The 72,089-nt window shown below is 38.1% G+C and overlaps 5 protein-coding genes across 6 annotated transcripts in view; 2 read left to right on the top strand and 3 right to left on the bottom strand.

The window, feature by feature from the left end:
* Positions 1-11,200, bottom strand: part of LOC127409678 (E3 ubiquitin-protein ligase pellino homolog 2-like) — a 22,297-nt gene extending 11,097 nt beyond the window's left edge. Inside the window, exons 1-3 of the mRNA XM_051644422.1 lie at positions 10,894-11,200; positions 155-284; positions 1-20 (exon numbers count right to left, since the gene is read on the bottom strand). The exon at positions 1-20 is cut by the window's left edge and continues 82 nt beyond it. Coding sequence (XP_051500382.1) covers positions 1-20; positions 155-284; positions 10,894-10,967 — 224 coding nt within the window. The 5' untranslated portion in view covers positions 10,968-11,200. The remainder of the gene's footprint in view (positions 21-154; positions 285-10,893) is intronic.
* An 8,702-nt stretch (positions 11,201-19,902) lies between these two features.
* Positions 19,903-26,728, bottom strand: LOC127409747 (ADP-ribosylation factor 6). 2 transcript variants are annotated; one of them, XM_051644511.1, is made up of 2 exons: positions 26,586-26,728; positions 19,903-26,403 (listed from the first exon to the last, which is right to left on the bottom strand). In XM_051644511.1, exon 2 carries the CDS (start codon positions 25,905-25,907, stop codon positions 25,380-25,382), a length of 528 nt encoding a protein of 175 aa, XP_051500471.1. In that variant the 5' UTR covers positions 25,908-26,403; positions 26,586-26,728; the 3' UTR covers positions 19,903-25,379. The 2 variants fall into 2 exon arrangements, with proteins under 2 accessions (XP_051500471.1, XP_051500470.1); XM_051644510.1 differs by having other exon boundaries at positions 26,557-26,722.
* A 2,885-nt stretch (positions 26,729-29,613) lies between these two features.
* On the top strand, positions 29,614-51,147 carry LOC127409629 (pre-mRNA-processing factor 39-like). Its single transcript, XM_051644323.1, has 14 exons — positions 29,614-29,753; positions 32,336-32,868; positions 32,960-33,085; positions 34,055-34,173; positions 34,304-34,471; positions 34,559-34,721; positions 35,087-35,194; positions 38,669-38,833; positions 39,240-39,366; positions 45,435-45,703; positions 45,936-46,120; positions 46,256-46,330; positions 50,555-50,672; positions 50,758-51,147. Exons 1-14 carry the CDS (start codon positions 29,741-29,743, stop codon positions 50,845-50,847), a joined length of 2,259 nt encoding a protein of 752 aa, XP_051500283.1. The 5' UTR covers positions 29,614-29,740; the 3' UTR covers positions 50,848-51,147.
* Positions 51,148-53,462: 2,315 nt separating this feature from the next.
* LOC127409750 (FAU ubiquitin-like and ribosomal protein S30) lies at positions 53,463-56,703 on the top strand. The gene is made up of 5 exons (XM_051644515.1): positions 53,463-53,536; positions 54,257-54,339; positions 54,424-54,568; positions 56,358-56,413; positions 56,517-56,703. Exons 1-5 carry the CDS (start codon positions 53,485-53,487, stop codon positions 56,640-56,642), a joined length of 462 nt encoding a protein of 153 aa, XP_051500475.1. The 5' UTR covers positions 53,463-53,484; the 3' UTR covers positions 56,643-56,703.
* Positions 56,704-58,418: 1,715 nt separating this feature from the next.
* Positions 58,419-68,144, bottom strand: LOC127409735 (peptidyl-prolyl cis-trans isomerase FKBP3-like). Its single transcript, XM_051644495.1, has 7 exons — positions 68,027-68,144; positions 67,614-67,715; positions 62,737-62,835; positions 60,025-60,160; positions 59,835-59,902; positions 59,648-59,745; positions 58,419-58,660 (listed from the first exon to the last, which is right to left on the bottom strand). Exons 1-7 carry the CDS (start codon positions 68,129-68,131, stop codon positions 58,606-58,608), a joined length of 663 nt encoding a protein of 220 aa, XP_051500455.1. The 5' UTR covers positions 68,132-68,144; the 3' UTR covers positions 58,419-58,605.
* Between the last annotated feature and the right edge of the window lie 3,945 nt (positions 68,145-72,089).

The raw sequence follows: 72,089 nt of genomic DNA, 5'->3' as shown, positions 1-72,089 counted from the left end.
TGACCCCTGCTGTTCACCGCCTGAAACAAAAGGCCACGTGGGTAATTTACTATACCACAATGTCATAAGTCCTAAAGACTACAAGAACTTAAACGATTATCGTCGAAAAAATTTTTTCGTTTCTGCCCTTGAATGCACCTGTGAGAAAACACACCTTGCTGTCGTGTGGGTTGCTGAGAATATGCACAGCGCTTGGCTTGACACCGTTCGCTTTTGCCCTCTTGTAAAGAGCAAAGCGACTCCTCTTCCGACCGCGGTCTCCACCTGGCAGGGAGCCATTATACCTGGAAAAGAGCAAAAGAGAGCAATCATTTACACTGAGACTAAATGCCGAAGTAGCACTTGGAAAAAAAGTCATGCCTTTTATTGAGCATATCTAAACAAGGGGTGAGCGGTATAACCAAAATCGTATTTCACAGCAATGATACAGTGGCAAGAAAAGTATGTGGACCCTTTGGAATTACCTGCATTTATGGTTTGATCTTCATTTAAGTTACAATAATGAACAAACACAGTCTATTATTAATAACACACAAATTATTGTATTGTTCTTGTATGAACACATCATTCAAACATTCACAGGGTAGGTTGGAAAAAGTAAGTGAACCCCTAGGCTTATGACATCAACAAAAGCTAATTAGAGAAAGGGTTACAAAGTTATCTTGAAGAGTTTAGATATTCATCTGTCCACAGTTAGACAAACTGTCTATAAATGGAGATGATTTAGTACTATAGGTACTCTCACTAGAAGTGGCCGTCCAGTCAAGATGACTCAAAGGACACACCGCAGAATGCTCAATGAGGTAAAAATGAACCCTAGTGTGACAGCTAAAGATTTGAAGGTATCATTGGAACTGGTTAACATCTCTGTTCATGAGTCTATTATACAGAAACATTAAACAGGTATGGTGTTCATGGCAGGACACCATGAAGGAAGCTGCAGCTTTCCAACAAAAACATTTCTGCACACCTGAAGTTTGCCAAAGACCATCTTGACACTCCACAACACTACTGGGAAAATGTTTTGTGGACTGATGAAACTAAGGTTGAATTGTTTGGGAAGAACATGCATCACTTCACATGGCATAAAAAGGGCACCGCATACCAACATGAAAACATCATCCCAACAGCGAAGTACGGTGGAGGGAGCATCATGATTTGGGGCTGATTTGCTGCTTCGGGGCTTGGACCGCTTGCCATCAGAGGGAAAATTAATTCCCAAGTTTATCAAGATATCCTACAGGATAATGTCAGGGTGGCTGTGCACCAGCTGAAGCTCAGTAGAAGTTGATGCAGCAGGACAATAACTCTAAACATTAAAGTAAATCCGATATAGAATGGCTTCAAAATGAGGATCGACCAGTTATTAAATCAGTGCAAAAACAGCTTCACATTATGTAACACTGACCTGAGTTTAAAAAAAGGAAAACTAATTTTAAAATGGATATTTTGAAGCAGTTGTAAAATAGCTGATATACATACACCTGTATACCTATATTAATGCGGTAAGACAACATTGCACGGCAACCCTAAACAGAAACAAACACCCCATAATTACAAGTCTGAATTTAATAAGGCTTCTAAACAAGATATTTTTCTCACACCTTCTCAAACACTGAACATCAGTTCTTCCTTGCACCCCTGCCAAATAACAGCACTGTTTTTGTCTCTGTGCCAAAGATAAATTCAGTGGAATTCACAATCACTTCCTGATCAAGATGATAAAATCAGCTGTTTATTAAAGTTCAGTTCCTTGTGTGCTTTAAGTTCATCACAACTTCTCAAAATGGGGCAGCTGCTTTCAGGACATTGCTCTAAATACGTATGTGGTGCTGTCAAGCAGTTCTATTGTATCAAATACTATTGTACATTTCTGTGAAACTACTGCTTCAAAAAAGCAAAACATATTTTGCTTTCCCAACTACATTCTGTAACAATTTCTGATGCTGTGACAAACACATATCTGCCACTCAAGCTCAAATCAGCATTATTCTCCAGCATCTGTTTCCGTTTAAAAGATGAATGGTGACATGACGGCGGAAGCATTTCGAGTTTGACACTTACACTCCCATTTTCTCCAGAATGGCTTTTTGCCAATAATGGTCTTATTACACCACACAGATGGTACAAATATAATTTCTCTGCTTTCCAGAACATTACAATGTAATGGGTTAGTTCACCCAAAAATTGTTATCATTTACTCATCCTGATGTTGTTCCAAACTAACATGACTTTTTCTTTAGGGGATCACAATTGGAGATGTTTAACAGAATGTTCACGCTGCTCTTGTTCATACAATACAAATGAATGGTGACGGATGCTGTCAAACCAAAAAAAAAAAAAAAAAAAGACAAAACAAACACCATATAAGTAACATAAAAGTAGTCCCATTTTTTATTTTGGCCAGATCTATTAAATATTAACCATTGTGTTGTGTTCGTTTGGGCTAACGCATTTTGTGTTCCGGTCAAAAATGACCGGCCCACTAAGATTATCAATAAATCTCTCATATTGCATATATTATCACCAGATATTGCATTATATCTTTTATCAAATTATTTTTTAGTAATTATATCATTTTTAAAAATATATATTTTTATTGATAGGATTCATTAATCTGAGCTCACATCGTGCTAGTGGGGGACACTCCCTGCGGAAAACTAAAAATATATATAATAATTACATCATAAATTAAGAACCACTTGCATTTTAAAGCTTAGAATCTGGAGTTTACAGTGCAGCTGATCCGACCAATTCTTAAATAATGATTTTTAATTTACTGACAAATTAGAACTGTTTCGTTCTCATTATTTGCAAATTTGTTATCACAACAATTATATCCGGAGTCGTAAAAACATAAAAAGGAGATATCCATGAGTTATATCTCATTGGAAAGGTCTTAATTTGTAGAATCCAATAAGTAAATGTGTTTCACTCAGAGGTCAAACTGCAGTGAGTTTTACTGGATGAAATTCCCACAGACACATTAATATAATAAAAAGGAGTGTCTTTTTGTCACATTTTTCCTTCCATAGACAATGACATATTACAGCAGATTATCCCGATTCAAACGAGCCCAAACACAACATAATATGATGAGAAGATCTTGAAATATTCCTCAGAAAGTGTACATGGAAAGATGATGCACAAAAGGGCGCTCAACACACATTTGTGTGTGTGTGTGCGTGTGTGTGTGTGCGCGCAAACATGTCCGAGGACTCTGTGTGTGCAAACACACATCCACATATGTGTTCATCTAAAGGATTGTGATGCTCCTGAACACTTCATATTTCTGTAGTTTGTAGTCTAATCCATTCACTTCCAATGGCTGGTCATTTTTGACCGGGAACACGGCAGGTGTAACAAAGTGAAATAAAACTAAAATTTAAAGAACATTTTTTGTGTGTGTTTTCAGATAACATATGTGAACAAAGTTAAGGAATTTTATTCCAATTGGATTAAGTAAAATAAAATAAAAAGTAAGAAAAAAAAATGACCGGAACAAAACAGAAGGGTTACATTTTTTAAATGCAATTCACACAAAATAATTCCTTGAATACACCTCTATTATGATGAACATGCATTCAATTACTGAGTTTTAAGTCTTTTTGATTTATACTGATATAAAGTCATTTTAAGATTTTTGGGGGATTTAAAGTCAAAAATGTCTTGTAGTCTAACTGTCCAGAGACAGTAAAAAATCTAAATCAATTAAAGTCACATTAAAAGATCTATTATTTTTTCTTAAAAAGAAAAAGCAGTAAAACAATTTAATTTTAAATTATGATTAATATTTAAAATGTTTTTGTCCACTAAATCAAAGTCATGTGATGTAACCAACATGTAAGTAGCTATTTTGTTGTCATGTGACAAGTTTTCTTTTTCATTTCATTAAATATTAATATTTTTATGAAAATGCACATTTTGTTCATGTAAAGTGGAGTAACCCTGAGAAAACATATTTCATGATATTTGTAAAAAAAAATATTTTTCACCTTGAAAAATAAATAATGTCTGAAAACTTGTTTGAAACGAATGATTAAACTAACGTATGTAACTTTTTCGGTTACACCATATGATATTTTTAAAGTCATGAAATAATTTTTTTTTTTTTTTTCATTTTAGAAAATGCTATAAATGTTTTCCTAAAATTTGTGAAAACATGGACTCAAAAATTATATTCTACAAATTTTACATGTTTTAAACAAGATTTTTTTTAAAGATTTCTCATTTTTAATAAGCATTATTTATCAATGACCCCCATCCAACTTGTGTTATATACCAATTCTTCTAAAGTCATACAAAGCTTTGTGTGTAAAACACAAAAATGACTGAAATTTGTATTCTGTTCCTCCGAAAAAGCTATCGTGTGACTTCAGAAGACTTGGTATATAGCACAGGAGTCATATTAATTACCTTTATAGTGTAATGTTTGGAGCTTGACTGTCTGCTCTCATTGTGGAAAAGAGCTGCATGAACATTCTGCTAAACATCATCTTTAGTATTCCACAGAAGAAAGTCATACAGGTTTGAAATGACATGACAAATGATGACAGAAAGTTTATTTTTGGGTGAACCATTCCTTAACATTCTTCAGTTGTAGATTTGACCTGACAGAACAGGTGACATCCATCTCTACGCCAGGTTCTTACTAAGTTCTAAAACAGTTCTGAAATCCCAAGAGAATGTGAAAGAGGTTTACTAAAGAGATGCCAGGATATTTAGAGGAAATCACATGTGTGTGACAGCCATACTAAGTCCAGGAGACACCGATGTTGCGTGCACTCTCATCTGCAAGCGTGTTACACAGTACTTCAGTGTGCGGCATCCAGCATGTGTAGCCAGATGTCTGCAGCGGCCGGAGAAAGACTCTTTTGTTCACACTGCAGCTATCAGTAACAACACAACTAAAACACGCATTCATTTACAGACTTTTTGGAGCATATGAACAGGTGGGGGTCTCAATGTGCATTTGCATGTTTGCAGGGGAGATTTAGCAGTTAAGCACAATGCATTAAATGCGTCCTGAATTCTCACAGCCTATTAAATTCTCTCCGCACATTAGAACGCAAGTGCTGCAAGCGCATTGACTGTGTCTACAGCAGTCAAAGAGCCACTTCAGCATTGCACACAGACAAGTCGCAGCACAGCCTGTTCGCTTCGGTGCATGCATGCACATGCATGCACACACACACACACACACAATGAAATATTCGAATAGCTTTTGCTCCATATACAAGTGATTTTATCACACTAAAATCACATTTGGGGGGCCTGAGTAGCTCAGCGAGTATTGACGCTGACTATCACACCTGGAGTCGCAAGTTTGAATCCAGGGCATGCTGAGTGACTCCAGCCAGGTCTCCTAAGCAACCAAATTGGCCCGGTCGCTAGGGAGGGTAGAGTCACATGGGGTAACCTCCTCGTGGTCGCTATAATGTGGTTCTCGCTCTCGGTGGGGCGTGTGGTGAGTTGTGCGTGGATCGTGGAGAATAGCGTGAAGCCTCCACACGCGCTACGTCTCCGCGGTAACACGCTCAACAAGTCACGTGATAAGATGCACGGATTGACGGTCTCAGACCCGGAGGCAACTGGGATTCGTCCTCCGCCACCCGGATTGAGACGAGTCACTACGCCACCACGAGGACTTAGAGCGCATTGGGAATTGGGCATTCCAAAAAATAAAAAAATGAAAAAATAAAAAAAGAATGAGTTGCACCCGCTAAAAGCACCATTTTTTTGCACGTGATAACTGCATTCGTTTAGCGCCTGATTCACTAAAGGAATTGTGCAAATGAGGCAATGGTGCAAATGCAGCCACAAAATCGCTGCTGAATGAATTTGCACACTCAATTCTGATCTTGTGAACCGATTCTGAGCGCAATATAGCGGAAGATGCCGCAGACCACAGTATTTGACCCACCGTGCTGAGACTGAACAGCATCACTTTGATCCAGACACCTAAATCATCTCCTAAACATGAAGAACATGCGCTTGACGACACTGCGCATCTGGATATGCCAGGTTATAACGCTCTTCAACATCATTTGATGATATCTGATTAATTACTGCATCTCTTTTAAATTAAATTCATTTTACCGCCTACTTTCATTTGGTGGTAATAGCGCGATGTAAATTGTGCAGGGGAGTTTCATGAATGAAGCGCAGTCTTTAAAGAGCCTAATTTACATAGAAAGGAGGCGTGTGCGCGTGGAAAGGAATGACAATGACTTCGTTAAAATAATGAAGATGGAACTCAATTTCAGCGTTGACTGTGCCCGCTAGACGCGATAACGGGTGGTTCGTTAATAAAACGCAGGTATTTGCGCTGAAATACCACGTGCAAAAGTGGTGCAACTGTTTAGTGAATCTGCCCCTCACTGTTTCAAAAGTGTAGCAACAAGATGTGAACTATACGTGTGTTAATGTGATGTTTTTTTTTTCTCCCCAATTTGGAACGCCCAATTCCCAATGCGCTCTAAGTCCTCGTGGTGGCGTAGTGACTCACCTCAATCCGGGTGGCGGAGGACAAATCTCAGTTGCCTCCGCGTCTGAGACCGTCAATCCGCGCATCTTATCACGTGGCTTGTTGAGCGTGTTACCGCGGAGACGTAGCGCATGTGGAGGCTCCACGCTATTCTCCGCGGCATCCACACACATCTCACCACGCGCCCCACCAAGAGCGAGAACCACATTATAGCAACCACGAGGAGGTTACTCCATGTGACTCTACCCTCCCTAGCAACCGGGCCAATTTAGTTGCTTAGGAAACCTGGCTGGAGTCACTCAGCACGCCCTGAATTCAAACTCGCGACTCCAGGTGTGGTAGTCAGCGTCAATACTCACTGAGCTACCCAGGCACAACACAATTCATTCTTGTTAAATCTGCCCCGGAGTATTTTAGCGTTTATAGACTGGCCCCATTGACTTGCATTGTAAGTGCCTCAGTGTAATCACAATTTACAAATAAACGAGGAACAAGTCGAAAATATTTTCTGTACCAATCAACATTATGCTACAAATGCTGTTGATTAAAATGAACTTGTACTGAACTCGGAATATTCCTTTAAGTATACATAGGACTGGGGTATAATTTGTTTTTCCGCGGCGGTTCCCTCTCGCGCACTGTCTAGTGCTCAGCTTTTCAAAGTGTACTCTTTCAGATCGCGAGAAAACGAACCAAAGTATACTTTGTCCTTTACTGTCTCAAGTGAAGTGTCTCTGTGATATTCTGCTCTCTAGATGTGACAGGAGTCGCTCCTTCAATGCAAGTCTATGGGGGTTTTTCAGGTGAAAATGCTAAGTGTGGGGTTAGTAACAGCACATCTCTTCTCAACAACACACATGATTTGAGGGATCATTCTGTAGCAAATAAATGGTGCAGATCAGGCGCCAAAGTTTAATACTTGGGTTTAGGGGATCGTTCAAATCACCTTTAGTTATAGTACTGATAGCAGAGTAATAGTGCTGCTTGCCTTAGTAAACAACACTAATGATATTGCACAGGGATGGCACGACCGAGAGAGAAAAAAAATCCTTGTAATAAATGATGTGTCTGTAGACTCTGTGGGCTAGATTTGCTTCAAACTGTTCTCAAGGGGTATTATGAAAACAAGAGCAAAGAATAACGTTATAAAGTTCCATCATTCAGACAACAGGAAGTAGGCCAACATGACATTACAAAGTTTTGCTTCGCCCACAGATCTAGTCCTGGAGGAAGGAAATGCAGATTATTGTGTAATTAGCACAACAGAGTATGTGAGCGGAGCGGCAAGATTTTGCCTGGAGCGAAGAGCGGGTTTTTTGAAAGCCGGAGCATCATTGTTTTCTCCAAGAGCGCTCCAATAACGATCCATCACGAGCGAAACACCTGTTAAAGGCCCATAATGCAGCAAGAATTAACTATTAGTTAAGCAGAGTTAAACACTTGGCATGAAAGAATTAAAATTCAAATATACAGTGGCAAGAAAAAGTATGTGAACCCTTTGGAATTAGCTGGTTTTCTGCATTAATTGGATCATAAAATGTGATCTCATCTTCATCAAAATCACAAGTATAGACAAACACAATGTGCTTAAATTAACAACACACAAACAAATATAATATTTCATGTCTTTACTGAACACATCCAATTAAACATTCACAGTGCTGTGGAAAAAGTAAGTGAACCCTTGGATTGATCCTCCTTTGGCAGTAATAACTCAGTAGGTGTTTCCCAGTAGGGTTGTGGATTGTCAAGGTGGTCTTTGACAAACTTCAGGTGTGCAGAAATGTTTTTGTTAGAAAGCAGCGGCTTCCTTCATGATGTCCTGCCATGAACACCATACCTGTTTAATGTTTTCCGTATAGTAGACTCATGAACAGAGATGTTAACCAGTTCCAGTGATTCCTTCAAGTCTTTATCTGTCACTCTAGGGTTCATTTTTACCTCATTGAGCATTCTGCGGTGTGCACTTTGAGTCATCTTGGCTGGACGGCCACTTCTAGTGAGAGTACCTATAGTACTAAATCATCTCCATTTATAGACAGTTTGTCTAACTGTGGACAGATGAATATCTAAGCTCTTCCAGATAACTTTGTAACCCTTTCCAGCTTTACACAAAAAGCTTTACACTTCTGAGATCTCTTTTTTGCAAGGCATTGTCCACGTCAGAGGATGCTTCTAGTGAACAGCAAACTCAAAATGTTTGAGTGCTTTTTATAAGTCAAAGTAGCTCTAACCCACACCTCCAATCTCATTTCATTAACTGGATTCCAGGTTTGCCAGCTCCTGACCCTGATTAGCTTTTGTTGATGTCATTAGCCTAGGGGTTCACATACTTTTTCCAACCCACACTGTGAATATTTGAATGATGTATTCAATATGTATAATAACAATACAATAATTTGTGTGTTATTAGTTAAAACAGATTGTGTTTGTTCATTATTGTAACTTAAATGAAGATCAAACCAGATTTTAAGACTAATTAAATTGAGTTGAGAGTCGAGTATCATCCCAGACCTTTGTGGATAGAAGAGCTCAACGCAGTTTCCTGTATCTCACCAAGACAGACATTTTGACCTTTCGCTAGGGGTTGCATCGGCTAGTCAACTAGAACTAATGTAGTCGACACCGTCAGCCTCAAGTGCAAGAGTTTACCAAATACGTCTGTAGGAAATACAGCATGTGCCGGATTTCCAAAACGTAGGATGGCAAGGGAAGACTTTACCTGATTGGTTCGGTTTAGGGGTTGGTTTATAATTCCTCTGACCAATCAGGTAGCACTTTCCTGAATCATCCAATCAGTTATCGCTTTACTCATGAATATAAAATGACCAGACTTTACACTGATAGTCAAACATGTGAATGCACGAGAATACAAGCACTTTAACAAACACCAAACCCAGTGTGTTCCTCTTCCTGTGGGATTCCTCACATCCACTGCAATGTGTGGACATTAAAAGAGGCAGAAGCATTTCCTGATGTGACTCATGTGGGTGGAAACATTTAATGCTTTTATTTCCTGTGTGGGATTATATTACTCACTCACTGTAATGTTTTATGCAGCCTCGTTAATAGTGACGGACTGAGATATATATATATATATATATACACATACATACATATATACTAGCCATTGGCCACAGCACTGTTCATTAAAAATCCTTATTGATCACTAGTTAATAACAACATTGAAGCTGTTCACTCACTTTAAAGGGGTTGCTTATCCAAAACATTAAATATCGTAATCATTTACTCACCCTCATGTTGTTCCAAACCCTTATGACTTTCTGTTGTGGAACAGTTTACGGTCTATTAATGGACCTCTACAAACCCGTCACCATTCACTTTAATGTTTTTTTCCATGCAATGAAAGTGAATGGTGACTGAGGCTAACATTCTGCCTAACATCTCCATTTGTGTTCCACACAGGATTGCCACCCATCCCGTATTTAAAGATAAAATGATGCATCCCGTATTGAATCAATACAGAATGCGATTTGTCCCATATTAAGATGGTCAGATGGCGTCACGGTGAAATCATTCCAGTTCGCTAATTTAACATTGACATAAGTTGGAACGTTTACCTATGGTGGGTAAGGGACCATCTGAAAAGTCCACACATTGTGCTAAAACTGTGGAGGGTACAGTAAGGGACCGTCTGAAAAGTCCACAAATGGTGGTTAAACTGTGGAGTTTTTTCTACATAAATGTTCAATAAGATCAAACAATGTATGAATACAATCATAAAGACAAGTACAGGTGAAGGAAAAAAAATAAACAAATAAAATAAATAAATTATAAAAAAATATGTAGAAACCGTCCAAGATGTATACATAAGGTAAAGAAGACAAATAATCGAAGAAATTAAAATAAATATAATTTTTAACATATAAATGATGTATTTAATTTATTTTTTATAAGTCATGGGTCAGGAAAGTTCTAATTTCAGCATATAAGAAAGGATATACAATTTGTTTATTAATAACGCATATTAACTCAACACATTTATTGCTAAAACTGTGGAGGATGTGGTTAGGGGCTGTGATCCCCCCACCCATTTAAGTGTCCCTTATTTTAAAACTTCAAAAGTGGCAACCCTATTTCTACAGTCAAAAGAAATCCGTGCGGTTTTGGAACGACACGAGAGTGAGAAAATGGTGACAGAATTTTCATTTTGTGGTGGACTGTCCCTTTAAATAAAGAATCATGCACTGATTAACCACTATAGATTCCAACAATGTTAATTAAAAAAACTGTGTTTATAATAACAATAAATGTGATGTAAAGATGCAAGTGGTGTTAATAAGCAAGTAGATAAAAACTGATAACAGATCATTAACACAGCAAGAGTTTAATTTCGCATTTACACACTCAACATGATACAAGAATAGTAAATATGCAGCACTCACCCGAGAATCACCAGTTCGCCGTATTTCACCGGATCTTTTGAGCGGGCATGTTCGTCCTGGTTCGGCTGCAACATGGGACCGGACGCACCGTCACTCTGGTCCGCTTTCGGTCTTACACACTTGGATCAAGCCTTTCAGAACCGAGCAAGTAACTCAAACAGATGGAAAGCGACTGATTTACAGGGAAAACACGCGTGAATCTCCGCTAACGCGTCGCATTGAGCGCATGGCTCTTCCGTGGGTCGTCACGCGTGAAAAATCGGACCGAATTCGTTCATGAAGTCTAGAAACGAGCGGCGGATGAACAAACAGCTCAGAGCGGAGTGGAATGAACCATATGCGCGGCGGGGGGTTGCGGAATTAAACGGACAGAACTGTCTTTAAAAGAGTTTTCTGGCGTGAAGCAGCTTATAGATTGGTTTATTTTTGTCAGGTTTATTCCGATAAAAGTTCATAACTGGCAACCGTGAGAGATTCAGGCTGAGCGTGTTTTCATTCATAAATTTCTGGGATTCGCGCACCCCTCTGATTCGGGCTCAGTGACGTGTCCTGGATTGCCTTTCAGCATTACGTCACTGTACAATACTGTCTCGTAATCTGATGGAGAAAATTTCATAAAGAAACTAAAAATAGTTGTTCAACTAGGTGGAATTGATACACTGATATATTTCAATGGCCATGGGATGGAAAACTATTCTTAATATTAATGGAGAAATGGTTTTAGACCGTTGCTTTAATATTTAATACATTATTTTAAGCAATATTGCTTGTATGAATATATAATTTCATTAAGTATGATGTCGATAGATAAGTGGCATTTCTTTCTCTTTTTGTTGTTTAGTTTTGATTATACTCTGTCTGGCACTTTTATTGACTTATTTTATTGATTGCATAGCCTAATTTTAAACCATGTGAACTTAGTAACATGTTGTTCATTGAATACAACAGAATATTTCGATTCATGTTGGGGTTTTTTATTTAAATGCACAATTTTTAACACCTTTCTTTAAGAATCTTTAACAAAATAAAAAATATTTTAAGATTTAATAAATGTAATATTGTTAAAGGCTACACAATTCAATTTGATGGAAATGTATTTATTGGAGTACACACACACACACACACACACACACACACACACACACACACATATATATGGGTCAATAACATGTTCCATAATATATATATATATATATATATATATATATATATATATATATATATATATATATTATGGAAAATGCTAATTTGTAAAGTGAATTGAGAAATTTAAGGAATATATTTATATATATATATATATATATATATATATATATATATATATATATATATATATATATATATATATATAACAATATTCCTTAAATTGAGAAATTCACGTTAAAATGAGCATTTTCCATAAAATAGAAATAATAAAATAATAATTATAAATTAATCATAATCAGGGCTGATAAGCAACATGTGTACATTTTAATTGCCATTAATATTTTATCAACCTTTTCCATGAAAAATGTACATTTGTAAATCTAGTTTTAAGGTGATAGTACAAAAAATAAAAACAGTTTGTCTTTTGACGCCCATTATACAAAGGGGCCTCGGTTTGTTCCTGGGAGGCAGCAGATGCCCAAACCCCGCCCCCACTCTAATCCTAACTATTTGGCGCCTGTAAGGATGAGTACCCTGCAAGGAACAACCAGAGGCACCTTTTGACTGAGTGTTTCTCAGTGTCTCAGTGTTGTTTTGAGGTTTGGCCGCTGGGTGGCGCTCTCATTGACAGCACATTGATCTCATTACACTGGCTGTTTATGATTCCCAAAAATAGATTCACTGATTTCACAAGGTTTATTTTGTGGCCATTTGTAAACAGTACATTTGGTAATTGTAATGAAGTATGAAATCATTCACATTCTTTTATATATATATATAACCTCACAACTTTTCTGGGCAGCTTATACAATAATTTCAGATGGTTACCATATTGATATTGTTATTGTATCCTGCCTTATAGTTCTAATGATAGATGGTAAACATTTACACTGAAAATATTTCACATTAAGGCAACTGTGTAATTATTTGGGACTCAAAAACAGCCACCACTTTACTGCACTTAACAACACTAAACAGATTTCAGAAGAGAGTTTCTAATCCACCTCTGAGACTCTCATAATTAAATACTATAATTAAAGGTGTTCAGAGCCATCTGTTGTCTAATTCTCACCCGTGTTTGAAAGATGATGGGACCGGCTAACCTTTAAGAGGTCACCACCTCGTCTGCGACTGTCTGCTTTGTTCTTTCTTCAGACGTTTGGATGTTTCTAGCATCAACTTTAACCTCCTGTAGAATTAGAATTAGGTCAAATAAGGTTTTTGAAATCTTACATCAAAATGTAATAACTTGCTTTTCAGCTGACGTCATCAAGCCCTCTTATTTTTCATATAGAGACACTTTACACCATCAAATCATCCTACATTTATTCTCACTCAGTATCCTGTTTCACCCAAAAATGCACCTTACAGAAGTAAACTGGGTTAACTTGGTCGGTCCTGAAACCAATAAAACTCTTAAACAGATGAGCTCATTTGGAAGTGACTTTCATTTTTTTATGAAGGAAATTCTAAGCGTGAAGTTGCATGAACTGCACAAATCTGATGTCCTTATTTGGTTGGACAGAGATGCAGCTCCCATTATGAGCATGTGGAATGCATTATATTCAGATTTAATACATATGTAAAAGAGTCAAAAGAATGTCTTTAGACATAAACACATGATATTTCTTTGCTAACACATGCACACATACCTCTATGTAAACAAATGTACAAACAAGGATCGGTTGCTTTGAATCTGAAATAGAGTCAAATTAAAAAAATCTTTAGCAAAATGTGTTTTTTTATATATATATATATATATATATGTTGGCGCCACCGGGAACGTTCCAACAACTTTGGCTAACATTATTTAAAGCTTTGGAACAAATGTTGTAAATAAAACATTAATGGAACAACCATATAACATTATTTACCTTAAATAACGTTCAACTAACGTTAGGAAAACTGGACATTTTTGTGTTCCCACAACCACAATGTAACGTTTGAAAAATGTTTGAAGAACATAAATTTACTAGCTGGGTCATCGTGGGCATTTATACATAAAATGTACAATTTTGTGGTTATTTTATTATTTTGCGTCAAGTTTAAGTAAGCTGTGGGGACACTTTTCTGAAGAAAATGTTTGTAATGCTTGCCAATGGTTGCCAGAGCGTTGTTATGTGGTTGCTAAAGTGTTTTGAGTGGTTTTTAGCAGGTTTATAGCAAAACTTTTTTTATTCAGGCCACACAACATTTTTATTTTTTGAAAACTTGATGATTTTGTTTCTTCTCTTTTGAAACAAGAAAAGTCTGAAATCATTGTAAACACTATAATCAAAAACATATTTTTGAAAAAATATTCTGGAGCATGTCCAGAAAAAGTGTCATTACTGCAACAAAATAAACTTAAGCTGATTTGTTTGAAAAATAAATAAAATGTATTTGAACTTTACATGTAAACGTGTAGTAGACGCTTTAAACAAATAATCATTACTCACCAAAAATATTAATAATTTATCCATACAATTTATTTATAACCATTATTTACCAAAACACACCTTATTTTTTATTTTATTTATTTATTTTGTTTTTTGTTTTTCAGATTAAGCAAAACAGTAACCAAAAATTGTTAGCTGGGAAGTATCTTCTACCCTTTCCAGATTATGATGTTTGGAACGTTAACCCTTTAAGCTCTGAAGATGTTTTTAAAGATTTCCATTTCAACGGGATACCCAAAGGCTCATAATCAAAAACAAAACAAAACAAAACAAGGATGGTCAAGTGTTTGGTATCATTATAAAGAAAACTTTTTAAAAAAATTAATGATATAGAATATGATCAATTCTGAGACTCTCAGCCTAAGAAACTGCTGAAAAATCACTTTTTTTTCAAATTTTTCTGATTTGACATTATGTATCTCTGGTTGTAAATAAGGTGGCTCCGAAAAACTGCTTTTGTTTTGTGTCCAATCGTGTCAACTGTATCTGAGAACATTTTTGTGTTGATACATCAAAGCAATCAAAAGTTATAGCATTACAAAAATAATTTATCATAGTGTCCAAAAACATCTCCAAACAAATAAAACATAATAATTGTACATAAGAACTAATTACACATGCAAACACAACAGTGATTAAAGGTTTGCATAGCATGCAGACATGATTTTAGTAATGAGATTTCACAGAATGAGTTTCATTCTGTGCCATTTGAGTCATCATTGAGTCAGTGTCATGTATTTGGCGCCATCTCCTGGTGGTCATATGTAACATTGTGCTTCATGTGGATTATTTAATGATCTATGCATCTGATTATCTTGTGTGTGGACTCGTTTGAAAGATAATCACCTCCTCTAAATAATGGCATGTGATATTTTATGTTCCGTATATTTTTAGTGAAGTTACAATTGAAAATGTGGCTTATAAGCAACACCAACATAATTATCAAAGACATATACTTAACTATTACTCGCTATATTTTTGTCTGTGAGTAAAACAAATAGGCTGGTTGTATTCTACTCTTTGAGATCTTTCCAACAACATATAACACATGACTATTTGATGAGTTTGATGTTTTTACTGATTGCAATAATATGAACAGTGCATAAATATTAATAAAGTATCAAAACGGAACACTTCTGATTTATCTGCAAATTTCAAAGCACTTGTTCAGTTTTGGTCATAATGTCTACATGCATTGGAAATTAGAGCTTCTAAACTTTCAAACGATACCTGTTTTGTGTTGGTCAAGACTGTAGTTATTAATATTTTGACAATTATTATTTCATAAGGTGTTCCCATCCGAGCTTATATAAATAAAGAAAGAAAGAAAGAAAATATTTTATTGGATATTGCAGTTTATATTTGTAACAAACATTACTTAAAACATTTTTTAAATAGTTTATTTTGTTTATATAGTCCTAATTTTTTTTGCAGTAATGAGATATTAGGCAGGACGTTTTTGTAAAAATCTAAAATAAAACATGAAATCCTTTGTAAACTTTATGTGCAAGATGGAGCAAATGTAAATCAACTAGTTCAACTTTCAGAATCTGTGATATTCTGCTCTCTAGATCAGTGTAAGTCTATGGGGTTTTTTCAGGAGATCTGTTATTAATGTAACAGCACACATCTCCTCAACAACAACACATGATTTGAGCACAAACACACTGAACGTTTAATACTCGCTGTTAGAGCTTTGATCATATTCAGTAACTGCTCAATTTTAATAGAGATGCTGGACTAAACAAACACCACTAAATATGATAAATGGTGATATTAAACAAGTACCCAGTAAATGTCTTCATTTAAGAATTATGATTGACTTTGCAGTATGTTTGCAACATAACTCTGTCTTTCTTTCAATAGGAAGGAAATGCAGTTCCAGATTTCCTCTGTTTTTCCTGGATTTGTTTGCTGTAAAAAAGTGACTTCATGCGAGCTGCTTATAAAACAGAATACAAGTCAGTCACCACGGAAACAAAAGACATTTTCCAGTGCTGTAAAGCCATCAGGCCTGCTTGTTCACTTCTGAGGGATCCCTTAGAAACCACTAACAATGCAGTTCAGTTTCATGTTGGGGTTCCAGCTGGAATTACACAGAGACACTGCAGATACTGAGTTCATCATACTGTTATTGCTTATTTATTGGTGTTTGCTAAAACAAGAGTCACTATTTTTACAGATCACACTTACCATTTTCACCTGGAAAACCCCATTGACTTACGCTGAAAGAGAGACTCCAGTCATTTCACCCATTAAAAACCTCTTCAACTCTGTGGACCCGCCAGCGGGTCCAAAAAGGGGCGCTATATTGTGAAAAAAGTTTACGCTTAAATGCTCAAGTCCCTGTATACATAAGTCAGGCATATGTGGTATCGTTTGAATGCTTAGAATCTGAATTTTTCAGAGATAACCATCTCTTTTGCATTTATGTTGCTTAAAATAACAAAATAAGGCTGTGATGAGGAGGAGGGCATGGCCGGGATGTGATGATGCACGGCCAGCGCTGAATCAGCGGGAGAGCGAGGTAAAGGGGAGCCAGAGGTGCCAGTTCGAGAGAGCGAGAGACGCACTTGGCCACATTGCATGTGTTTGTTTGTTTATGTTTGTTTTTATGTTGAGTTTCTTATTAAACTTTATGTTTACTGTTCAGCTGGTTCCCGCCTCCTCCTTGCCCATCCTTTATCTGTTACAGTGGTGCCGGAACCCGGGAGGGAGGAGGGATGCGCTGTCATGTAGTCCTCGCTGTGGCCATCTGCCTGGGGATGGAGTGGTCGCTGCAGGCCGACTAAAGCTGAGGAACCGCTGCCGTCCGCCGAAGAAGGGGAGGAGCGGTTCCGTCCGCCAGGGGCTGGAGGACTCGCTGCCGTCAGCCGGGGAGGAGCAAGCTGGCGTCTGGGAGCCGGCAGGCAAGTTCTTCTCTCTCTCTCCTCTCTCTCTCTCTCTCTCTGTGTCACTGCTCACTCTTTCCCTCTCCCCATGCCTCCCCTCGTCACTCCCCCAGGTTCATAGGAGGCGGGGTGGACCAACGGCTGGAACGGCAGCATCTCCCCTCCAGAGATGGCTGGTCAGACTGGTGGCGCCCCGGCCTGAATCAGGCAGGTGAGGAGTGTGATAAGGAGGAGGGTGTGGCCGGGCCGTGATTGTGCACAGCCGGTGCTCAATCAGCTGATCAGCGGGAGAGCGAGATAAAGGGGAGTCGAAGGCACCAGTTCAAGAGAGTGAGAGACGCACGCGGCCGGGTTGCATGTGTGTCTGTGTTTTCATGTTTGTTTTTATGTTGAGTTTCTTATTAAACTTTATGATTAATGTTCAGCTGGTTCCCGCCTCCTGCTTGCCCATCCTTTATCTGTTACAAATGCATTAAAACATCCGCGTCGCAAATAAGCGCCACCTAGTGATTATGTGGTAGAAATATTAACATGAATATAAAAGTCTTTAAAATAGCACTTAAATAGATATCAAATCATATATCAAATGAAAGCGCTCATTCTCAGAAACATGACTGTACAGTTTATTCTGTTGCACTAATACCACAGTTTAAAAGATTTTCAAAAGAATCACAAAGTGAAATATGATTTCTGTAAGTCATCAAATACAAACTTCTCTTTTATGGTCTGATAACTACTGTTGTAAGCCATAAATAGCCAAAAATTTTATATCTGCTTTTACCTTAGGCAGTTCTCTAATAAACTGGCAATTCTTTACTTGTCTGTGAGCTTGCTTATGTGAATAATATAATTTTATAGCTTAGATGTCCAGAACAAAATATGCAGTCCTGTAGGAAAAGCATGCTAAACAAATCATCGGTAACATATGTTTATGCATCATCGCAAAGGGGATGATCAGCTTTCTAATTACACCTAGATTGAGCTTCTAGTCCACTCAGAGGCCGAGATATTCAGTTAAACAACAAGGGTGGTGCATGGGCTTAGATGGGTGCAAATTAGACCAATTTTTGGCAGTTAGACCACAGTATGTGTAAATGGTGAGCTTTTAAATTTGAGGGTGAAAAATTGCATGCAGCAGCCCAAAAATGCGAAAAATACTAGATAAAAAGTTGAATGAATGTAATAAAATTGAGTAAAACGCTGCCATGCAATTAACATTATTTCAACCAAAAATAATACGTTTGAATGGATTTGATCAAGTCTTGTTGAATAAACTTAAATGTACTTTTGTCATATCCACCAAAAAAAAAAAAAAATGTCAAAAGTCATAATTTTAATTATGAGGCAATGTTACTTTCACCATTCATAGCTTTCGACCAATCATTTGTTACTCTAAGTGCACAGAACCATGAGTTCACAGTCTCACATATAGGTGACAACATTTTGCACAAGAAATTTAAACCAAGTGTTCCTTAACATCCAATCCACAAACCACAATAACGAGATGAACTCTAAGAAAATACTTCATGACACATAACTCAAAGGAGCAACAAACACAACACCACCACTACAAATACTGCAATAAATAGTAAGTTACAAGAACTTGTATTGAACCCGGAATATTCCTTTAAATGTTGATTTAAAGCTTGAGGATTATAAAAGACAGACGCAGAGTACAAGAATGTTAGATGCTGTATTTATAGAACCTCCCTTATGATTCTGCAATCTTAATCCCTAATGTCCTAGATTAGCCAATAATATATACATTTACAGAAATGTACACACTGTGCCACTCAGTTGACATGAGTCACGAACGGCAAAAAGACATGTCAAGGTTGGAGTCAGCACACAAGTGTGGATTATCTTTTGAACTATAGGTGGCGCTGTCTCCAAAATGCTCAGGTACATTCAGGACATGATGACAATGATGCATACCAAATTTCTTATAAATCTGACAATGCATTCAAAAGATATTTAACTTTAAGATAAAAATCAATGTGCCAGAGAGGCAGTATATCTGATATGAGAAAAATGATATATGGCAGTGTTTGTTTAGTTTCTCAGATTTTCTCTTATTTTAGTGTGAACACATTGAGTGATACACCTTTAGAAAACAAGTGTCATTGTGTCAGTGAGTGGAATCTGAGACCTCATGAGTCATTAACTGTAAATGCGAAGGTCTAAAAATCTGCATGAAACATGACCACAGGAGTCTGAACCCGCAGCAGCACCTGTTGATCAGCACTGGAAACTGTTACCTGTTACCATAACAACTCCAAATGACATCATCCTTCATATATTACAATGTGGTAAATCAAGAGATAAACACATTGAGTATGTTTATATATAAAATTATGGCATGCGGATAGAAATTGAGAATATTATTGTTTGGATCCTCAGTTATATATAGAGAATACCGCTGTGTCTGTTAGCATTCAGGCCCAATAAAGCCAAAGTATGCAAAAAACATATGATCATATTGTAAATTACTTCAAAACTCTGGAATGAAATATAAATGATCACCACCAAACATGTAAAAACAAGAATTTATTCAAATACATTTGGTCATAAATCTAGAAGCTCAACAAAAGAAGCATTTATGATTTTTTTATCTTTTGTTTTAAAAAAAGTCCCTTATGATTCTGCAATCTTAATCCCTAATGTCCTAGATTAGCCAATAATATATACATTTACAGAAATGAACACACTGTGCCACTCAGTTGACATGAGTCAGGAACGGCAAAAAGACATGTCAAGGTTGGAGTCAGCACACAAGTGTGGATTATCTTTTGAACTATAGGTGGCGCTGTCTCCAAACTGCTCAGGTACATTCAGGACATGATGACAATAATGCATACCAAATTTCTTATAAATCTGACAATGCATTCAAAAGATATTTAACTTTAAGGTAAAAATCAATGTGCCAGAGAGGCTGTATGGCTGATATTGGAATCGTTGAAATCCTCATGACCCAATGAACCCATAGACACCAAACTCATGATTTTAGGATATTTTAAGGGCAGATAGCTTGACCCATAGGTGGCGCTGTCACCAAACTTTGCACGTACCCTAAGATCATGGTCCTGATGAAGCATACCAAGTTTCGTTTCAATAAAACAAACCATTGGCAAGATATAGCCTCACTTCCTGTTTTATGTCGACCTTGTTAAACGTAACTTTTAAACAAAATCTCAAATCTAAATGGTATTATTCATTCTGTCTTGAGAGATCCAGAGATTATTTTGAGCCTCTGTTTAGGCAAATTGGGCAAAGTTTGCAGGAATAGTAGCAAATAAACGATAAATGCCATAATCCAAGATGGCAGCCACTGTAATGGGCGGAGTTTAAATTTAAGCGGTCCATTAGTATCATCAGGAGGAGAGTAATTACATGCAAAAAGAATGTATAGGACAAATGGTTCAAAAGATGCACACAAAAGAAAAGTGAATTTTTGAACTGGTGGTGGCGCTAAAGAGTTTGTCCTACAGACCGCAAATTTGGTATGGGGCTATTCATGCTCAAAAATTACTCTTCACTTTAAAACGACCTTAAATGCAATGAGAAACCAATCCCTCATGCAACATTTAATACCATGACCTTATGATTGTAAGACTTAAATTTGCGAAAGGGCAATTTAAGACTTTTTCAGACCTGCAGAAACCCTGTAAAGGTTTAATGACAGGTCATATGGCATTTGTCGATTGCTAATTTAGGACTACAAATACCACAAGCACATGAGTGTGTGTGTTTAGGGAAATGGAAAATTGTTGTAGTCCTTATCTAGCAACTTCTTAGCAACATACTTTTTTATTAAAAACAGGGCAGCTTCAAACTTAATGTTTGATGTGTGACTGTGTGTAATTTATGTTGTAGAACAAACCGCCAAGTATCTTCAAATAATGTTTAACACAGACTTAATTTTACTTTTAAATCCAAAACTGTCACTATAAAACCCATAGAAAAATCCCAAAAATGCTCATTCTCTTCCAGGTTTTTGGACCACAACCTGAAAAGCTCTATAAAATATAAGTGTACAGTACTTTGTTTCCTCTTTAAAACAGATACTTTAATGCCATGTTTCAAACACCAAGTAAATGTTTGTAGTTTGTGTAACAGAGTCGAGTAAGAGCTACCTGAATATATTTTTTAACTCAAAAGTGTCCATTCTGTGCACAATCTTCTCAACAGCAGGTCAAACTCCACTGAAACTCACTAAACAAACAACATCATGTTCCACTGGAAAACACGTAAGAGTCGTTCTGTGTAAGATTATAATGAGAGAGATTGAGCTAATCCAAAAATAATCCTGTAAACTGCATCATGTTGCAGTTTTCACCACACCTTTAACAGCAACGATGACACATTCATGAGAATATTTCTCATTATATATATATATATATATATATATATTTAATTCCTTGACAATTCAATGAAAGCTGCTCAAGCGACAGGTGGGTGAATCATACAGACCTGTCATATTTCACTCACAAATCAAAATCAATACATTTTATTTTACATAATGAAAATGAAGCCTATTTTTGGAACAATTCACATTATTTGAATTGGGAAATTATTTTCATGACAATTAAGCCCCCCCCATCCATCTTTCATTACTGTAATGTGAAATAATAATAATAAATATATATATATATATATATATAATTTAAATAGAGAATTATATACACATCATGGTGGTATTTGTTGTATTGCCCTTTTTAAATATTTAATAAAAGTAATATTTAATATTTGAAATAATAGTTTAAATTAGAGGTCGATCAATAGTGGATTTTGCCGATAGGATAACTAAGGTGGTGGGAAAGGCCGATAACTGATTAATCAGTCGATAGTTTTTAAAATCCATTTATAAAATGTCAACAAAATATATAAAAAGTCATTCTTCACTATGGCGGGTAAAGACAAAGAGTCCAAAATGAATAAAATCCCAGATGCAGTTTTTTGTTCAATGAAAATCCCAATAATAACCAGAAAAAAGAAGATTTGGTGCATAACGCAGGACTTTTAAGTATAAACAACCCGAAACACACCAGGGACTCTTATTTTGAAATGAAGAAATGATAAAAAAATATATCGGCAACTATCGACATAGATTTTTGCCGATAACCAATAGTTCCAAAAAGCAACTATCGGCACCGATTAATTGGTTAAACCGATATATCGGTCTACCTCTAGCTTAAATAGAGTATATATAAAACTAGTTTCAATAATACATTTTTAAGAAACTATATTAAGAAATTATACTTTTTTATTATTATTATTTTAATCATTGTATTACAGTATTACACATTGTTATATAGTAAAATTACTGCATTACAGTAACTAGTACAATTATTGAGAATAATGAGAATGATAAAACTCAAAAGTACATTATGTAATTAGAATTATTTAATTGTCATGAAAATAATGTCACAATTAGAGGTAGACCGATATATCGGTTTATCAATTAATCGGTGCCGATAGTTGCTTTTCGGAACTATCAGTTATTGGCAAAAATGGCGATAGTTGCCGATAGATTTTTCATCATTTCAAAATAAGAGTCTCTGGTGTGTTTCGGGCTTGTTCTGCGTTATGCACCAAATCATTTTTTTCTGCTTATTATTGGGATTTTGGTTGAATAAAAAAACTGCATCTGGGATTTCATGCATTTTGGACTCTTTGTCTTTAGCCACCAGAGTAAAGAAAGAATAATTTTTTAATCGGTATCGGCAAAATCCACTATCGGTCGACCTCTAGTCACAAATCAAAAATGTATTTCTGCTATCCAAAATCTAATTTCAAGTTGCTTGTTTTTGATTTTTGGGTGAAATATGATCTAGATGTTTTTGTGAGATTCAGCCAAGTATGCATTAAACATTCAAGTAAAAGGTACAAAATCATTAGTGATGCATGCCTGGAAACTGAATTTAATTAAACTGTCCGTTATGCAAACATGTTGGAAAACATAAGTGCATCTTTACTCTTGTGTTCTCTTGTTGAACTGGAAAACTTGAAGTTACAGTACAACATCAAACAATACTGACAGAGGAAGTGGCTAACTCAAATTTATATAAAACATGAACACTTTTGTCTCTCACGTGCACTCAGTGTGTGTGCGCAGCGTGAGTGAAAATGGAAGCACGTGATCATTTGACCCTGAAACCAAAGACGTCATCACTTATTCACTTCTCAGGGTCAGATATATAATCACAGGGATGAAAACTGACCAGTACGCTTCTGTCCTGACCTCCGGCTCCCAAACTCAAAAAAACACTTTCACATTCAAAATATACAATGTAAATGTGCCGTTCTGGTACATTATACCTCGTCAAGAAGATTCAATCACATTGTACTGGATATATATATAGATTTTATTATTTCTCAGCATAACAAATAAGTCAAAATAATAAAACAAAGCATTTAGCCTTAATTTAGTACGAGAAAAGGAGGCTTGGTGTGATTTGTGCGGTGTTACAGTTGGAGGAGAGCTGGTACCAGAACCATAACAGAGACGGGTTAACATGGTCGGATCCACTCAAGTGCATACTAAATTCAAAAGACTGTTTTGAGTAAATCTCGTTTAGGGGTACATAATGTCGTGTTTTGTGGAGCACCTCTGGTTTGTCTCATCAAAAAAGCCCAAAACAGTGTAAATTCTAAGTTGAAATGGAAGCTTACTGACAAAAACAAAACGTAAATTATCTTCATGGAAAAATACTTTGATGTTGTTGATGAAATTCTGCATGTATTTGTGTTTTATCAGAATGCTCTGTACTGTAGCTATTCTCTTTACATTCGTTATACGTGATGGCACAGACGTACACAAATAAGCTGCCATTTAATGGACTAATAACTGGATCTTCAGACAAATAATAATAATAATAAACAAAAACCTTTTCCATGTCAATCAAGGGGCAAATCTTCACCTGAACTGAAATGGAAAAACCCCACAGCTTCTGAAAATAATACTTTACACTGCATAAAATCATTTTATTTCAGTATTTATGTACTGTTTTCCAGTAAAAAAATATCTAAACGTCCTTCAAGGAATATTCCACGTTCAATACAAGTTAAGCTCAATCGACAGCATTTGTGACACGATACACATTTTAAATTTTTACATTTTAACCCTGCTTTTCTTTAAACAATTGAGGTTACAGTGAGACACGTACAATGGAAGTCAATCTTTGGAGGTTTTAAAGACAGAAATGTGAATCTTATCATTTTATAAAAGCACTTGTAATTCTTGCGTATTACTTGAGCTGTAAAGTTGTTTAAATCGCCGTTTTAGGGTTTAAGAGTGCAAGGCGTTACGTCGCCATGGTAACAAAGTTGTAAAATTGGCTATAACGTCACACAGATGTGGTTAGTAAGTGATTTTATCACGCTAAAATCATGTTAACACACGTTGTTTTCGTCTTGTGGCGATACTTTTTAAACAGTGAGTATTTTAACGTCCATTGACTTCCATTGCAAATGTCTCACTATTACTGAGTCGAAATTAATTAACGTTTTTGGTAATCAACATTATGCCACAAATGCTGTCGATTGAGCTTCACTTGTATTAACCCCAAAATATTCCTTTAAGATGCATTTACATTAGAAGGCACGTTGCATAGACAACAAGGCTTGTTTTCAGAGAATATTTTTCTTACCCCATTGGGTTTTTATTGTTTTAAGCATAAATCTAATTATTTTTAGTCAGTTTGCCAATGGTGTAAGAAAACAGCTTGAATTCAAGTCTTACTATCGTATGTTTAAATATTTTTTTACTGAGAAACAGATCAAAATACTGATGAAGAACATGAATTTAGCAGTATAAGGAATAGTCGAAAACACTTAAACATTCAAACTGAATTACAAGCGAGCCAAAAAAAGAATGGGTGTGAGAAAAGTCGTGTTAAATTTCGATGAAATCAAAGAATAGAAAAAAAAAGTCAAACTTTACAGACAGATCTGAGAAGCCAAAGTTATTCTTTAATTGCTTCTAGTTGCCACTCTTTTCCGAATCGATGCGTTACGATTTGTAATTGGATGTAAGCCAGGTGAGCCCTTCGTAGAGTCCATCGCCCGTCGTGGCGCAGGACGGCTGGACGTACCAATTCCTATCTCGAATCCGGGTCAGCCCGAGCTTCTCTTGGATCTCGTGTGGTTTCATGGCATCGGGAAGGTCTTGCTTGTTGGCGAAGATCAGAATGATGGCGTCCCTCATTTCGCGATCGTTGATGATGCGATGCAGCTCCTGTCTGGCCTCGTCGATCCGGTCTCGATCCGCACAGTCCACTACGAAGATCAATCCCTGGGTGCCGGTGTAGTAATGCCGCCACAGAGGTCGGATCTTGTCCTGACCGCCGACGTCCCAGACGTTGAACTTGACGTTCTTATAGGTGACAGTCTCCACGTTGAATCCCACAGTCGGGATGGTTGTGACAGACTGTCCCAGTTTCAGTTTGTAAAGGATCGTGGTCTTTCCCGCCGCGTCAAGTCCAAGCATCAATATTCTCATCTCTTTGTTGCCGAAGATCTTTGAAAGCATCTTCCCCATCTTGTTGGCTGTGCATATATTATTTTTGTCGCAAGGAGAACAATTAGAAGGATATTTGGTCTTGCAGCATGTGAGAAGTCACAAAATATTGCTTCGAACTTTGTTGCGTTTCAGACTTCGATATGGAACTGAAGAGCCATTGGTTTAAAAATGCAACAATGACTCACATTGGATGAATCTAATTCAGTATGCATAAGGGGAAACAGAAACCACTATGTAGGCAAGTTGAGTTGCGTACTACTGAGGGTGCACACTCAAGAGCAATCATGAAAATCCAGCAAAATATGCTTTGATAAGATCTTTAAAACTGAAGCTTTATAGATCTTTAACAGGCCTTTCTGCTCAATTCAGACTTCCTTCTTGTGTTCATTCGGTTTAACTCTTTTTTAAGACTTCTGATCAGCAGTTTTGGTCTTTAATGAGTCCAAATGGGGATTGGGCGAGTAAAAAAAAGTCCAAAGGTCACTGATTCATCACGAGTTTCCCTCTTCTGTCCCTGAAACACAAGAGAAAGCGGATGAAGAAAAGGGAGGGGTGTCAAAGACAACTTTAATCAGCCACTCTTAATCGTCTACTTCACCTATGAGTCCTACTCGCACTAAAAACACTAAACGTGACTGTATGAGAGCTACAACGCACGCTAGTTTACCTTCAAATAACATCCCCCCTCTCTCTCACCCCGGGTCGGTTCTCGCCCCTCTTTCCTCTCCGGCTGCTCTTTCGGTCCCGGTTGTGTGCTGCTGCTGTCGGTATTACCGGAAAAGGTGTGGATCTGCAACCGCTGCCACTTCCGCTCTCTCTCGCACAGACGCACTCATGTGCTCCAATCCTACTACGGTGAAGGCGTGGTATTAATATTTATGACGTTTGCCTCCGCCATTGGAAGAGTGGCGTCTGCGTCAGCACTGTCCTCGTTAATATTCATGAGCAAGGAATTCGCCGTATGAACGCTCTCAGGCATACACATACATTTTACATTCACATTTACTCATTTAGCAGACACTTTTATCCAAAACGGCTGACTAATGAGGAAAAACACAAGTAAAGTACAGTTTAATAATCTTGTATGTGAGCAACTTCCGCATGACGTAATCATTATTCATGAGATGATCCTTCGCTGTAGTAGAATCAAGCGCGAACTGAATGAAATGGACTCTAACCGGACTCGGAAGAATATAAGTGTGTTTTTAGCGGCTCGAGTGTTAAAACAAATGGCATTTGCAGTTTAATGAAACGTGTCTAATGTGAGAGAGGATACTTTTAGAGTTTTTAGCACACGTTTCCTTCCGACCCAGAAACCCTGCCTGGTGGCATCATTTCACGTCGAAGGGGCGGAACTCATGACGTGCCGTCGAGTTCAAAAAATGCTTACTTTTTTTTTTTTTTTTTTTTTTTTTTTTTAATAAAACATGTAAAATTGATTTTTTTTCTTTTTTTTTTTTTTCCCCAAAGATATTTTTTATACACCTGCGAGATCAAATAAGCAGGTCTCTAGGTTTTATTTATTTTTGAAAGAATATACATGTAGAACTTAGTACCAGTATGTGGCATTCAGTGTTGGGTGTAATCTAATTACAAAGTAATTAATTACTGTTATATAATTACTTTTTAGTATAAAAAGTAGTGTAGTGCATTACATTTAAAATTATTGTAATCATATTACAGTTAGTGTCTTTCAATGAAGGTAATTACTTTTAATTACTGTTCTTTACTATGGTGACATATATTTTTTTATTTCTTTTTATTTTATCCCCTTTTCTCCCCAATTTTGGAATGCCCAATTCCCACTACTTAGTAGGTCCTCGTGGTGGCGCAGTTACTCACCTCAATCCGGAGTTGCCTCCGCTTCTGAGACCGTCAATCCGTGCATCTTATCACGTGACTCGTTGTGCATGACACCGCGGAGACTCACAACATGTGGAGGCTCATGCTACTCTCCACGATCCACACACAACTTACCACACGCCCCATTGAGAGCAAGAACCACTAATCACGACCACGAGGAGGTTACCCCATGTGACTCTACCCTCCCTAGCAACCGGGCCAATTTGGTTGCTTAGGAGACCTAGCTGGAGTCACTCAGCACGCCCTGGATTCGAACTCATGACTCCAGGTGTGATAGTCAGTGTCAGTACTCGCTGAGATACCCAGACCCCGGTGACACATATTTCTAAAATAACATAATATATATAGAATACATTTAAAACATGAATTACATTAATATGTATGTCTGTTTGCATTTCTTTGACAGCTGAAGGGTGTGTGCCCCCTAACGAGTCAATAACGAGCATTTTTTGTGTAAAGTGTTATAGAAAGTAATGTAAAAGTAAGTAGAAATGTGATGTAAGTAATCAGTAAAGTCAGTAATCTGATTACAATTTTAGATTAGTAATTAGTAATTTGTATTGAATTACTTTTTTGAGTAACTTACCCAACACTGTTGGCATTACATTTAATCATAATCTTGGTCCTTTGTCACAACCATCCTAAAATGATCATTTTAGATGTGATAAAGTCAGAAAAAGTACTTTTAATTTTATTAATATAAATAGACTATTTCAAATATTATAAGACCTATTTTATATCAAGCATCATCATATAGCCTAGATTGATTATTAATTATAGATTGAAGTTAATTATTAGTTTTAGATATCAATTGAAATATTCTGTAAATATCAGTTTAAAAATAAAGCATGTTTTTTACTCAGCACAGTTCTATATATAAGGGTCAGTTATTTAATTATTACATAATATTACCTCACATTTGTATAACATATGCTGCTGATACATGCATATTGTTTTTAAGGTAAATAAGTAATACTATGTACATCAGTAGGTTTAAATAAATATTATATTAGTATTAAACGTTGTCCTGTATTTTGATTTAATAGCCTGGGCTATGAAATACCCTCTATCGGATACTTTACGAACAGTGTTGGGTGTAATCCATTACCAAGTAATTAATTACTGTAATTAAATTACTTTTTCATTGAAAAAAGTAAAGTAAGGGATTACTCTTACATTTTCAGTAATTTAGTTACTTCTGACGTAATTGTGTTAAATACTGTATAGACTATAGAACAATTCTATATAAAACAATAGTGAATTTAAAATTGAAATGTAACGTCTAATGTTAAAATATATGTTTTCTAATTTAACGCTGCTCCCTTAAATTCTTTGGCCAGTTCATGAATAATTTATTTGATTTTATATGATTTACTTGAAAGAATTAAAAGAACAGTTTTCATCTGGTCAAGGTTGATAAGGGTTTTAGAAAGTAATTAGTAATAAGTAATGCAGTTACTTTTCAGACAGAGTAATTAGTACAGTAATCTAATTGCACTGTAGATGTAATGAGTAGTTAGTAATTAATTAGTTTTTTTAGAGTAACTTACCCAACACTGTTTACGAATTATTATTTAACGAAACTCGCCTTTCTGTGTATTTTGGTCGTGCCCTTTTACCTAAAGTCTCGCGAGAGCCACATTGAACGTTCTCACACATACTCTGTTTGTGTTTATTTAAAATCATACAGAAACCCTACACCTAACCCAACCACTCAACTTAACCCTAACCTCACCCCTACCACTAAATATAACCCTAAACCTTCACCTTAGTAACAGCGAATTAAGGCTCTCGCGAGACGTAGGCTGCCGTGGGGTTACCGTCTAGACACAGCCATGAATTTCAGTATAATACCGCAGTGCGCAGGCGCAGAATATTCTTATCCTTCTCTGGTCGCTCGACGCAGTGGATGTTGAAGACCATATGTTTATCAAACACATACAACTTCGAAGAAGTTACCAAAATACCTGCTATTTCAACCGAGTTTCATGGAAGACTCTGGTGAGTATCCACCCCATCACGGATTTCCAGCACTGAATGTCTGCTTCTTGTGGTTTTGTCTTGAGAAACTAAATGAACGGCGTCGAGTCGACATCAGCTAGCAGGCCGAAAACAGACAGCTGGACCCGACGGCGGGTTTATAGACTATTTTAAAGCGTTTTATGTTGATTTTGTTACCAATTTGCGCTCTTAAACATATTTAAATGGGTTCTGTCGTGTTTGAACCCAGCTTTGAGGGAAACAAACGAAGATATCGGCCTGCAGTGTTTTTGAACTAACTTCGACGCGTCATCGTGTCGTTTGACCCGGAAACCATTAATACACAATAACGATTTCTCCAAGTGTTTACGTGTTTACGTGTTTAGTGTTAATGTATGTTTGTGAGTGTGAGGTTGTGTATTAGGGTTGGACTGAAGTATAAGTCTATACAGGTCTGATTTGATTGTATACACAATTATTAAACAGAATTTGGGATGCAGATGCTCTCAATATTAATATAATCTGTAAAATACTGCAAGGGCCATTAATATAAGCGAGAAGTTTGAGTTGAAGCTGTGAGTACATATTAGATTCATAAACTCTTGAAAAACTTTAGTTTTTTTTTTCTTCTACAAAATAAATTGATTCAGTGACTTTAAAGTCATGTGTTGTAAGTAGTGTTGGATGTAATACGTTACCAAGTAATTAATGTATTAAAATACTTTTTCATTGAAAAAAGTAAAGTAAGGAATTACTCTTACATTTTCAGTAATTTAATTACAGTTACTTCTGATGTAATTGTGTTTAATAGAACAATTCTATATAAAACAATAGTGGTTTTAATCCTTGTGCGACCTTCGGGACATTTCTGTCCTTTTCATTTTTGTTTTTTCGATCATTTTGGCTGTGTTAATGCCAACGGCATAAATATTGCCAAAGGTGTGTATTTTGGGAGGAGTTTTGATATTTCAACCTCAGTTCCTATAATACATCTATAATAGATAAAATAGTTACACTCAGGACCTTCAGGACAAAAATGTCCCCATTGAAACCTATTAAAACTGCAATATTTGATCCCAGTGTCATTAAAGCATAAAATCATGAATTCTATGATATTATACTTTCATTCAAGAGCCCTGTCTTCAAAATTTACATTTTTAATATTTTCCACCAGATGGCGACATTTTTCTCATGTTTAGCCTATGGAGCAAATACAAGCTTTTCCCCTATTCTCTGTTTGCTGTATTATAGAGCACTGCAGGACAACTGAATAAATGATGCAGCTAAAATTGTGTGTGTGTGTTGGTATGGATGTCAGAGTGTGTTTTGTATGTGTGTACTGAGAAATGTGTGTGTGTGTGTAAAAAAACAACAGTGGCATTATGTAAACAAACTGGCATTTAAAGGGTTAAAATCTTGAAAATGAATGAATATTTGGTAGTTATAATCAGGACTGATGTTGGTTAAAAAACTTAACTCATTGAAAGTGGAAAATAATATTAATATATAATATTATTATGGCAGTTTTTTGACATGGACATTTTTGTCCTCGAAGGACCTCTGAGTAATTTAACGACTAATGTTAAAATAAGTTGTCTAATTTAACGCTGCCCCCTTCAATTCTTTGGCCAGTTCATGAATAATTCGATTTTATGATTTATTTGAAAGAATTAAAAGAAGAGTTTTCATCTGGTCGAGGTTGATGAGGGTTTTAGAAAGTAATTAGTAATACATAATGCAATTACTTTTCAGACAGAGTAATTTGTACAGTAATCTAATTACACTGTAGATGTAATTAGTAGTTAGTAATTAAATACTTTTTTTAGAGTAACTTAGCCAGCACTGGTTGTAAACTACCAACTGAAAGGTATTACAATGGAAGTGAATGGGGCCAATCCGTAAATGTTACAATAAATGAGTCAATAATATAAAGGTTTTTGCAGGGTCACTCCATGTGACTTGAACAAAATGTGCCTTTTCATTAAAAAAAAAATATATATTTAATATGAAATTTTTTATTTTTATTTTTTTTTTTTACTTTACACAGTCTTGAGGGTCTAAAGGGTGTTTGGTTTTTTTTTTTTTTTTTTTTGGTCACGTGACAAAACAGCTGCCTACATGCTGGACTGGCTACACCACATGAGAAATAAAGAAATATTAATAATAAATTATTCTGCACTATTCAAGCCAACAATTCTGTTTTCAAGAATTTCAGTTTTGAATGAAATTTGTTTTTTATAGTCTCCAGATGGTTACACCACATGACATTTTTGACTAAGCCCCAGAATAAATCTCTAAATGACTTTGAACTCAGTAATCCAAAACATATTAATCACTATAGAGGTGTATTCAAGTAATTGTTTTAAGAGAATTGCATTTATTTATTTATTTTTTTTGAAATTTGAAAGGTTGTTCCATGGACCATAGAAAACAATCAACCTTAGGCAGTTTCAATATCTGAAACTAAAATCCTGAGATCCTAGAAATGGACCTGGCTTTGGTTTAAAATAAATGGCATTGAAATTAGCATTTTGAATTTTTTTTGTAACTTATGCATACAAATAAATATTAAATAAATGATTATTTCGATCTGTCTGTTTCAGGTGATCCCATGATGGGAATGCTAGACACAAATTCTCCTGACAGTGGGGACACTATGGAAGCTACGGGGGCTGATTTTGGCACAGATCTGACCGCTCCTGGCTGGACTACGGCACAGGTTCCTCTCACAAACTTAGAAGGTCAAGAATGCGATCAGGTGCAACAGGCGATCGCCACTGAACAGCACCAGCTCTACTCGATGGACCTTATTAAAACTGCAGCAGATAACGTCAACCAGAAGTCCAGTGGGTCAGACCCCGGTCTAGATAACTCTGTGCAGGCAATCGCTCAGCTGTCAGAATTAAACGGAGAGCATACGGACCAATCAGCAGAGCAGACGGCCGGCGACTCGGAGAGCCCTTCGAACATGGAGCTCGAGGACGTGCCCAAAGAGGGAGCAGAACCAGCCGCAGGTTCGACTGAGGCACAAGAGCCTGAACTTCCCTTAGAGTATGAGAGGCTCTATAAGGTTGTGGAAGATGATCCTGAAGACTTCAACGGCTGGGTTTACCTTCTGCAGTATGTTGAACAAGAGGTACCGGTAGATGCCTTGTTGTGAAAATGCTATTAAATCAAAAATGGTATAGATATATGTTGGTTTATACTGAGATGTTTTTAACTTTCAGAATCACCTGGTGGCTTCAAGGAAGGCGTTTGATGCATTTTTCCTACACTATCCATACTGTTATGGATATTGGAAGAAATACGCAGATATTGAGAAGAAACATGGCTGCATTCAGGTTGCAGATGAGGTACGTAAGATTTCACTTAATTTCTTCATGCTTTATTCAATTTCTCACAGACAAAAATATAGTGCGTAATAGCTAAGTATATGTCTTTGACAGTTATGTTGGTGTTGATTATATGCTGCTTTTTTGCTTATAACCTCACGAACAATAAACGAAACATAAAATATCACATACCATAACTTAGAGGAGGTGATTATCTTTCAAACGAGTCCACACACAAGATAATCAGATGCATAGATCATTAGATAATCCACATGAAGCACAATGTTACATATGACCACCAGGAGATGGCGCCAAATACATGACACAGACTCAATGATGACTCAAATGACACAGAATGAAACTCATTCTGTGAAATCTCATTACTAAAATCATGTCTGCATGCTATGCAAACCTTTTAGTCATTGTTGTGTTTGCATGTGTAATTAGTTCTTATGTACAGTTATTATGTTTTATTGGTTTGGACACTAGGATAAATAATCTTTGTAATGTTGTAACTTTTGATTGCTTTGTCGTATCAACACACAAATTTTCTCAGATACATGATTGGAGAAAAAAAAAAAAAAAGTTTTTCGGAGCCACCTTATTTACACCCAGAGATATATAATGTAAAATAAGATAAATAAGTCAAGTACATTTTTGGCTCAGTTTTTTTGTGATTTTTCAGCAGTTTCTTAGGCTGAGAGTCTCGGAATGGATCAATCTATATCGTTAAAAAATTCGAAAAGTTTTCTTTACAATGATACCAAACACTTGACCCTCATTGTTTTTTTTCTTGTCGAGCTATAAGCCTTTAATTTTGTGTATGCAACTGAAATAGGAAAACTTCAAAAGCACCCATAGAGCTTAAAGAGTTAAAATAAATATTAAGTTTTGATTTCATCTCTTATTCTTTTTAAAGCTGTTGGAGAATGTCATGTTGTAAAAAGCATTGCACAGATGTATTGAATTTGAATGTAATTTTCCTCGCAGGTGTATCGACGAGGTCTTCAGGCCATTCCGCTCAGTGTCGACCTTTGGCTTCATTACATCACGTTCCTGAGAGAGAACCAAGACACCAGCGATGGAGAGGCGGAAAATCGCATCAGAGCGTATGTACACCCCTCTGTCTTGCTTTGCAGAAAATTAACACCCTGAACTAATGAAAGGCAACCTTTTGAATATGACTAGTTTAAATGGAAATATTGAAGCACTCGAATGACCTGGATGCTTTTTTTTCAGGTCCTACGAGCATGCAGTCCTCGCCTGTGGTACAGATTTCCGTTCTGACCGTTTGTGGGAAGCGTATGTCAGCTGGGAGCTGGAGCTAGAGAAACTGGCCAATGTCACAGCCATCTATGACCGTGTCCTCTGCATTCCTACACAGCTGTACTCGCAGCACTTCCAGAAGTATGTACTCTCTACACACTTTATAGTTATTACAGTGATTGCACGGCAGATCTGCTTTCATTTTGGTTTAACTGCGGTCACTTTCAGGTTCAAAGAGCACGTACAGAACAACAATCCCAAGCACTTCCTGTCTGAAGAGGAGTTTGTGCAGCTCAGAGTGGAACTGGCCAATGCTAATAAACCCAACGGAGATGAGGCTCCTTGTGAAGAACTGCCACCGGGCACAGAAGACCTGCCCGATCCTGCTAAGGTGAGAGCGCCACCTGTTGTCTGTGGGGTTTCTAAACATGCCAGAGGTCGGGAGGGCCCTACCTGATCCTGGAGACAAGTAAAACTTGTACAGGTTTGAAGAGGTGTCTTTCCGTTAGCAGCCAATGAAAACCTGAGGGTCCAGGTTGACATCCAATCAGGGACTTGGGACGAAATGACACCGTCCCCCGACCCCTCCCAGCACCAGGGCTTGGGCCACAGCTGATTCACTGGGTGTGCATACTGCGTACTGTTTCTGTCAAACTCAGGGTGATGTAAACACTTTGTGTAGCTGGACATCAGACGAGATAAGTTGTTTATGCCTTCATGATGTCATGACTCAAGATGGTTTGTTTTGCTCTTTAGAGAGTGACGGAGATTGAAAACATGAGACATAAAGTGATCGAGACGCGACAGGAGATGTTCAACCAAAATGAGCATGAAGTCAGCAAACGTTGGGCCTTTGAAGAGGGGGTGAGTACTTCAACCAGGAGTTTTCAATCGCTTACAGTTACAACCACCCAAAACAACCTAGCAGCCAATTTGTAACTACTAATCAAACACCCAAAACACCTAACTAGCCACATAGCAACGCCCTGGTGAACACCCAAAACACCATATTTATTGCATAACACCCTTGCAATCACCAACAACACCTTAACATCTGCATAACAATGCCCTGGCAACCACCCAGAACACCCTAGAAACCACATAACATTCCGGTATTCACCCATAAGATCCTAGCAATGCCCTGGCAACCACCCAGAACACCTTAGCAAGAGCCCTGGCAAACACTGAGGACACCTTAGCAACCACTCATAACACCCTTGCAACCACCAGAGCAGCCTAGCAACTGCATAGTAATGCCCTGGCAACCACCCATAACATTCTAGCAATGTCCTGGCAACCACCCATAACATTCTAGCAATGCCCTGGCAACCACCCTGAACATTCTAGCAACGCCCTGGCAACCAGAACATTCTAACAACTGCATAGCATTGCCCTTGCAACCACTCAGAACAATGTAGCAAGAGCCCTGTCAAACACCAAGAACACCTTAGCAACCACCAGAACACCCTAGAAACTGCATAGCAACGCCCTTGCAAGCACCCAGAACACCTTAGCAACTGCATAGCAATGCCCTTGCAATAACCCAGAAAACCTTTGCACCCACAAAGTTACACCCTGGTAACCTAAAAGAACATTCTAGCAGCTGCATAGCAATGCCCGGGTAACCACTTAAAACACCCTAGCAACCACCCTAAATACCCTAGCAAACACCCTGGCAACTACATAGCAATGCCCTGGCAACCTAACAGAACATTCTAGCAGCTGCATAGCATATACCCTGGTAAACACCCTAGCAACCGCATAGCAACGACTTGGCAAGAACCCAGAACACCTTAGCAACCACATAGCATAACAATGCCCGGGCAAGCACCCAGAAAACCTTAGCAACCACATAGTAACACCCTTGAAAATACCCAGCACACCTTAATAACCACACAGAACACCTTAGCAACCGTATAGCAACACCCTAGCAAACATTTAGAACACCTTAGCAACCACATAGCAGTGTCGTAGCAACCACATAGCAACACCCTGGCAAACACCCAGAACACCCTAGCAAACACCCTGGCAACTGCATAGCAATGCTCTGGCAACCTAACAGAACATTCTAGCAACTGCATAGCATACGCCCTGGCAAACACCCTAACAACCACGCAGAACACCTTAGCAACCGCATAGCAATGCCTTAGGAACCACCCAAAACAACCTAGCAACCACACAGTATCACCCTTGCAAATACCCAGAACACATTAGCAACCACCCTGAACACTCTAGCAACTGCATAGCATACGCCCTGGCCAACACCCTAGCAACTGCATAGCATACGCCCTGGCCAACACCCTAGCAACTGCATAGCATACGCCCTGGCCAACACCCTAGCAACTGCATAGCATACGCCCTGGCCAACACCCTAGCAACTGCATAGCATACGCCCTGGCCAACACCCTAGCAACTGCATAGCATACGCCCTGGCCAACACCCTAGCAACTGCATAGCATACGCCCTGGCCAACACCCTAGCAACTGCATAGCATATGCCCTGGCCAACACCCTGAACACCCTAGCAACTGCATAGCATACGCCCTGGCCAACACCCAGAACACCCTAGTGTGCATGTTCAAAAGGTTTCTTCATTACAAGTAACTCTTTAATTTGCTTTCATTTATTGACAGTTGTTGGAGAATGGTGTCATAGGTGACTGTTGATGCAGTTGTGCTCAAAAGTTTGCATACCCTGGCAGAAATTGTGAAATTTTGGCATTGATTTTGAAAATATGACTGATCATGCAAAAAAAACTGTCTTTTATTTAAGGATAGTGATCATATGAAGCCATTTATTATCACATAGTTGTTTGGCTCCTTTTTAAATCATAATGATAACAGAAATCACCCAAATGGCCCTGATCAAAAGTTTACACACCCTTGAATGTTTGGCCTTGTTACAGACACACAAGGTGACACACACAGGTTTAAATGGCAATTAAAGGTTAATTTCCCACACCTGTGGCTTTTTAAATTGCAATTAGTGTCTGTGTATAAATAGTCAATGAGTTTGTTAGCTCTCACGTGGATGCACTGAGCAGGCTAGATACTGAGCCATAGGGAGCAGAAAAGAACTGTCAAAAGACCTGCGTAACAAGGTAATGGAACTTTATAAAGATGGAAAAGGATATAAAAAGATATCCAAAGCCTTGAAAATGCCAGTCAGTACTGTTCAGTCACTTATTAAGAAGTGGAAAATTCAGAGATCTCTTGATACCAAGCCAAGGTCAGGTAGACCAAGAAAGATTTCAGCCACAACTGCCAGAAGAATTGTTCAGGATACAAAGAAAAACCCACAGGTAACCTCAGGAGAAATACAGGCTGCTCTGGAAAAAGACGGTGTGGTTGTTTCAAGGAGCACAATACGACGATACTTGCACAAAAATGAGCTGCATGGTCGAGTTGCCAGAAAGAAGACTTTACTGCGCCAGTGCCACAAAAAAGCTCAGTTACAATATGCCCGACAACACCTTGACATGCCTCACAGCTTCTGGCACACTGTAATTTGGAGTGACGAGACCAAAATAGAGCTTTATGGTCACAACTATAAGCGCTATGTTTGGAGAGGGGTCAACAAGGCCTATAGTGAAAAGAATACCATCCCCACTGTGAAGCATGGTGGTGACTCACTGATGTTTTGGGGGTGTGTGAGCTCTAAAGACACGGGGACTCTTGTGAAAATTGATGGCAAGATGAATTCAGCATGTTATCAGAAAATACTGGCAGACAATTTGCATTCTTCTGCACGAAAGTTGCGCATGGGACGCTCTTGGACTTTCCAGCATGACAATGACCCTAAACACAAGGCCAAGTTGACCCTCCAGTGGTTACAGCAGAAAAAGGTGAAGGTTCTGGAGTGGCCATCACAGTCTCCTGACCTTAATATCATCAAGCCACTCTGGGGAGATCTCAAATGTGCGGTTCATGCAAGACGACCAAAGACTTTGCATGACCTGGAGGCATTTTGCCAAGACGAATGGGCAGCTATACCACCTGTAAGAATTTGGGGCCTCATAGACAACTATTACAAAAGACTGCACACTGTCATTGATGCTAAAGGGGGCAATACACAGTATTAAGAACTAAGGGTATGCAGACTTCTGAACAGGGGTCATTTCAGTTTTTTCTTTGTTGCCATGTTTTGTTTTATGATTGTGCCATTCTGTTATAACCTACAGTTGAATATGAATCCCATAAGAAATAAAAGAAATGTGTTTTGCCTGCTCACTCATGTTTTCTTTAAAAATGGTACATATATTACCAATTCTCCAAGGGTATGCAAACTTTTGAGCACAACTGTATGTCAGTTATTCTAAACTGTCATTGTGCTCCTCTAGATCAAGCGTCCGTACTTCCACGTGAAAGCGCTGGAGAAGACCCAGCTGAGCAACTGGAGAGAGTACCTTGACTTTGAGCTGGAGAACGGCACACCGGAGCGCGTCGTGATTCTGTTCGAGCGCTGCCTGATCGCCTGCGCACTCTACGAGGAGTTCTGGATCAAGGTAGTTAGACAGCCCTTTCGTAGTCCTCACGATTTCCTCTGTCCACCCCTTTGCTTCCCCATCAACGATATCTTCACTTCCACAGTAACACTTCCTGCACTCTTTGCGTGTAACGTTGATATTTGACTGTATCTGTTATATTAGGGGATGGCCCTGCTTGCCACACAAGATTTGACCGCAGCATTTGCCAACTACGTTGCATCTCTCCGTCTACTTCTACCTTAAAGAAACTTATCTTATTGGTTCCATGAAGGTGCTGATGGGTTTAAAACAGAAATTCTCAAAACGATCTTGTCAATGGAAATTCAGCGGTGCGGGGATTTGAAATGAAAGCTTAATGTTTATGTCTTCTTTTCCCTGTTCTTCTGTTATGTCCTCTCTTTCCTGTCCTGCTTTTTCTCTGAAGTACGCCAAGTATCTGGAGGGCTACAGCACTGAAGGAGTGAGGCACATTTACAAGAAGGCCTGCAGTATCCATTTGCCCAAGAAGCCTGCTGTTCATCTCCTCTGGGCGGCGTTTGAGGAGCAGCAAGGTGAAGACTTGAACTTTGATTTTAAAGTGCTTTAGGGCTGGGCGATAGGCCGATGTTATCGGATATCGATGATGTCTTACAAATCTCCCGATGCAAGAACAGTATCAGTAAATGGTATCCCAGGGTGTGAAATTTGCACCTGCTAAATGCAACGAGGCTGAATCAAGCTCATTATTCACAAGCTCCTCGTCCAAATATGGGTATTTCATGAGCGGGTAATTTTGCTCTTCTACCCGCAACAGAGGTGGTTGATTTTTAAGACGTCACAGAGTAACACACGACAAGAAATGCTGTGTCTTTGTGTTTAACATGCTTGAAGAAATGCACTATTATATTTTTAAGAACAGACAAAAGTAAAGCCGTCAATGCCCGTGTCTGATGCGCTGTTTGTTCAGTTGCGTGCAGCGGGAGCGTCTCGTTAAACGCGTGTGTGTGTGTGTGTGTGTGTGTGTGTGTGTGTGTAAAGAGTTATTACTCTTCTGTTTCAGTTGTGCAGGGTTCCCGCGGATCCTTAATGTCTTAAATTCAGTTTTCCAAAATGTAAGGTCATAAAAGTCTTAAATGATATAACTAAAGTCTTAATTTTTATTTAAAAAGGTCTTAACTTTGGGGGCAGAAAGACTGGAATTGTGATATGACCTAATTTGGTTATCAAACTTCAAAAGAATATGATTTAATTAAATGCATACGCTGCATCCTTCAAAATGAAAACACGGCACTGTTGTATTTTCTTCAAGCACGCAGGGGCTTATGAGTAGTTCACAATCATTAAGCCATATCGTAAATTTATGACAAACTGTCACTAATGATCAACTGTTGAAGATGATGATGATATAGTGTTGAAATATGACTGTTTACTTTTATATATAAAAAAAAAAAAAAAAATCACCTTTTCTCCCAATTTGGAATGCCCAATTCCCACTACTTAGTAGGTCCTCGTGGTGGCGCGGATACTCGCCTCAATTCGGGTTGCGGAGGACAAGTCTCAGTTGCCTCCGCTTCTGAGACCGTCAATCCGTGCATCTTATCACGTGACTCATTGTGCATGACACCGCGGAGACTCACAACATGTAGAGACTCATGCTACTCTCCACGATCCACGCACAACTTACCACACGCCCCATTGAGAGTGAGAACCACTAATCACAACCACGAGGAGGTTACCCCATGTGACTCTACCCTCCCTAGCAACTGGGCCAATTTGGTTGCTTAGGGGACCTGACTGGAGTCACTCAGCACACCCTGGATTCGAACTCACTGAGCAACCCAGGTCCCGACAATGTTTACTTTTAATTGTTTATATTGTAATACGTTGTAGATCATTGTAGGAGTGCGCATTTTATTTCCCTTATCTGTTTGAATGAGCAGCTGGAAGCAGTGAAGGCAAACATTTCAAAATAAGAGTCCCCTGTGTATTTCACCCTTTGAAATTAAAAGTTCCGTGCTATGAATAAAATATATATTTTTCCCTCGTTATTGGTATTTTGGTTGCACCATAATCTGCATCTGCAATTTAATTAAATCTGGACGCTTGTATCCTCTGTCTGGCCCTCCCCATCACATGAAGACTAAGAACATTTAATATAAAACTATTGGCAGATGAATTGCCTTTCAACACATTGTCGTATCAGCAAAATCCAATATTGGTCGACCTATATTTATATAATGGTACATAAACCAGTTTTGATGTGATATAAATGTGGAAAACATGTCTTGAGTATTTTAAACTTGCATATATCCTACCCTGTTTTACTGATGATCAATGTTAAGGCCATGTTGAATGTGTTCCCCTGTCTGTTTAAGAGTCTGATGCATGATTTATTTTGAGATTGTGTTGGTTTGTTTTGACCATCTCAGGAGGTGCTGTGAGTTTAGTTCGCTTCTTTCCACGGAGCAGTTTGTGCTTAACATGCATTGTGAATGCAACTCTGCAGATTTACAAGACCACGTTTACCTTGAACATAAAATAACACGAGAATTTATTAGGCTTAAACCTAATTTGAAACTGTAATATGTTGAACTTCCTATTGGTAATGTTTTTACCTATTGCACCAACAATCATGCCACGGAAGGTTTTTCCCCATTCTGATGGTTGATGTGCACATTAACTGAAGCTCCTGACCCGTATCTGCATGATTTTATGCACTGCACTGCAGCCACATAATTGGCTGATTAGATAATCGCATGGATGATTGTTGGTGCCAGATGGGCTGGTTTGAGTATTTCTGTAACTGCTGATCTCCTGAGACGAGGGGGACCTACACAGTATTAGGCAGGTGGTTTTAAAGTTGTGGCTGATCGGTGTTTATGTGTGTGTGTGTATATAATATATATATTAGTTTTCTTATACACTGCCTGGCCAAAAAAGTCAGATACTCTTAACATTTCTTCGGACCACCTTTAGCTCTGATTACGGTACATCATGGCATTGTTTCGACAACCTTGTGCAACATCACAACATTTATTTCCATCCAGAGTTGCACAAATTTTTGCCCGAGATCTTGTATTGATGACGGGACAGTTGAACCGCTCTGTGAAGTCTTCTCCAGCACATCCCAAAGACTTTCAATGAGGTTAAGGTCAGGATACTGTGGTGGCCAATTCATGTGTGAAAATGATTCCTCACACTCCCTGAACCACTCGTTCACAATTTGAGCCCGATGAATCTTGGCATTGTCATCCTGGAATATGCCCGTACCATCAGGGAACAAAAAATCCATATGATGGGATAACCTGCTCATTCAGTACATTCAGGTAGTCAGCTGACTTAATGTTATTGCCCCATTACATAACGTCTTGACCTGACCAATTGAAGCAACCCCAGATACTACAAACTCTGAAACGGTCATTTCTCTGTGCGGTCAGCGTCTCTTCTATGAGTCGTGTGAATGTCCCGATCTAAGGGGGAGAGATTGAAACTGCACCCGTCTGATGCACACTCTGTCACGAGACGCTCATCCCTCGACTATCCTTAAATAAAAGACCCCAAAATTTCACAATTTCTGCCAGGGTATGCAAACTTTTGAGCACAACTGTGTTACTTCTCAAGTAAATGTATCTTGTTTAAAGGATTTTTTTGCAGTGAATTTTTTTACTGAATTAAACTTAATAAAAAGTATTTTTCCCTTTAATTCAGTGAATGTCATTTAGAGGTATTTATAAAAGATGATTTTGTCCTCTTTATTGTTAGTAATCACGTTTAATACAATCTTTTAAGTCGGGGCAGAAGCTGAATAATCGGTTCAGAGCTAACGATTAATCGTTGCAATAATCGCCTGAATAATCGTTTAATAATTATTAGATTAGTCGATTATCAAAATAATTGTTAGTTGCAGCCCTACTAACAAGTGGCTTTCTTGTGGCCACACAGCTGTTTAGTCACAGTCCTGTAAGTTCTCGTCACATTGTGCGTGTGGAAATGCTCTTACTTGCACTATTAAACGTAGTCGTGAGTTCTACTGCCGATTTTTTTTTTTTTTAAACGGTGTGACTTCAAACGTTGTAGTGATCTTAGATCACGATCATTCAAGATTTTTTTCCGACCACATTTCTTCTGTGAAGCTGACGGTTCACCGCTATCCATCCAGATTTTAATAATACGTTTTCCACGAACACAGGATATGTCTGCTGACATGGTTGTGTAAGAGATGAGAAGCTACACATTTCATCAGTTAGGGTTAAAAGAATTGTTGCCAGCTGAAACATTAATCACTGTTATAATGATCCAATCATAGGCTCTGAAGTATCTGCTTATTTAAATCAAAACAGCAACCTTTTTTGGGGGGCCAGGCAGTGTATATGATTTCACCCAATATAATATGCAAGATTGTACATTTTATTTTCATATTTCACTTTCGATCCTTTTAAATCACATTTTAGCTTGTGTACAAATGTGCAAATTTCACATTCGATCAATTTATATATCGTAAAAAAAAAAAAAAATTTAAGTTTGGAAAGTAATGAAAATAGAATTAATAGTTATATTATAAAACAGTAATTTAAGTGCTGCTATATCAAAGCTACTATGTAAAAAAAAAAAAAACCCTTGCATAGAATTGTTAAATGTTTGTTAAATTCTTTGGTATTTACACTGTTTTCATGTTACTACATTTTGTAACATGTTTGTTTATATGCACTTGTATGATTTACATTGATATGTATAACGAGCGCTAAATTGGTACTGTCTCTTTAAGAGAATGGCTACTCTGCCAGGAAGTGTTTGCAGTTGAATAAGCGCAGCACACATTAACGAGAGAGATGTTGCACAGTGGTTTTTTATCTGTGCAATGTATGATTAGAAATGTTTCTTTATCTTTTTGATCACCAACTGACTGTAAATAACAAAGGATTTTAAAAGAGACATGAAATGCCTGGGTCTCATCTTTGGATACAAAATACATGGAACGCAGCAAAAGGAAGCTTTTATTTGCATTATGTATCGACTTAATGTACAAATATTTATTCTACAAGTTTTCATTCGAATCTACAACCTCAAGTTTTGCAACACTTTAACCTTCTAACTGATAGCGTTACTGGTTTGTAGCATGCTTTGAAACAGAGAACGTTTTGAAAACAGTCTGGGGAACGGTGTAACTAAAGTCAGAGTTGACGTCGTTAAATGCAATGCCAATGCCATTTCACAGCTGAACTACAGCGATGGTGACAGCGCGATCACGACAGATCCAGACCCACTGCAGCCAAATAAGCTTAATTTGCTTAAGGTCACTCACGAGACTGAATCCAGCTTCTTAATTGCCAACTTCTTTTTCAGTAAAAGGATCGTGGCGCTCAAGTTCTTCTTCACCACTACACAACTCAATCTCTGGCGAGTCAAATCTGAGTATTTACTCGCCAGTGGCGAATATATATTTTAGTTGCATAGCGTGAAATTTTGTTGCATGCGAGTGATTTACCCACAATGAAGAGGGCTGCTAAGGTGGTGGGAAAGGCTGATAACAGATTAATCTGCTGATAGTTTTTAAAATTGATTTATATAATGTAAAAAAAGTCATTCTTTACTGTGGCGGGCAAAGCGAGAGTCCAAAATGAATAAAATCCCAGATGCAGTTTTTTGTTCAACCAAAATCCCAATAATAACCAGAAAAAAAAAATTAAGGTTTGGTGCATAACGCAGGACTTAAGTATAAACAACCCGAAACACACCAGGGACTCTTATTTTGAAATGACAAAATGATGAAAAAAAACTATCGACACCGATTGATCTGTAAAACCGATATATCGGTCTACCTCTAGTCTTCAGTCATTTTTAGGCTATTTTAGCCTATTTTTTATTCATTTCTCACCTGTCGTAGACGAATACTTGCGTGATGGTAAATGGGGTGGTTGGAGATGGTAAATGTTTGGATTTGGGAAGGTGATTATATACTATTTTTTTTATCACTTCGTTATTTTAATTGCTTTTTTCATTTATAGTGCAATTTGAATTAAGTTTGTTTTTCAGTAAATGAATTTATTTTTAAAGCAAAAACAATTAAGCAGAAATATTAAGTGACCCTCGGCAGGGGTGTTGACGATATAATCGGACATCGGGATATTTAAGGCGATTATTGAGAAAATATTTTTTACGAGGACTCCTATCATGTGGAATCAAAATTTCCTTAATCTTTTGATATCAGGAATATGTACTATGGAAACTTACTGCAAGTTTCAGAAGTCAAAAGGTAATTATTAAAACTTAATGGCAACAAATCCTCATGTTGAGGTAATGAGAAAGCTGGATCTTTATTACTGAACACCACAAGAACTAAGAGTAAAATATAAAGTGATGAAGAATCACAACATTAGAAACGAGCAGCTAAAGTTTATTTTAAACAAGAACCCTAAACATTTCAGTCGCAATGAGGCTGTTATTGAAGGATGTGCCAGTTAACTATATTAAACCATTAAAGGTACAGCAGCAAAAGTCTTTATTTTAAGGGACAGAGATGATGGATGGAAAATGGACATGAAACTTTAATTGTAGCAAAAAAGCTTAATCGTTTAAATTTTCCCTGAGGTCTACTTATGTTAAGTATATGAAATGATCCTTTTAAATTATGTATGTACAGGGAACATTGACGAGGCCCGCAGCATTTTGAAAGCGTTAGAGGCGGCGGTCCCGGGATTGGCCATGGTGAGGTTACGCAGAGTGAGTCTTGAGCGTCGTCATGGCAACATGGATGAAGCAGAGGCCTTGTTGCGCGATGCCATCACAAGCGGGAAGAGCGGCAGCGAATCGTCATTTTACGCCGTGAAACTGGCCCGACAGCTGGTGAAGGTGCAGAAGAGTATCACAAAGGCCAAGAAAGTTCTGATGGATGCCATCGAGAAAGATGAGGTACAGATATTGAAATCCCTTTAAATGTCTCTGGTCTTATTCTGCATGTTGTTTTAAAGATACATTTGTTTTCAGAATTTTCTAATGCAACCAAAGCCCTGTCAGTCATTTATTTTGCTATTACAACCGGCTGACTGTACATCATCTCTTGCGTCTCATCCGCCCCTCGAAATGCAGCAGGTTTGTACATGTGCTCAAGATTTAATCTGCTCTTCTCATTTTCTCACTGCAGACGAACCCAAAGCTCTACCTGAACCTGCTGGAGCTGGAATATAGTGGAGACGTTCAACAGAATGAAGCTGACATCATTGCCTGCTTTGACCAAGCGCTCGGCAGCCTGATGGCGCTGGAGTCACGTGTCACTTTCTCACAACGCAAAGTCGAGTTTCTCGAGGACTTCTGCAGTGACATTAATGTGTGAGTGCAGCACTTCCTTCACATGCTTTATAGCGCCATTCAGAATCAACTGTTTTGCCACTACATGCAGAGTAGGGTACTTCTGTAAAACGTACGTTTTACTTTTGAGAGATAATTGGTTTTATGTTCACACAGACTTGTGGCCGCATACGATCAACATCAGAAGCTCGTAAAGGAGCTAGACTCAACAAAGAGGAAAGCAGAGAACGGGTAAGCTACAATCACACACACAACTGATATTCTTAACAGAAAAGTCTTACACTTACAGACCTGTAAAGAGTTTGAGCTGAAGGATTTTATTTATTTAAATTGTAAATGTATAGGTCATGCTAGTATTTGTTGTACTGCCTTTAGTTTATGCTGGTGACTTACATTTGAGTATTTAAAGAAGACCAACATTTAATAATACAAAAACTCAAAGAATAATGTTTGGAATCGTTATAGTCAGGGTCCAAAATGAACACCTGCCATGCGCCAAATGCTGGTAAATTTTCTATTTGGCTGGTGAATTTTGCGGTGTCCTGCCATTCTGGCTGGTGCATTTTTCTTTCTATCAGTTTAGAGGAGCCGGTGTTGCAGTGACGCTTTACAAGCTCCTTGGCTCATACTCGCGCGCTCTGTTTGTAGCAGATGGGCACATTCTGACTACATCTTTAATTAATTAAATAGCAGCCGTTTGCAGTTTAATAATCACTTTGTCACATAGTGACCAGCTTTTCCGGAGGCGAAAGCGTCCTTTAAAAAAACACAGAAATGTAAAGGGCTTCAAAATAAAAGCTTCGCCAAATAAAAGCTAAATTTAAACGGAAAATAGTACGACAGAAATATAACACTACTGTATAGTTAAGTAATATTCACTTTAATACTACTACTACTAATAAAGATAATAAATAGTGATAAGAAATATCTCACTCTTATGATGCTCTGTTATGCAACATTTTATTTGATAAAAATAACTCCAGTGTTGTATTTTGGATTGTGCTGTGAGGTTCTGTATAAAAGCATTTTATTTGATTAAAGTTTTAATGAATTCGTTTATTTAGACACAGTTTTGATGATAAAACTGAAATTAAAAGTTGTATGGAATTCAGAAAAAAAAACAAAAACAAAACAGATCAGTATTGGCGTGTACTGAAAAGTATCGGTACTCGTTCTCTAAATCTATGAGCTGTCTCTCTTTAGTGAATCAGAAAGACTTATGAATCAGTTGGAGCTGACTGAATGAAACGACTGACTCCAAATAAACCAAGAACTGTTACTATGTTACGTGTCCAGGGTTCCTGTGGCTCCTTAAAGTCCTAATGACCTAACAACCACATCACAACACCTTAGCAGCCACCCAACACACCACAGCAAACATTCAGCAACAGCCTGACAATCACAATAAAATGCCCTGGCAACCCACTCAGAACACCCTAGCAACCACCTAGTAATGACCTAACAACCACATCACAACACCCTAGAAGCCACCCAACACACCCCAGCAAAGATCTAGCAACAGCCTGACAACCAAATTATAATGCCCTGTCAACCCACCTAGAACACCCTGACAACCACCTAGCAACACCCTGAAAACACCTTTGCAACCACATAGGAACCACCCAAAACACCCCAGCAAACACCTAGTAATGACCTAACAACCACATCACAACACCCTAGCAGCCACCCAACACACCCCAGCAAACATTCAGCAACAGCCTGACAATCACAATAAAATGCCCTGGCAACCCACTCAGAACCACCTAGCAACCGCATAGCAACCACAAAGAACACCCCAGCAAACACCTATTAATGACCTAACAACCACACCACAACACCCTAGAAGCCACCCAACACACCCCAGCAAAGATCTAGCAACAGCCTGACAATCACAATAAAATGCCCTGGCAACCCACTCAGAACCACCTAGCAACCACCTAGCAACCGCACAGCAACCGCAAAGAACACCCCAGCAAACACCTAGTAATGACCTAGCAAACACCTAGTAATGACCTAACAACCACATCACAACACCCTAGAAGCCACCCAACACAACCCAGCAAAGATCTAGCAACAGCCTGACAACCAAATGATAATGCCCTGTCAACCCACCTAGAACACCCTGACAACCACCTAGCAACCCCCTGAAAACACCTTAGCAACCACATAGGAACCACACAAAACACCCCAGCAAACACCTAGTAATGACCTAACAACCACATCACAGCACTCTAGCAGCCACCCAAAACACCCCAGCAAACATTCAGCAACAGCCTGACAATCACAATAAAATGCCTTGGCAACTCACTCAGAACACCCTAGCAAACACCTAGCAACACCCTAGCAACCACTTAAACACCTTAGCAACTGCATAGCAACCACCCAGAACACCCCAGCAAACACCTGGTAACAAACTAACAACTAAATTACAACACCCTAGCATCCACCCAAAACACCCCAGCAAAGATCTAGCAACAGCCTGACAACCACATTATAATGCCCTGTCAACCCACCCAGAACACCCTAGCAAACACCTAGTAATGACCTAACAACCACATCTCTTATATTCAGTTTTCTCAAATTTAGGGTCATAAAAAGTCTTAAATCTTAATATAACAAAAGTCTTAATTGTCATTTAAAGATGTCAAATTTGGGGACTGAAAGACAGGAATCGCGGCATGTCCTAATGTGATTATGGAGTGGTGGTGGCGTAGTGGACTAAAGCACATAACTGATAATCAGAAGGTTGTTGGTTCGATCCCCACAGTCACCACCATTGTGTCCTTGAGCAAGACACGTTGCTCCGGGGGGTTGCTCCCTGTAATAAAGCTTTGAAATTTGCAGACAAATCAGAAGTGTTACATTTTGATCATTTACTAATAATTTTGCACTGCACATATTATTGTAATCAGTAAAAACATCAATCTCATCAAATATTCATGTGTCATATGTTGTTGGAAATCTCTCAAAGAGTAGAATACAACCAGCCTATTTGTTTTACTCAGACACAAATATAGTGAGTAATAGCTAAGTATATGTCTTTAACAATTATGTTGGTGTTGTATATATGCCGTGTTTTCGCTTATTTCACAAAAAATAAATGGAACATAAAATATCACATAACATTATTTAGAGGAGGTGATTATATTTCAAATGAGTCCACACACAAGATAATCAGATGCATAGATCATTACATAATCCACATGAAGCACAATGTTACATATGACCACCAGGAGATGGCGCCAAATACATGACACAGACTCAATGATGACTCAAATGACACAGAATGAAACTCATTCTGTGAAATCTCATTACTAAAATCATGTCTGCATGCTATGCAAACCTTTAGTCATTGTTGTGTTTGCATGTGTAATTAGTTCTTATGTACAATTATTATGTTTTATTTGTTTGGAGATGTTTTTGGACACTATTATAAATTATTTTTGTAATACTATAACTTATGATTGCTTTGTCATATCAACACAAAATTATTCTTAGATAGTTGACATGATTGGGAACAAAACAAAAGCAGTTTTTTGGAGTCACCTTATTTACACCCAGAGATATAATGACAAATCAGGAAAAAGTACATTTTTGGCTCAAATGTTTTTTGTTTTTATCAGTTTCTTAGGCTGAGAGTCTCAGAATGTACCATAATCTATATAATTTAAACATTTGAAAAGTTTTCTTTACAATGATATCAAACACTTGACCTGTCTGTCTGTCTGTCTGTGTGCCTGTGTGTGTGTGAACATGTCTCGAGTATTTTTAACAGGCAGATATCTTTTCAGTGTTAAGGTCTTGTTGAATTTGTGAGTAAAAGAATCTGTGATGCATGATTTATTTTGATTATGGACACAAAGTATTAATTTCATTGTTCAGGTCTTAAAAAGTCTTAAAATTGATTTTAAAAACTCTGCAGCAACCCTGGCGTACTTAAGGTTCATGAGACTCAGAGTTAACTTACTAGTCACTCATATGACAACATGTAGTTTAAAAGACAAAGTTTTTTGTAGAAAGCGAATAATCTGAGAGATTATTCTAAATGGGCTATCTGCCGATTAAATATTTCATAAATAAAAAAATATATATAATCCTTTAAAAAAAGCAGCTCATTTTTATGTATACAGTATTGTTTATTTGTCTTGTGTCTGTAAAATCCACTTGTAAAATGCAATAATCAGGTAAGAAATCTGATAGGCTGGTAAAAAAAGAAATGTCATCTTCCAGCCACCTTGACTGGTGGGTTAAAAAGTTAATTTCAGACAGTTTCAGTAATGACAATAATGGGCTTTTTCTTTATGCAATATTTCTTTATTTTTTTCTTTTGATTTTGGGCAGAAATATGAGCTAGACATGTTTTTAAAGGCTGATTTATTCTCCACAAGCCCTAATGCATTTTATTTGCAAATACACAAGCATTTAAAATGATCTTCTTGTGTATTCCCAACGCAGCTCACAGGAGCTAGATGCAAAGAGACAACGGACAGATGACCAATCAGCAGCCTCCGGTGAAATGATGCAGGACATGCAGGCCAACCAAGCAGGATACAACTATAACAACTGGTATCAGGTGAGCTGCTGTACATTTGAATTACACAAGACATGATCTTAGTATGTGTGTGTCATTGTTAATGTGTTCCATTTTTCTTTTCCAGCAATATAATTCATGGGGAAGTCAGAACTCGTGGGGTCCATACAGCCAGTACGGCCAGTATAACCAGTACTACCCACCACCCCCCACATAACGGACTACAGCGACCTGTTTGAGCACCATCTTTTTACCTGTTCATACAGCTTCATCATTCTCACATTTAGACTTTGTTGTGTGTTTTTCTGGCATGTTGAAAGATAAATTGAGCATATTTTTCCCCTTCTGTAAAAGTGCAAGTGAGTTTAATTTTTTGTTTTGGAGGTTTAATTCTGTTAGTTGAATGATTTACATTTGTATGGAAGGAGTTTAACCTCAGCTCTGTGATCTTGTGTTCAGAGATAAACATTTTTTATTTGAATTTGGTTTCATAATAAAGAGATTGACATCTTCGACTACACAATTTCAGGTATTTCTTTGAATGGTCAAATTGAGACATTTTTGGGAATGTTCAGTATAAAATGAAACGGTGAATCAGCAAGCTCTTTAGTAACAAATTAGTTTATTGCTATCTTATCTTCTGTTTCCTTAAAGCTGGGGGGGGGGTAAATAAGGCATTTAAAAAGTGACAATATAAAATATATCGGCAAGCAGCACCATGGGTCCATTTCCACCCGGTGGTTTTCGTAATACAATGCAAAGTGGACATGCATTTGACATTATTCTAAACAATTCTGAAGCAATTTGGGTAAATATAAGAGGACTATTTTAAAGTCTGTTGTAAGAGCCACACTTCCTGCTGCCAGTTGGTGGCGCTAAGACCGTGACCCAAAATAGTCACATCCATGTGATTAGCCTCCAAGACTAAACGTACATCTCAATTTTTATCTAAATCACACATTGCACGTAGAAGATATGAGACACTTCCTGTTTCCCATTTTTCGCCATTAATGCCTCGCCATGACAACACCGTTTGATATATCAAAAATCTGTTGTGGCAGTCTAATGAATCCTCTAGGAGGAGTATTTAAAAGTTCAGAGCTTGTGATTTTCAGAAATCCTAAATGGACGACTTCCTGTTGGGCAGAGCTAATGACTGCGAGTATGAAAGTTGTCCAGCTTGCACACCCCACACCAAATTTCAAGAGTTTTTATGCATGTTAAGTACCCCAAAAGTACCGAAAACCTTGAAAAAATAATAATAATCCTTAGAAGAACAATAGGGCCTCCGCAATTTCAGTGCTGGGAAATATGATAAAAAATTGAAATAATAATAATATAAAACATTCCAGATAACTTCTTTCCAATAAGTCAATAATTCTTCGAAGTAGAACACAAAGAGTCATACAATTTTTTTAAATCAATACAAAAAAGCCAAAAGTTCGGTTTTGAAGCAGTAATTTCTGTATATGATTCATAGCCAGAGGTTATTTAGCAGAGACGGGCCACTTCTATAAAATGATTGGAAGAAATTAGAACACCTAACGTCAACGGATGTAGAAAGGAAGTCCCGCCTTACAGGTGAAAGAGCCAATCACCTTTTGGATAAAGACATCGCCTGTCAATCAACTCTAGAACGCGCATGCGCATTAGCTATACAAGCCTGGAAAATCTTGTTTTTTTTAACGTAATCTGAGGTAAAGAAGCACCATTTATGACTCCAGTGTTGTCCGATTTTACTGCTGATTTGAAATATGTTCTTTGATTGTAATCTTGACCAACCGATTTGGAGATTTCAGTCTGTCTCCATTCAAGTAGATAGGAGCTGCACTTGCATGACTGGAAATGACCGACAGTGGACTGACTTGCTAGAAACAAGCAATTTTTATTTAATTTCTGCTTATTTTTCCATTTTATTCAGGGCTTCTGAATATAATTGTTATTCATTCTTAAATACAATATATAATGGGGGATTTGAAAAATCTGTATTTATGTATAACGTGTTTGCCAATATAATAAAGTTGTTAATCAAAAATATTTAATGAGTAATCCCGAAGTCTTTCTAGCAAGTCAGTCCACTGTCTGTCATGCTTGGAATGCTCTCAGGAGGTTATTTCCATTACATTTACATTTATTCATTTGGCAAATGCTTTTATTCAAAGTGACTATTTCCAGTCATGACAGTGCAGCTCCTGTCTACTTGAATGGGGAAAGACAGAAATCTCAAAAACTGTTGGACAAGATTACAATCCAAGAACATATTTCAAATCAGCAATAAAATCTGACAATACTGGTATCATAAATGGTGCTTCTTTACCTCAGATTACGTTAAAAAACACAATTTTCCAGGCTTGTATAGCTAATGCGCATGCGCATTCTATAGTTGATTGACAGGCGATGTCTGTATCTAAAAGGTGATTGGCTCTTTTACCTTTAAGGCGGGACTTCCTTTCTACATCCGTTGACCGTTGGCTGCCGTGAGCGTTCTAATTTCTCCCATTCATTTTAATAGAAATGGCCCATCTCTGCTAAACAGCCTCTGGTTGGGCTATGTCTAGAAAGTAACCCCCAGCTGCCTAAGTCTCGCGAGAGTCTCATTCGCTGTTACTAAGGTTAGGTTTAGGGTTAAATGTAGTGGTAGTGTTAAGGTTAGAGTTATGTGTAGGAGTAGGGTTTCTGGAGAACTCGAAATAAACACAAAAAAACAGTGTGTGAACATTCAATACGGCTCTCGCGAGACTTTAGGTATCTTTGGGGTTACCTTCTAGACACGACCACTGACCTGCTTGAAATTCAACATGGGCGTGGCTCGGCCTCTGACGACACTGTCCTCCCAAAGTTCTTCGCTTCGCACATGCGCACTGTCCTTTTCTCGTCCCGTTGTGGATCGACAAACATCGAAAGACGTAAGGCCTGTTAACAAACCACTCATTTATCATGTTAAAACGCTTTCAATAAACGCAGCTAACAGTCGAATATCTGTTGTAAGCTTTTAACATGTCATAGATTGATATCCAGCTCACTGAACTCTTAATATAATCACTTTACGAGCGTTTATTTGCACCGCGTGCGCTCGTGTGGCTCATATGGGATTCGCGCACGCGACACGGATGCGATTTTAAAACCTAAAATATCGATTAAGACCGTTAATATCGCTAATATTATAAATGCATATGGATGCATTGATAAAGTTTTATGTCTATAAGTGGATATATGCGGTCTAACAAGAACATTAGCGGTTATTGTAGAGGTTATAATAATTCTGTTAATGCATGATGTTGATTTGTGTTCAGTTTGGTAGTTTTGCCACATTTGAAAGAGTTATAAACATGTCTGAGTAAATAAGTATTAATGATTAGTTATCGGCTGTTTTCCGGTTATCGGCCGATAACTCTCTCTGATTGGTCCGTTAACAAGCGCTCATTCTGTCTAATGTCACTTTTAAAGTATTGTGTAAATAAGTGTAATAATCAGCAATTGTGTAGCCTACATCTGCATTGTTTTTATTTGTATTATCAACCTTAAACTATAGATATCGGTTCAGACGTCGTCCATTGAAAGCCCAAATCAGTCAACTGACCATGATGTTGGTTTAGTGTCATAAATACGTTTTATTTGTGTTTCAGTGATCAATATGCAGCTGTTTGTGCGTGCTCAGAATCTGCACACCCTCGAGGTGTCCGGACACGAGACTGTCCATGACATCAAGGTGAGACTTTATCAGTATTTGGCTACTCGCACCTGTGTAATGTGGTTATTTTCAGATACTATAATATATTTCGGTCTGTTGTAGACTCATGTTCAGTCTCTGGAGGGTCTGTCGGTGGAGGATCAGGTTCTTCTGCTGTCTGGAGCTCCACTGGAGGATGATGTCACACTGTTGAACTGTGGCGTCAGTGAACACTGCACACTGGAGGTCGCCGGCAGACTGTTGGGAGGTAAAACTCAATATTTTACATCATTATCACGAGTACTGTATTCCAGTGAACATTTATCTTTTCAAACATATGCAATACATTTTAATTGGGGAAATATATTTTTAGTAATACTTATCAAATCGATATTTAATACTAGTTGACATGTCCTGTGGTGTAAAATACTTATACTATACTTCTACAAAACCAATTACCATCTTTATGGATGGACGGGTTGATTGATCTAATACTGATGTTGTATCGAGAATATCGATCCTCACATTAAAAATATTGGTTCTAAAACCTAGTGATTTTATTTAGTTACCATAAAAAAAATGCGTATACGTTTCTAAATGAAGAAAAAAGAATTTGAGATTAGTGCTTCATATTAACTTGACATTTTAACTCGTTTTAATCTTGACAAGTCTAATCGTGACATTTATTATAATGGATTTGTGTGATGTTTGATTTTTATGTTTATTTTAAATGGATAGTTAAAACATTGATAATGTAATTGTTGTTAATGATAAACAAAACATTCTAACTGTAGTTTTCCATTTAAGATTATACATTGAATTATTTACACTTAAACATTATTTATACTTTTACAAATATTTAATTATTTATACTTATACATTATACTTTTACAAATATTTAATAATTATAAATTATTTACACTTTTAAAAATATTTAATTATATTTCAAATTATTTTTTAATTATATTTTGATACATTATACTTTTACAAATATTTAATAATTATTTATACTTATTTATACATTATTAGAATGAGCTTTATTGTCAAGTGTTACGTACACAAGGATTGTTTTTGGTGATAGGAGAAACAAGTGCATGCAGAAAATTACAGTGAGACACAGAATATTATAGATTATACTTTTAAAAATATTTAATAATTATTTATACATATACATTTATACTTTTACAAATTTGTAATTACACATTATTTATACTTTTACAAATATTTAATAATTATACTTATTTATACATTATACTTTTATACATATTTAATTATACTTATTGATGCATTATACTTTTACAAATATTTATTTATACTTATACATTATACTTTGAATTGTTTTAAATTATTATACTTATTGAAACATACTTTTACAAATATTTAATAATTATTTATACATATTTATACATTTATACTTTTACAAATTTGTAATAATTATACATTATACTTTTACAAATATTTAATTATTTATACTTTAGACAATTATACTTTATACATTAAAAATATTGAATTATACATATACATTATACTTTAAAAAATATTTATTATACTTATTGAAACAATTTCTATACTTTTACAAATATTTAATAATTATTTATACTTGTATTTCTTTAATTATTATTATACTTATTGATGCATTATACTTTTACAAATATTTAATTATTTATACTTATACATTATACTTTGAATTGTTTTAAATTATTATATTTATTGAAACATACTTTTACAAATATTTAATTATTTATACATTATACTTTTACAAATATTTTAAATTACCTATTTTATCCCAAGAATTTGCAATAAATTCCATTTAGTATCAGTATTGATATCAGGAATATTATCCTTGATAGAACTTTGTATCGGATTGAAATGAAAATAAGTGGTATCGCCCGTCTCTAGTTACCCACCTGAAACTACACTTACGGTTTATTGATGATTTTTAACAAATCTTGATGTTAATTAAAAAAGTGTGTGTATAATAGACACTCCTGTCACTTGTAAGTAGTCTTTGTTGTACATCGTGCATGTAAGTTACAGCTTCTATCTTTACTCTTCAGGTAAAGTCCACGGTTCTCTGGCTCGTGCCGGTAAAGTGAGAGGACAGACGCCCAAAGTGAGTAAATTGTTGAACTATTATTCTGATTTTGTTTGATTTATTAAAAAAACATTTTTTTTCACATTAATCGACCATTATCCCATGCGGCTGCTGACTGTAGGTTGATAAACAGGAGAAGAAGAAGAAAAAAACCGGCCGTGCCAAGCGTCGCATCCAGTACAACAGACGCTTCGTCAATGTGGTGCCCACCTTCGGCAAGAAGAAGGGTCCCAACGCCAACTCTTAGAAGTTTCTTTGATTTATCTGGAGAAATCACATTCATAATAAACGTTCTGCTTGAACTACAATGCGTTTGGAATTTAATGGATGCATATTTTGATTTCTCATGTCAAATCAGTGATGTTTTACAGTGAATTTCATGGATTGTCTGAACCAATTTATGAAAATAAAAGCTGATTAAACCTCAAACATTATTCGCCAGTGAAATATGCAGTCAGTTAAAAATGGAAAACTAACTAAAAACATTTTCGTTAACTAAAATACAAATAAAAACAAATACTTTTTCATAAACTTAAAATCTCAAATTCATTTTAGATTTTGATACACTAGGGTGAATATGGGCAAAGTGGGACAATTTTGGAATTTTTACTTTTCTTGACATATTGAATTATGATCCAAACGCCACATAACCTATATTATACCTTACGTTATACCTTTAAAGAAAGCTTGGGATGTCTTCTGAGTCCAAAGCACAAATAAACAAATATTCAATTCTGGGAAGTAGAACCTTTGATGACCCTCTATTGACCAACTCAATGCTTATTTTTATTAAGCAGTATTGGTAAAGCTAAACAGGAGAAAGGATTCTATAGAAAATATCTACAAAGTGTTTGGAATTAATTTCTATATTTTCTTTCACATCCCTTAAATTTCTGTAATTTTCTTTACCATTGCTTTTCCCACCAGTGGTCATGAAATGAGTTCTGCCAAACATCCCAAAGTAAAATCATCCATTTAAAACCTCTGAAAGATAAAGGGGATAGTTCACCCAAAAATAAAAATCACCCTCATGCCATCCATGTCTTCTGAAGTGATATGACAAGTGTGGGTGAGAAACAGATCAATATTTAAGACCTTTTTTTACTGTAAATCTCCACTTTCACTTTCTCTTTAAAGTAAAAGGGACTTAAATATTGATGTTTCTCACCTACACCTATCATATCACTTCAGAAGACATGGATTAAACCACTGGTGTCTTGTGGATCACTTTTATGCTGCCTTTATGTGCTTTTTGAGCTTCAATGTTCTGGTCACCATTCACTTGCATTGTATGGACTAAAAATCTTGATTTGTGTTCTGCAGAAGAATAAAGTCATACACATCTGGGATGGCATGAGGGTGAATATATGATGAGAGAATTTACATTTTGGAGTGAACTGTCCCTTTAAATGTTTACTCCACAAAGATTAGTTTAGTAATGATATATAATCATTTAAGGAAATGCATATGGATACAGTGGGGATCAAGCTTAATATTCACCCTATTATAAAATTTGCTGCATTTACATGAAAATACCACTGTTAGAGATAACACAAGAATGCCTTGAGAAATGTAATTATGTTAGACTTTAAATTACACCAGTAAAAGCCGTGGCAGCCATAAAACATACTAAAACTAAAACTAACAGACAAACTGTGAAAACTAGTTTTTTGCGGAAAACCTGGAAATATCAGAGAATTTTCAAATAGCTTTCCAGGCCTGGAAATGACACGAATATACACACAAATATATATATATATTCTAGTTACACACTGCTTTAAATGTTTATCATGCCAATTACACTTTTACACATAGTGAAGTTTGAATTGTGAGTGAATTAAATAGGTCAAAGCAGCTAAGAAATTAGTCATTAGTGAATCAAAATTTTAAAATCATTGGTCAAAAAGTGTAGCAGCCATTCTAATATACTGTATAATACACTAAATATACTCAATGCAATGGCTAATGACTTGTGTATTAATATGTTTAAGCATTGTGTTTTATGAATGGCACACAAAACGTGTTCAGTGTTGATTTTTTATTATAACAGTGTTCAAAGAACAAAGTACAGAGTTTCCGACAATCTACATGTTTAACATGAACCATGTTCATTATAACCACTCAAAACTGCCATCAACATTCGTCATTTAACAGTTCAGTGATTCTGAATTGCTCGATTGATCAGCATAACTGGCGAAATGCTGAAACTATTAATCAATAGACACCAATTCAACTTCAAAGATCAGCTTTGCATTTGGTGGAATTCTGGGATGAAGATGGTTAAGGCAAGTGAAACAATATCTGATATTTGCTTTAGATTTAAAAGTACTTGATAAAGTACGCCGCCGCGTCTGAGACCGTCAATCTGCGAATCTTATCACAATCGAGCGCGTTGCCGTGGAGACAGCGCGTGTGGAGGCTTCACGCTATTCTCCGCGGCATCCACGCACAACACACCACGCACCCCACCGAGAACGAGAACCACATTATAGTGACCACGAGGAGGTTACCCCATGTGACTCTACCCTCCCTAGCAACCGGGCCAATCTGGTTGCTTAGGAGACCTGGCAGGAGTCACTCAGCACACCCTGGATTCAAACTCGTGACTCCAGGTGTGATAGTCAGCGTCAATACTCGCTGAGCTACCCAGGCCCTCATTAATTACAACTTTTGACCAATAGGTGGCACAGTAACCAAATTTACATGGTGAGGTCAGCGTGTGGTCATTATGACACACACAAAGTTTCATGAAAATACGGCAAAGCGTTGCAGAGAGCCACGGATGCTTTTTGGCGACTTGCCATCAAATTCGTTGGTGTGCTATTCGAGAACCGTTTTGTCTATCGAAAAGCTTTTGATAACTTTGTGTTATGAGTGTTCCTAGGTGATACACAACAAATTTCATGCAAATCGGACTTACGGTTTAGGAGTTAGAAAAAGTAGGTTTTATGGAAAATTAAAAATTGTGGAAATTCTAGTCGGGCGGAAATTTAGATTCTAGGCCTTACGGTTCAAAAGTTATGAGCATAAACATAAGTGCAAATTTGAACAGTTGGTGGCGCTAAAGCGTTGGCATTAGAGACCCCAAATTTGGGTCACTTGTAGTTTAGAGTGTCTTCTATCAGTGTGCCAAATTTCATAACTTTCTTATGTACGGTTCTATGAGCTGACGTAGACTTCAATGGCAGAGGAATAAGAACAAGAACACTACGCAGTTTCAGTGCTTGGCCCCTAATTAAGTCAAAAGGATACTTTGAGTCAGGAAGCCCTTTTTTGCCGTACGCCCATTCTGATTCGATCTCCAGCCGAGCGGTTTCACCTTTACTCATCATCATGAGACCTTCATCCCACTGCAGGAAGAATACGTCAAGATTTATAACAATACTGACATATAAAGTCGCAACAGATATTTGCGAGTTAAAATACAGTAATAATTCACCCCTCTGATCACTCTTCCCAATCCAACCTTGAAGCTCAGCGGCTTCGACTGTTTCTTCTTTTTTGCAGCTATAAAAACAACAGAATCACATTCATTGTGTCCAAAGACTTTTTCAAGTTCCAACCTATTTTCTTGTTTAATATCCCATCATCACATTGAGTAGTTTTGAATGACGTTTCATGAGATTTACATGCAGGTATGTTGGTGTCAAACACAGTCCCGTCCTCAAGTGTTCCCGTGTACCAGCAGCTCACTGTGTCGCCTTTCTTGGGAAAGTTCGTCTTGTCGCCCTTCTTCAGGATTGACTTTGTGTACTTCGGAGGACCCTGAAGAAAAACAACAAAATATCTGCAGTTAATTTGGTTTCTGGAGGACATAGTAATAAGGAAATATTTTATTACAACCATTACGATGTAAGGCAAACTGGTTTGTAATTCATTTTATCACATCAAGTTTTGTAAGATTATGTCAACCCTTATTTCAGATCCATATCTTAAACATATCTCAAACTTTGGCATGGACCAAACTGAGTTGCAATTGCAAGAACATTTTTATATAGTACTTGTGTCGAGTAATTTTGTAGTCGAGTACTCTAACCCACAAAAAACAAGTAATTGATTACTTGTAAATTTAAATGTGAGACAGGTATGACACATATTTGAGTTTTATATTTTGTTTTATTCACAAACGTTACCAAGAACGGTTTCTAAATGAGCTAACTTCAACAGCAGGCAGTATGCAAAAGAAAATCAATTTGCGATTTTCCATTAGTATTTTTAATAATCGATTAGTTGGCGGAGTACTCGATTAGTCGATTAATTGCGCACATCCCTAGTGTGAAAGCTAATATCAGTGATGGGCAGTAGCTTTGCTACAAATAGCGAAGCTATTAGCTTAACTACATTTCTGAGTAGCGATGTGGTAGCTTCGCTAGTTTTTTTTTTTTTGTTGGATTTGTTTCCCCTTTTTCACCCAATTTGGAATGCCCAATTCCCAATGCGCTTTTAAGTCCTCGTGGTGGCGTAGTGATTCGCCTCAATCCGTGTGGTGGAGGACGAATCCCAGTTACCTCCGCGTCTGAGACCGTCAATCCACGCATCTTATCATGTGGCTTGTTGAGCGCGTTGCCACGGAGATGTAGCACGTGTGGAGGCTTCACGCCATCCACCGTGGCATCCGCGCTCAACTCACCACACGTCTCACCGAGAGCGAGAACCACATTATAGTGACCACGAGGAGGTTACCCCATGTGACTCTAAGCTCCCTAGCAACCGGGCCAATTTAGTTGCTTAGGAGACCTGGCTGGAGTCACTCAGCACGCCCTGGATTCAAACTTGTGACTCCAGGGGAGCTACCCAGGCCCCCGCTTCGCTAGTTTTTAAATCAAGTAGCTTTTCAATAGTGAAGCTATATATATATATATCTTTTTATTTTTTATTACTATTTTTTTTTGTGTGTGTGTGTGTGTGGATTTTCTCCCTTTTTCCCCCCAATTTGGAATGCCCAATTCCCAATGCGCTCTAAGTCCTCGTGGTGGCGTAGTGACTTGCCTCAATCCGGGTGGCGGAGGACGAATCTCAGTTGCCTCCACGTCTGAGACCGTCAATCCGCGCATCTTATCACGCGACTTGTTGAGCGCGTTACCGCGCAGACATAGCGCGTGTGGAGGCTTCACGCTATTCTCCGCGGCATCCATGCACAACTCGCCACGCGCCCCACCGAGAGCGAGAACCACATTATAGTGACCACGAGGAGGTTACCCCATGTGACTCTACCCTCCCTAGCAACCGGGCCAATTTGGTTGCTTAGGAGACCTGGCTGGAGTCACTCAGCACACCCTGGGATTCAAACTTGCGACTCCAGGTGTGGTAGTCAGCGTCAATACTGCGGTAATCATATATCAAATTACCATATTATTACCCTCTGATCCCATCAGATATCACATTGTTATTGCCCAGATGTACTCACATACACAAGAAATTTGGCCTCTGAGCAGAAGCTTCTAGTATATCCAGAAATACAACAGCAAGACACAGAATACAGGAGAAGATGAATAGTATATGTACAGAGTTTTATACAGGAATGTGCAAATGAAATTATGTTCAAATGGGTATGGGTTTGTAGAGGTAGCATGCAGAAATATGATTTGACATGTTTTTTACATGCATGTTCTATTTCACCATACTGCATACTTGTATAATGTACTATGCTGTATCATGGCTTTGATAAACATTATGTGAATAAGTCTTTTAGATGCTTATGACAGTATGCTCTGTGCATCTGGTTGAATGTAGCAAGCTACTTTTGATGTGTAGCTTATAGTGTCACTTGCTACTTTCTCTGAAGTGTAGCTTCAATTTTTCTGTTGAGTAGTTTGCCCAACACTGGCTAATAATATACATTTTATACAAAGTATGTTTATAATACAGTGCTTTTAAAAAAGAGAACTATTTACACAATAAAAAAACAAATATCACCACAAAATCAAGAAATTATTTTTTGATTGTTATGATTATGGTAATGAGAAATTGGGGGTGACGTGTTTAATAATAATAAACCATAATGTTCCAAAACATACGCTTCATTTTCTTTATGCAAAACATATTTTTTAATTTTAATTTTGTGGTGAAATATGACTCATGTTCTTGACAGGTTTCATCAAATTCAGCCACTGATCTTGAAAATATAATTGTCAATGAATTCCATTAAATCATCTAATTAAGTAGTTTCAAATACAATGTGAAATACATTCTGATGCCAAATCGAATACTTCAGTTATTATGGACATGTAGCACCATATACACGCTACATGTACAGATTTGAGTGGATTATGTGTCACTTGTGTGTTGCTATAGTATTGATTATAATGTGATTATAATGTGATTATAATGTGATATCATACCTCATCAACTGTCTCTGTCTTGATTTCTTTGTGAGTGTCGTCGATTTTAACAGTTTTCATCTCTTGTGTTACAACATCAACTTCTGTGCCTTTAAACCTCTGAAAACACACACACACACACACACACACACACACTTGTTTTTATATGATTGTGGGGACTCTCCATAGACTTCCATGCATTTTATGGATTTTATACGGATATAACGATAATTTCTATCCCCTAACCCTAACTCTAACCCTCATAAAAAACTTTCTGCATTTTTACATTTTCAAAAAAACATCATTTAATGTTATTTCCCTTGTGAGGACCATCCAAAAGATCCTCACAACCAGAAATGTCCTCAAAGAACAGGCTGATTCTCAATACTTCACACAAGTATAACAAAACCTGTACACACACATACACACTCAAATACACACACACACTCACACTCGCTCAAACAGTCACTCACACACACACACACACTCACACAGACTCACTCACACACTCACTCGCTCACACACTCATACACACACTCACTCACTCTCTCTCACTCGCTCCCACATACTCATATACACACTCACTCACACACACTAATATACACACACTCTCACTCGCTCACACACACACACTCATATACATACTCACTCTCACTCACTCACTCACACATACTCATATACACACACACTCACTCTCTCTCACTCACTCACACATACTCATATACACACACTCACTCGCTCAAACACTCACTCACACACACTCGCTCACACACACTCATACATACTCGCTCAAACACTCACTCACACACACTCGCTCACACACTCATACACACACACTCACTCTCTCTCACTCACTCACACATACTCATATACACACTCACTCACACACACTAATATACACACACTCTCACTCGCTCACACACACACACTCATATACATACTCACTCTCACTCACTCACTCACACATACTCATATACACACACACTCACTCTCTCTCACTCACTCACACATACTCATATACACACACTCACTCGCTCAAACACTCACTCACACACACTCGCTCACACACTCACTCGCTCACACACACTCATACATACTCATATACACACACACTCGCTCAAACACTCACTCACACACACTCGCTCACACACTCACTCGCTCACACACTCATACACACACACTCACTCTCTCTCACTCACTCACACATACTCATATACACACACACTCACTCGCTCAAACACTCACTCACACACACTCGCTCACACACTCACTCGCTCACACACTCATACACACACACTCACTCTCTCTCACTCACTCACTCACACATATACTCATATACACACTCACTCACACACACTCATATACATACTCTCACTCACTTGCACACACACACACACTCTCACACACACACACACACAAACTCTCTCTCACTCGCTCACACATATACTCATATACACACTCACTCACACACACTCATACACACACACTCATATACATACTCACACTCATTCGCACACACACACACACACACTCGCTCACACACACTCATACACACACACTCACTCTCTCTCACTCGCTCACACATATACTCATATACACACTCACTCACACACACTCATATACATTCACTCACTCGCGCACACACACACACACACACACTTACTCTCTCTCACTCGCTCACACATATACTCATATACACACTCACTCACACACACTCATATACATACTCTCACTCTCTCGCACACACACACACACTCACTCACACACACACTCACTCTCTCTCACTCGCTCACACATATACTCACACACACACACACACTCACTCGCTCACACATATACTCATATACACACTCACTCACACACACTCATATACATACTCTCACTCTCTCGCACACACACACTCACTCTCTCTCACTCGCTCACACATATACTCATATACACACTCACTCACACACACACACTCATATACATACTCTCACTCACTCGCTCACACATTCACTCGCTCACACACACTCACTCTCTCTCACTCGCTCACACATACTCATATACACACTCACTCACACACACACACTCATATACATACTCTCACTCACTCGCTCACACATTCACTCGCTCACACACACTCACTCTCTCTCACTCGCTCACACATATACTCATATACACACTCACTCACACACACTCATATACACACACACCCATATACATACTCTCACTCACTCGCGCACACACACACACACACACACACACACTCACTCTCTCTCACTCGCTCACACATACTCATACACACACACTCACTCATATACACTCGCTCACACACACACACACACTCACACACTTGCACACTGGGTGACCACCTGGCTATTGCTCTGTTGCAGGTCAGCAGACCTGATTTTGCGGGACAATGCGGGACACGAGGGAGAGATAACTTACTGTTATTATACTAGGTGAATAAATATTGATTTTATATTAGATGACTTTTTGCAGTGATGTTAACATGCTTTAAATCGCTAACAGGCTTTATAAAATGTTAATGACGGCACTGACCGGCACTGTGAATGTCACTCAGTTTGGCACAAGGTCTATGATACAAACGCAATCAAAATATAATGAAGTGAAAATAATAATCTAATCGTTAAAAAGCACATTTCCAAATAAGCACATAAATTCCATTAGGAAAGACTAGAAAGATTAAATGCATTGCTACCGGATTCAGTGCATCTTGAATTTATATTTTTTGTCTGATCTGGCAGCTTCGAGTAGGGCCTTCTTATTCATTACATGTCTGTAGAACTCCTGGCAGGTGTAGCTGTAGTTCACTTTCACCAGGAGTTCACTTTTTATGAGGTCCACAGTTGCTCGGTTCCTTGTCTCTGTCCACGCAGCGGACATCAGAGAAAACACCCTCTCCATGAACACGTTGCTGACAGGAATGCTCAAAGACAAAGATACCAGAGCTGTCATGTTTGGGGCACTGACGTGCTTCAGCAGAGCTGTCCACTTTGATGCAACAGGATTTGTTGTCGTTACGATTTCCTTTATGCGTGGCAAAAGAACACAGAATTCATCATGTCCAGTTTAAAGCTCATTTTTAATGCTTCAGCTCCTCCACGGAGGTCTTGGAAGCTAAATTCCCTCTTGATAGCCAGGCATGAGATGTGCTTTAGGTAGTTGCCATCAGTGAAATCAAACCACTTGTTTAGGTAAGCAAGCGCTCTTTGATAGAACATAAGAAAGTCCTGCTTTATAACAGCAACCTATGCAGTGGGAAACTGTTGCAGGAGAGTGCTGGTTACCAATCCAAAGAATCGATCCTTTTCCCTTTGCCCGAGTTTCAATTTGAGATTGGTCATCAACCCGAAAAGCTCACACACAGTTGTCTCGTCTCCCTCAACCTTAAGCACTGCGTCGAAAAAAACTTTGAGGCTATTTTGCAAAAACATCAGGTATGCTTGGAGTTCACAGGGCACGTCCTCTCCATCCTCACCATTTGTGAGCAATTTCCAAAGTGCCAGCGCTCTTCTCCAAGAGATAAAAAATAGCTTTTGACAGCTGACCAGGAGTCGTGCAGACGATTGACAGCAGGCCACAAACTTAGCCACCTTGTCGGCACATTCTTGTAAAGAGCCGTGTACTCCTCGTCCACAAACTCAAACACTTCCTTTAATTCTTGCACACGTTTAGCTGAAGATGAAAAGTGGTTGTAAACTTCTGTGACTGTGTTCTCAGTGTCAATTCTCAGCTTATCGCCTGCATGCCTCCCACAGTTGTGCAGAATATGGGCCACGCAGTTGGCCTTGATAATTGATGCATTCTTGTCTGTCAGTTTTTTATACACGAGTTATGCATAACATAATTAACGCTGGCGTTATCAGCCGAGTTTGCAGAGATCCGTTCTAACCCCACGTTTCTCTCCTCGAGCCTTGAAACAACCTGGTTAAAAATCGCAACAGAGTTTTTGTTGCAATCATCATAAAAGTCGAACAGCTTGTTCTGCACGCCTAGGTCGGGTGTGTAATATCTTAATGCTAACGGGAATAACTTGGTTGTTCCATGGTTTGATGCATCAGACGCAATTGAGAAATGTGGAAGAGAATCCGGTCTATCTGCAATCATTGGCGTGTTTAACTGTTTCAAGCATGTTTCTAAAGATGCTGGTGAAAGCACACCTGTAACAATGGATGCACTCTTAGTTCTTCCACAAGCAAGCTTCTTTGACCGGGGCTAGTTTAGTAGTACAGTCGGCTGACCGATACGATAAACCATGCTGCACATTATGGTAGACACTTGTCCCTTTAGCTGCTGTGATTTTATTTTGGTTGCTATCCATGCGTGATGGTGAAACTTCGGTGGCATACACTGCACTCTCCTTTTTTAGGGTCACCTGTAACTGGTTTTAACTATGTATATTTTTTCTCCCATTCTTTATTATACGAACAAAGACGCTTTTTCTTCTCGGGAGCTCCAGATAGACCCATTTTTCTGTTGCATTTTTTTATTCATTTTTTTGGTCAGTGTTTTCCCCCTCTGGCCAGAACCAAAAATGGCTGTGTTGTGCATGTTCAGTGTTTTCTTATTAACTTTTTTTTATTATTGTGGAATTGTAATGTAAAGGATGATGAAATAAAAATGATAATAAAAAATAATACAGACAAAATTGAAATGCGGGACACTGCTTATGACTTGCAGGACGTGGGACGAAGCTTCCAATTTCAGGACTGTCCCGCAGAATACAGGACAGGTGGTCACCCTACTTGCACATGACTGTACCATCTACTTTTGTGTACTTCTAACTAGTTTAATTGGATTTACCACGTTACAAATCTCATTAACACCAAAGTGTTAATATGGTCACATTATACAATACTAAAGATGATATTTATAAGGTTTTTCAGTGTTACCTTGCTCTCAAACAGCTGGTTATAGGCGTCAATAAGTTGCTCTTTTTTGACCGTCTTTGCCACATTCTTGATGTTTCCCAAAAGTTTGTGTTCAGCTAGAAACTGAGAGTAAACAAATGACATCATGTCTTAATTACATGAATTAATATATGCTTCCACATAAACACTTCTGCTGTAACATGCACACTGAACTACTGAGCAAATATATTAACCTTAATATGCCACACAGTATGACATAAATTAATTCATATACATTATATACACTATAAATTACACGTATTTCATAGTTTGCAGTCATGATGCACAAATATAACGCATGCATTACACGCCAAACACAAATTGCATGATAAATCAGTGTTTATCAGCACTGTATGGCGTTAAACAATAGTGCACATATGTAGTATGTACACTACCGAGTGTGCTGCATTGTCCTGAATGAATTTAATAAGCTCTTTTTTGGGCAAATCTTCATTTTTTAACTGCTCGTCACTCCACTCGCGCGCAGGCTCAGACGCCATGATGCTCAATGAACTTGTGTGACGTAGAGCACGCTTGCTTGCAAACAGCCAATGACGACTGAGCGTTCCTTAAAGCGGCAGCGCGTCATTTGAGCTGTGAAGTTCAGAAATTCGATTCACACAGACAGAAGACATCCAAAAACGTTTGAGCCACTGAGCTATATATATTTCTTGTAAATAACATTTGGAGCTAGACTAAAATCATTTAGGGCTCGAATGTTTTTCCCTACTGACACCTCTGGCCGAGGGGAATATTATCAGGTCTCACACAAAACTATCATGTGACTTCTGAAGACTTGGAATATACCACAGTATCCCAGATAGTACACGTACATCTCCGAGACATCTTTTTAAGAGTGTTGCATCTGGAAAGCATTATATATACTTAACATCTGATTAACATCTTTAAAAGTCATAAATGTCTCAAAGACATCTGATTAATGTATTTTTGACATCCGAGAGGATACACCTTTAGATGTATTGCAGATGAGCAAACAATCGTCTAGCAGATGAAAACAAACACATCGTATGCTATATATGTATGGTATACTTTTGTGATACTTTTATGGTGTTTTTTTTTTTTTGTCCTTTTTGGAGCTCGAACATTACGTGGAAAAAAGCTGCCTAAAATCTTCTCAAAAATAGTTTGTGTTTAAATAGAATATTAAATATAGAGTTTGTAAAGACATAAAGAAATTCAGTGTTTTGTTCATATTAAGCTGAATTACTTAAGATATATACACTGAACAAAATTAATTTGTGGTGAAGTTAATATAGCAGAAAAGATGAAGTACTTTTTACATTAAATAATTGAAAGTGTGAACTTGACAATATTAAGTAAACTCTACATTTCTGCTTAATTCAAACATGCAATAATTAATGCTCTAGCTTATAAGTAATTATTAATTATGATTGTTTATTATCCTTACAATGCATCATCATGTATCAGTCCTAATTTAGAAAACCTTTCGCAGGTAAATAAAATAAGTCAATTTTACGTAACTTTTTGAAGCTGGTTTTCCCAGCATGCACCAGGCTTGAATAATTAACAAGCTTGCATGGTTTCACTGTTTGCAAGTTTGTTTACACCATTTTTGTCATTGATTTTGTTGTTACATTTGGTCACTTCTTGTTTTGTGAAGTCTGAAGTTCATTTTCTACTCAAAATTACCTGTTCATGATCAAAAAAATTATTTGTTCAATCCGGGTGGCGGAGGACAAGTCTCAGTTGCCTCCGCCTCTGCTCCATGCACAACTTACCACGCACCCCACTGAGAGTTAGAACCACTAATCGTGGCCACGAGGAGGTTACCCCATGTGACTCTACCCTCCCTAGCAACCGGGCCAATTTGGTTGCTTAGGAGACCTGGCTGGAGTCACTCAGCACACCCTGGATTTGAACTTGCGACTCCAGGTGTGGTAGTCAGCGTCAATACTCGCTGAGATACCCAGACCCCCTGTAGTTACAATGTTAACTTTACCCCTAACCCAACCCTTTCCCCAAAACCTAACTCTAACCCCTAATCCTAACCCTAACCCTACCCTTACTCCTAAATCTACCCGTACCTCAACCTCAGTAGCAGCAAATGTGGGAAGTTTGCAGAACAACATGTAGTTACACAGTAAATACATAGTCTTGTATGTATTTAATGTTAGTACATAGTAGTTAAGGCCACCTAATATAAAGTGTGACCATGAACTGATATGTTTAAATTGATTTACTCACTCACTCTCTCACTCACTTAATCAATATTTTGTCATGGACTTAAGTAGAGTTTACTTAAAGGGACAGTTCACCCAAAAATGAAAATTCTCTCATCATTTACTCGCCCTCATACCATCCCATATGTGTGACTTTCTTTCTTCTGCAGAACACAAATGAAGATTTTTAGAGCTCTGTAGGTCCATACAATGCAAGTGAATGGTGACTAGAACTTTGAAGCTCCAAAAAGCACATAAAGGCATCATAAAAGTGATCCATAAGACTCCAGTTGTTTAATCCATGTCTTCTGAGGTGATATGATAGGTGTGGGTGAGAAACAGATCAATATTTAAGTCCTTTTTTTTATTTACCATAAATCTCCACTTTCACTTTCCACTTTAAAGTAAAAGGGACTTAGTCACGAATTAACTAAATCTATTGTGACATGTTCCAGAGATATTCAACGTAAAACCAATCCTAGTCTTCTCTACTCTCATGTGAGCATGTTGCCTGTAAAGACACAAGAGTGCAGCAGATCCACACAGAGATCGTGCTTTCAGTCACAAACAGATTTCAGATCACAACCTATGGAGTAAATTTCCTGCCTAATGTATTGCGGTCGCAGATCAAAAAATAACAAACGGGAATCAAAAGATTAAAAACATCGGATTGGTTACAATGGACTATGGGGACGATATTCCTCCTCCCCCCTCCTCGACCAATCTTATGGTGGGCATCAGGAGCCAGGTAAGTGCTTTGACACAGCACGGCCACGGGGTTAGAGCCCCTTCGACGTGGTGCCTCGGGCTCCACCCCACCGCGAGGCCCCACCCGCCGGTACGTCCGACGTGATTGTCCCCTTGGTCCCCCTCGCCCGGAGTTTGGACGCGTGGCTCGCGCTTTCCAACCCGTCGCGATGGCTGACCCGGACCGTCTGACTCGGCTACGTGATTCAGTTCACCAGGCACTGCCCAGGTTCAGCGGCATCCGCTTCACCTCGGTAGAAAGAAGGGGTTTTACAGCCCCTACTTCATCGTACCAAAGAAAGGCAGTGGGTTGAGGCCAAACTTGGACCTGCAAGTACTGAAACGGGCCTTGCACAGACTTCCATTCAAGATGTTGACGCAAAAACGCATTTTAGCGAGAATCCGGCATCAAGATTGGTTCGTGGCGGTAGACCTGAAGGACGCATACTTCCACGTCTCGGTCTTACCTCGACACAGACCCTTCCTGCGGTTTGCTATCGAGGGCCGGGCATACCAGTACAAGGTCCTCCCCTTTGGCCTGTCCCTGTCCCCTCGCATCTTCACGAAGGTCGCAGAGGCAGCCCTTGCCCCGATAAGGGAAGTGGGCGTCCGCATCCTCAATTATCTCGATGACTGGCTAATCCTAGCTCACTCTCGGGATGTGTTGTGTGCGCACAGGGACCTGGTGCTCATGCACCTCAGTCGACTGGGGCTTCGGGTCAACTGGGAAAAGAGCAAGCTCTCTCCGGTTCAGAGCATCTCTTTTCTCGGCTTGGAGTTGGACTCAGTCTCGATGACAGCACGCCTCAAGAACGAGCGCGCACAGTCGGTGCTGAACTGTCTGAAGGTGTTCAGACTGACAACAGCGGTTCTGCTGAAACTTTTTCAGAGGCTCCTGGGGCATATGGCAAGCCCTGTACTGGGGTAGATGCTCCACATGTGCTGGTTCCCCATAGGTGACCCCATGTGATATATCTTCCGCTAAATCGTTTCCCTGTTGGTAAACTGCGTCTTCCTTGGGCAGAGGCCCCTCTGCCCCCAGTCACCATGTTTGTAGAAACTCCTCCCCCCTCGGGTAGGACCTACCATACGACTTCTCCACATGACATACTTCCGACAAGACTCGGTAAGACCATGTGACGTATTTACACTCAAAATACCCCCCCCCCCCCCCTTCTCTGGGTAGGGTGTGGTCTCTGCGGTGTCTTCCCCTTGGGAGTGACACTCCTCCGACCTAGACATTTATGGCCCCCAGTCAGTTAACAAATTCCACTCTTTTTGGGGAGAAAAAAGAGGAAAAGAGGCCATGGCTGGGCTAGCATGTGCCTATTTGTTGGGCAGTCGACTTGTTCCCGAAAAACCGTTCGATGCTCATAAGAATGTTGGGGGAGGTTATGTGACGGCCTGGTGTGCTGGCTACGAGGCACACAGTGGTCTGCTCGTCTCGCACAGCCAGTTCACGTAACACAGTTCAGCTAGTTGTGGCATTTCGTATAGGGACCCCTAGTGT

This window comes from Myxocyprinus asiaticus, chromosome 19, assembly GCF_019703515.2.
Source record: "Myxocyprinus asiaticus isolate MX2 ecotype Aquarium Trade chromosome 19, UBuf_Myxa_2, whole genome shotgun sequence".
In the NCBI taxonomy this organism is placed as follows: Eukaryota; Metazoa; Chordata; class Actinopteri; order Cypriniformes; family Catostomidae; genus Myxocyprinus; species Myxocyprinus asiaticus.
The sequence above is the reverse complement of the archived record's forward strand: the minus strand, read 5'-3'. Positions and strand labels throughout refer to the sequence as shown.

Bases quoted from the DNA above. Each gene is read 5' to 3' on its own strand.
- LOC127409750 (XM_051644515.1), top strand. From the start codon at position 53,485: ATGCGCACTGTCCTTTTCTCGTCCCGTTGTGGATCGACAAACATCGAA. The intron at 54,569-56,357 runs GTAAAACTCAAT...TTTACTCTTCAG, and splicing joins CGCCGGCAGACTGTTGGGAG to GTAAAGTCCACGGTTCTCTG. The intron at 56,414-56,516 runs GTGAGTAAATTG...TGCTGACTGTAG, and splicing joins TGAGAGGACAGACGCCCAAA to GTTGATAAACAGGAGAAGAA.
- LOC127409747 (XM_051644511.1), bottom strand. From the start codon at position 25,907: ATGGGGAAGATGCTTTCAAAGATCTTCGGCAACAAAGAGATGAGAATA.
- LOC127409629 (XM_051644323.1), top strand. The intron at 32,869-32,959 runs GTACCGGTAGAT...TTTAACTTTCAG, and splicing joins TGCAGTATGTTGAACAAGAG to AATCACCTGGTGGCTTCAAG. The intron at 34,722-35,086 runs GTGAGAGCGCCA...TTTGCTCTTTAG, and splicing joins ACCTGCCCGATCCTGCTAAG to AGAGTGACGGAGATTGAAAA.
- LOC127409735 (XM_051644495.1), bottom strand. From the start codon at position 68,131: ATGGCGTCTGAGCCTGCGCGCGAGTGGAGTGACGAGCAGTTAAAAAAT. The intron at 59,903-60,024 runs GTAAATCTCATG...TTGTTTTTATAG, and splicing joins TGACACCAACATACCTGCAT to CTGCAAAAAAGAAGAAACAG. The intron at 58,661-59,647 runs GTATCCTTTTGA...TCTTCATCCCAG, and splicing joins AAAGGGCTTCCTGACTCAAA to AATTCCACCAAATGCAAAGC.